Here is a 72,089-nt window from a genome sequence, read left to right on the forward strand (position 1 = left end):
GCTCTTTCCACCCTATAGAGATTATCTATTCTAGTACATTCTTTAATGAGACCAGATTTTTGTTTTCACATCATGTAGTGTTTATGGGTCTGGTTCTGGCTTATTTCACTTAACATAATGACCTCCAGTTCTATATGTGTTGTTACAAATGACAAAACTGCTTTTTTTCTTATGGTGAAATAATGTTCACACACACACACACACACACACACACACACACACACACACACACACACAGCACTTCACTGTGTCTCATACTTTCTCCATCTGTCCATCAACGTTCACCTTGGTTGGTTTATAGACCATTAGTATTTTCACTCACTAAGTGGTATGCACAGCATCTTTCAGTACTTTGAAAGCCAGCCAAAACAAAGAAGTTTTTTAGTCAGTTTAAGACTAATTTTGTTATGCCATGCAACCAAAATATGAGCGGCTTTCAGCAATATTGTCTAGTTATGATGGGTGGTACTCTATTTTGTTTTGGAGACTTCTGGGATCTCGCTGACCAATAACTCATAGGGAGGTATCCTGTGCCTAACACTGAGATTTTCATTTAATAACTCGTGTTTTCTGGGAGCAGGTTTGCCCACCATGAATATTTGTTATTGTTTTGTCTTTTTTTTTTTTTTAAAGATTTATTTATTTGTTATGTATACAGTGTTCTGCCTGCATGTGTCCTTGTAGGCCAGAAGAGGGCACCAGATCTCATTACAGGTGGTTGTGAGTCACCACGTGGTTGCTGGGAATTGAACTCAGGACCTCTGGAAGAGCAGTCAGTGCTCTTAACCTCTGAGCCATCTCTCCAGTTCCTATTGTTTTGTCTTTTTGATGACAGCCATTCTAACTGGAATATTATATCTCATTGTAGTTTTAAGGTGCTTTTCTTTGAAGATTAGTGGTGACTTAGCATTTATCTTTTTTTTTTTTTTTGGCCATGTATATGCCATATTTTGAGAAATGTCTATTTATATCTTTGGCTCATCTTTAATTTGTTTGTTTGTTTTAGATGTGGTCTCTCTACATAGCCCTAGCTGTCCTGGAACTCACTATCTAGATAGAGCAGACTGGTTGGCCTCTAAATCACAGAGATCTGCCTGCCTCTGACTACCAAGCACTGGGACTAAGGGCATGTGCTACCACATCCGGCTTAGTTTATTTATTTTAAAAAATCTTGTACTCTATGTGTGTGAGTGTTTTGCCTGCATGTCTATCTGTGTCCTACTTGCGTGCCTGGTGTCCACAGATGCCAGAAGAAGTAGTCTGAGTTCCCTAGAACTAGAGTTACAGATGGGTATGGTCAGCAATGTGGGTGCTGGGAACTGAACCTGAGTCCTCTAAAAGAGCAGTCAATGTTAACCACTGAGCCATCTTTCCAGCCCCTGTTGTTGTTGTTTCCTGTTACATTTTTAAGGTCCCTTATATGTATACTAATCCTTCACTGGATAAATAACCTGCAGATGTGTTGTCTTAATTCTGAAGATTGTTTCCTTTGTTGTGCAAAAACTTCTCATATTGGCATGATCCTGTTTGTTTTTTTATATCTGTTTTATGTCACTTTTCTAATGCTTTGAACATCAATAACCTTAAGCAAGACATTGTGATAGTATCTGACATGGATGGGTATCTTCTGTTGGCTCCTCAGTACATACTCTACTTTTCATTCTTGTTTTATGAGCCTTGGTGTTGGCATGGATAGGTTCAGAACTCTGCAGTAGACATGCTTTCCTGTCTAGAATGGGTCAAGTTCAGTTTTGGTGTTGATTCCTAGGGTCCCAGTGGGCTGGTTGCATATCAACTCTCCTCTCATAATTCTGAGTTCAGGTAACCATGTTGTTCTGTCTGTGGGGCTGTCTTTGGGGTACCATACTTCCCCTTGTGGCTTACGTAATACCTTGCTGACACCTTTTAACTCTAGTTCTTTTCTTTATTAAGTTCTCAACTTACCCAGTTCGGTGTGTGCTGTCTGTTTACTGCTGGCCTCTGACTGGCTCACATGATTAAATTAAAGGAGCAAATGCATGGAAAACATATCCCACACTCCTTTGCATTTAGCAAAAGTTAAACGAAGAAGATACTATGTTATTTTTACAGTCGTTACTTGGTACAACTTCCTTATTTTATATGTGAGGAAATTAAGCCCCAGAGCAGGTAGTTAATGCATTCTAGGTCCAATTAACTCAAAGCAGTAACAACCCAGGACCAAATCCCTGGACTGTGGACCCAAGCTCACTGCTCCTTTTGTAATATCTTGTTGAGTAAAATATGGGGAGGAGGATCCTTTTTCCACAGGTGCAGGGAAAGGGTGAGATGAGCTAGGGTCAGAGGCACACGAGGTAACATGCTCCTTCCAACTACCACTACCTTTGTCTCTACTAAATTATTGCTGAAATAAAGTATGTCTTGGCAATTTAGAACCCCGTGATTTCACAATAGATAGAACAGGTATGTAACAGGGCGTGAGATGCATGCTTGACAGGTTAAAAACAAATTTATGAGCACAAATTGGAAGTTTTACCAGGGGGCATAATAATGCTTTCCAGACGTATAAGATATGGCAGCATTAATTCTTAAATAAAGGCTGATTTGGGGATTAGCAGCCTGGATTACATCGGAACTTCATAATTCTTTAGAACATGCTGATGTGCTGTGAACTCCTCCAGGAACAGAGTACCAAATCCTTGCCCACGGACACTGGGCAATTTGACTCCACTAATAAGGTGATGGGAATCCTTTACTCATTCATTCCTATTTGAATTCAATCATTCAAAGAAATCCTGAGTTTCAGTGTTCCTCAAGAACACTTATAGGTGTTGACATATGAGGAATGATTAAATACGTTTCTGGATTCAATAGGCTTCTAAAGGGAAATAGAGGTAGGTGTATAAACAGACTTTGGAAAGCAGCAAGGTAGAAATACAGTGAGGCTGCTATGGGAACATTGAAGAGGCTGCGTAGGGTCAGAAAATTGAGAGTGGAGGAGACTTTCCAGTACCTCTCCACCCAACTACAACTTAGTCTTCTAAATCCTTCCCAACTGCCAATGATATCAACTTATTAATATTTAGCATTTTACTAACCTAAGTATTAGTAATAAAATAAAACATGTAATAGTAGATTTTTACTCTACTATAGCAGGTTGGCTGGGATATATGTGGAACTAAGAAAAATTTAAATAATGTTTCCCTTGGTGACTAGAGTATATAATAGGAAAACTAGGTTAAATTTAAAAGGTGATATTACACACATACTCTGTGGAAAATGTCACCTTACAAAAAAATTGCATTAACGTACTGTACCAATTAGGTTTGTTTATAGCGTAAGTTGGGCTAGGCTCCACAGAGATGTAAAGACATGGCTTTAAAAATGAGTTGGGACCTGTGTTTGGAGAAGAATTATAAAATAGGACTGTTTGTTTCTGAACCAGGATATATTCATACACAACTGGACATGCTAATAAATACTATGTAACCTAATTCAGTTATTTCTACATACTCATCACGAAATTGGCCATTTCTATCTCAATTGTGATTGATACCTAAGGGTGCTTTACTTTACCTTGATGATGCTACTAGACGCAAGTGTCTTTCTTTCCACCCCAGATCTTTCCAAAGTAGTATAACCTTGGCTAGGGCTCATTTCTGCTGCTTTGGTCCACTGGCCTTAATTGTCTCAGCTTGCTTCTCTATTTTTCTCTCACCTCACCTCTCAAAAGCCACCTACAGTCACATTAATTAAGCATGCATGTATGTCTGTATGTATTATGAATGTATGTTTTCTTATTTTAGCTACCCACAATTATCTCTAAAACCTGGAACTTAAAAGTATCTTTTAATGTTTCAAATGTGTGGAGATGGGACATTTTTCTTTCTTCTAATCTATCATGTATGTCATCCCCTTCTATTACAACTTACTCTTCTTTCGTCATTGTGACTTTTATTGTGTCTTTGTGTTTTCCATTAGTTTCTGACAATTCATGAGATGTATGTTGATTTGCTTATCTTCTACCCAATGAAGCATCAAGAAGCACATCTTTTAATGGATATGTTTATGTTTTCTCTTTCTTGTATTAAAAAGCTAAAGCTGCATTTATTTATGTATGTGTCGGGTGGTGGAGGACACGCCACAGCACCTGTGTGGCTATCGGAGTACAACCTGCTCAGGTCAGTTTCATTTTACATCAGGTGGATCCTGGAGATTAAACTCGGCTCCTCAAGCTCGGGGGCAAGTGCCTCTACCTGCTGAGCCATATCACCAACCACTTTCCATTTCACCATCATCTGCATCATCTTATCCTCTTTGTCATGACGTTGCTATTTTTTTGAGTTACTTTTTAAAAAAAGATTTATTTATTTTATTTTATGTGTGTGAATGTTTTGTTTGCATGCATGTCTGTACACCACATGCCTGCCTAGTGCCCATGGAAGTCAGAAGAGAGCAATAGATCCCCTGGAACTAGAGTTCTAAGAGGTTATGAGCTGCCAAGTGGGTGCTGGGAACTGAACCCAGGTCCTCTCCAAGAGCAGCAGGTGCTCTCAACTGCTGAGCCATCTCTCCAGCCGCTGTGATGTTACTGTTTTAAATGCTAGTCAATGATGATGTTTTCCCTTTTGTCTTTAGTGTAGCATTTGTCAAATAGAGAAGTGTCTACAAGCTTGGGCTGAAACTTGAACATCCTTCGTCCTTCAAGATTCATTGGGATGATCCTAGTGGGAAGTAGTGAAACTCTTAAAGAGTTGAGCCTGGTGCTGGGGTGGGGGGGTTGTATGCTCCTGGGGAGCTTTTGAGGGAGATAACGTGGCTCCAAACTGGTCCTCCACTCTTTATTCTCTGCCTTACAGAGCCGTTTTCTTCTGCCAAGTACTTATGCCCTGACGTACTTTTGCTTTGCCACAGGTGAAAAGTGATAGAGCTGTCCAATTTGAAAACAAAACTGTCAAAACTGTAAGCTAAAAGTGTGCCGTTCCTCTTATAAATTAAGTTTCTCAGGTAGTTTGTTACAGTAGTGGAAATCTAACACAGACAATAAATATGTAAGTATGGTTTATATAGATATATATTTCATGTACGTTTATTTTTGTCCAAACTCTTGTAATGACCATCTTTGGGAATGAAGTCTGTTTTTTTTTTTTTTTCTTCAAAATCAGAATTAATTTCCTTGAATTTAAAAAAAAGATAGCCTGAAGGCTACACAGAGTTTTAAGTCAGCATCCCCAAGTCTTTCTCACATTTTGAATGTTTGGAGATGACCCCTGAGAGAGTCTTTTCTTTAAACTTCAGTCATTTATTTTTTCTTTTTTGGTGTTTGTAGGAAGTGTTTCTGAGCCTGCGCATACACTCCACGTTGGCTGCCCCAACTTCAGCCATCCTCTGGAAGCTGCCGGTTGTCTACAGAGACTCACGGCTTTAGAAGGCGTTCGCCTCTCTTCTCTCCCCCTTTCTCTCTTTTCCCGTCTTTTCTCATTCCTTTCTTTCCTACCCCCTTTCTCAACAAGCTACTCAGAACCCTCTGACTCTTCTCATCTCTCTTGTTCTCACCCTTCCACCTCCTGCCTCATCTAGACCAAGGTTTTCTGGTGTGAGTTTCTCAATATTCTCTGCTCCATAGTCATGGTTACTCCCTGTCCCTAGACCCCAGTGTGGCCCTTTTACATGTCCACTGAATAGTCTTCTGCTTCTGTTTTTAATGAAGTATTTGCCACAGAGAAAAGTGTGTAGACGTCAAAGGAGTATTTGTGAACCAGCTCCCCCATGTAAAGAGAGAGTGTTAACTCACAGCCACATGCTTTTTTGTTTTTCGTCTTCTGCTTCTCCTCCTGGAGTAAATACTACCTGCCCTAGTCAGTAGTTGGTCAGTGTGCATAATATTGAATTACATGTTACATCCCATATGAATGATCTAAATTATATATAGTATATGTTACATGCTTCTAATATATTTAATTGTGTACACACAGACAGTTACACATAGATTCAACCAATCTATGATGGGAAATATATTTTAGAGATTTGTTTTATTGTAATTTATGTGTATATGTACGGGTTTGTGTGTGGGTTTGTGCAGTGTGCGCAGGTGTCAATGGAGACCACAAAAGAGTGCTGGATCCCATGGACTTCAAGTTACACGTAATTGTGAGCCACCTGACAACCTGATCTGGGTACTGGGAACAGACCTTTTGTTTTGTTTTTTTGAGACAGGGTTTCTCTGTGAAACAGTCCTGCCTGTCCTGGAACTCACTCTGTAGACCAGGTGGGCTTCAAACTCACAGAGATCTGCCTGCCTCTGCCTCCCAAGTGCTAGGATTAAAGGCAAGTGCCACCACTGCCAGGCAGGAACTGAACTTTTGTCTTTGCAAGAGCAGCAAGGGTCTTAACTGTTGAGCCAACTCTCCAGCTCCCAAAAGGAAAATTTTCTAAGAACATCAGATCAATTCTGAATATGTATAGTCTTTCTCCCTTGTTATTATTCCCCAAATAATTAGAACATAACAAGTATCTACAAAGCATTTACATTGTGTTAGGCTTTATAAGCAATCTAAAGCTGATTTAAAACATGTGGGAGGCATTTGAGATGCTGAAGCTGGTGGATCCCAAGGTGGAAGCCTGCCTAGGGTACAAAACAAGTTTGAAGTCAACCTGAGCTTTGTAACAATACAAAAAAAAAAAAAAAAAAAAAGGAAAATACACAGAAGAATGAGTAAAGATTTCATAAAAGGTACTGAAGCACCTTTTAATTTTTTTAAATTACATATATATGTAGATTTGCATTTATTTATTTTCATATGAGTATGTACATCGAGTGGGATGAGGTTAGAGAAAAAAAATTTAGGAGTCAGAGAAAAACTGTTCTCTCTTTCTACCATGTGGGGCCTGGGAAATCAAACTCAGGTCTTCAGCCTTGACAGCAAGCACCATTAACCACTAAGCCATCTTGCTGGCCATGCAGCATGGTTTGCAGAAGACTTGAGCACTCATGTATTTTAACAGCTACAAGCAATCCTGAAGGCAATTAATTCTCTATGAATACTGAAGAAGAGTGTACTTGCATTGCAGCATGTTACTAAAAAACATACTGCTTTCTCTTGCTTTTATTTTTAAAGCACATCTCATTCAGATTCATCTTTCTAGATTTTGTTTTTCATTCAAGATTGCATTTTTAAGATTAAATTTGTGTTTGTATGTAGATGTAATTAATTATTTTTGGTTTCTTCTGGGCATTTCACTGTGTAAAAAGAACACAATTGATCTAGTTTTCCCTATTTGGGCTGTTGCCATTTTGTTATTGAAACTATTATGAAGAGCTCTGCTGTAAGCATTCTGGTACATGTCTCCTAAAGTTCATGTGCAGAGACTTTCATAAACTTAGGGTATAAACCTAGCTTTACACTCTCTGATTCTAGATATTCAAGTATGCCCTTTCCAAGGTAAAGTAAATGTTTTCCAGATGATTGCACTAATTTCTTCTTACTGGTAATACATATGTCATATATATATATATATATATATATATATATATATATATATATATATATATATATCATAATCACATAATATAATAATCTGCATCATATCTGCTCACATCTTCCTCTTTAATACTTGTTTCTTCTCTTCCTTCAGCTTCATCTGTGTCCCCTCCTTTTTCTTCTGTTTTCCCAGCGAGAGAGAGGATCTCATCATAGTTTTTAACACTCATTTTCTAAGCCATAAATACGTTCATCTTTGCTCCTCTGGAAGAGGTCTAACTGTGCATTTCTCCCATTTTTCTCACCGAATCTTATTTTTATTATCAGTTTTATAAATTCCATGTAAAAAATAACTTCTTCCAAGCCGGGCAGTGGTAGCACACACCTTTAATCCTAACACTTGGGAGGCAGAGGCAGGAGGATCTCTGTGAGTTTGAGACCAGCCTGGTCTACAGAGTGAGTTCCAGAACTGTTTCACAGAAAAACCCTGTCTTGAAAAAAAAATCTTCTTCCACTTTGTGGTTCTTTTTTAAAAAGTGCTTTGATGAATTTAACCTTTAAGTTTTACTACAGATTAATATATCTATATATTCCCTTATGGCTTATGCTGTTCTATCTTATGTAAAAGATTTGTTTTGTCTTCTGAGGTTATAAAGATAGTTTTTCTGTGAAATTATTTAATTCCTAAGTGCTTTTTGTTTTCATGTGACTTAACCCATTACCAACAGGGAATTTCTTTTTATGTATAAAAGTGTGGTAAGAATCTTCTTCAACATGCTGACTCCATTGTTTCCTCAGCGATCTTTCAGTTATCTCTCTGATATCAGTTTTTCTGTAAATTTTTCTCCTTGGGTTTCCAATTTGTGCAGATAATTATTGTCTACAGAAAATGACAACTTTTTCTTTTCTTTCTCTCTTTCTCTCTCTCTCTCTTTCTTTCTTTCTTCTTTCCTTCCTTTCTTTCCTACTTCTTTTCTTATATCTTTTATTTCTTCACCCCTTCCCCCAGACCCCCCACCCCCTCTTTTTCTTATTGCTTTATCTAGGATCAGATCTCCAGGACATGGCTGAAGAGAGACATTCCTACACAGAACACATCATTATCTCATTCCTTCCGTTTCTCCATTACAAATACTATTTACTGTAGCTAACCGATAAGCATCTTAATCAGACTGAGGGATTTCACCCCCACTTGGTGCCTAATTTACTAAGACCTCAATGTTTTAAATGAATGTTAAGCATTGTTGGTTTGTTTTTCTTTATGCAGTAAGTTATTTTTCTGCTCTCACCACGTGATATTGCACTTGCGATCTGTTCACTGTTAGACTGCACCTCTGTACTGGGCTGCACCTATGCATGAGCACGGGGCTGCATTGCATACCTATGCTTGGTTGATAGTATTTGGCTTCTGAGGTTTGAATCTCTGCTGCTGGAAGAAAAGAGCTAGTTTTTCCTTTAACATTTAAAAAAATCATCTTTGCCTAATTTTGGTAAACGGATTTTGTTATCCTCACACAAAGAATTATACATAAGGAAGATTTCTTTCCAGTTTGTTCTCAGACAAAAGTGTATCTGATTAAAGTGATTGGTTTCTTAAAAATATGACAGTGTTCATTTCCAAAATAATACTGAGATACTTGTAAAGAAACATTTTTCTCCCCTCTTTCAAGATCTGGTTTCTCTGGGTAACAGCTCTGGCTATTCTGGAACTCGCTTTGTAGATCAGACTGGGCTTGAACTCACATTGCCTCACGAATGTTGAGATTAAAGGGGAGTGCCACCACGGCCTTGCCAAAGAAATATTCTTAATCACTTTTTCAGTTTTCTTAAGAATCATTAACTAACAACTCGACTCACATCTATTTTTCTTTTTTAGTTATGTTCTAACACACAAGTCATTTTAATATGAATTTCTTCATTTCTTATTTTTAAATCCTTTCATACTGAAGCATATTAGTCTACTAACACCATATGTATTAAATGTATGTTGTGTGTACATATACACTCTATTTTTCACCCTAATATTTTGTGGCTAGTAGGATTCTGTTTATAAGAATGGCCAGCCTGTCTCAACTTGGTATGCCAGACTTTGTTGACTACCCAAAGGACGCCTTCCCCCTCTGAGGAGTAGATGAGGGGTAAGATGTGGGGGAGGTGGGGGCAGGGAGAAGGGGAGGGAGGGGGAACTGGGTTGACATATAAAATAAAATAATAAAATAAAATAAAATAAAATAAAAGAATGGCCAGTGGTTTCACTTTTTATACTTTAAAAGAGTTAAAAACAAAACCAAAAACATGAACAAGCCAAACCATAAAGCTGAGCTATATGTCATGGGTAATTTCTCATAGAGATAAACTAAGCATCAACAATCTACCCCAATCATTAAATTTTGTAATGTATTCATTCATGCAAACTCCAAGAGCTATTATACCTCAGAAGTGGGTGCTGAAAGGAAAATCGTGGTGGCCTGGGGGTCAGATGACTTACTTCTTGTGGTATGACCCTAGGCAAGGCTCTGGAATTATCTGTGGCTGGCCCCTTAGATACTATCAAAGAATGTCTCCAGACCTAGGGTTCTATGTATTTTAGACAATAGAGAACTACCTGGTCTCCCCTTTACTGACTGTTCAAAGGCATCCTGTCTCTGTAATTCTGAGAGCTCTGGATAAGATTAAATCATGAATAGCTTGGGGCTCACAGGGTAGAGAAAACACAAACTGATTCAGCTCTACCAAAAAGTTCATTGTCAGACTTTAGTTGAGTATTTCTTATTTTGATCATCCATCACATTATCTAGCTTTCTAAAATCTAAAGCAATCTTTGTTTGCTCTTATTATATAGATGAAGGATTAAATTAGAGGACCTTAACATATTTTAAAATTACATATAGCTGATTACATTCAGCAGCTGGAAATAGGAACAGGAATCCCCGAGACAATGACAACTAAAAAATCGCTTCACTGATGACTGAGTGGTGTCATTCCACTTTGCATTTGTAATTTCAAGAAGATCAAGAAAATTTATGGAACATGAGCAATGTTAAGGGCCGGCAGCCTGTGGTCCAAGACCAGCTGACAGAGCATCCAACAGGTGGCTGTGAATTCACACTTTACTTTAAATTCCACCTCTGCAAAGACAAGTAGGACACTTGAGTCCTGTGAGCTGTTAGGAGGCTGCAGAGATCTTGAAGGTTTAGCTCTGAATATCACATCTATTTCCAGAAAGACATGTGCATCATGGAGATGTGGCTGGAGAGATGCTCACAGAAGAAGCTGAAGGACATGCTCCCTCTTTACACATGCATGGAAACTCAGGCACTGGACACTCTTCAGCTTGCCTCCTTAAACCACTTAAAATGTTTTTTGGCTTCAAGAAACAGAAAATCCCAATTTCCTTAAGCCATAACACACACACACACACACACACACACACACACACACACACACACACACACACACACACACAGAGTTATTCATTGGCAAGGGCTGAGGCAGGTGCTGTCCTTCCTGTCCCTTCTCTTGACATTGACCTCTTCCACGTATCAGCTTTTTCCTTAGGTTGGAAGACAGATGGCTACAGCAGTTCTAAGGCTTCCACTTTCCAGCAATTGCACAGGACAAAGAATGTTTCTCTTCCTCTGGATGCTGCAGTGGAGATGCTATTGTGATAGACAGAGAGGGGGTCATGGGGGTGGAGGTGCAAAGAGAGACAGGGACAGACAGACAGACAGGAACCCCCTCAACCCACACACAGAGGGATAGAGCGAGAGAGAAAGAGAGAGATGATAGATAGATAGATAGATAGATAGATAGATAGATAGATAGATAGATGGCAAGTGATAGAGTTAGAGAGGGACAGGGAGAGAGAGAGAGAGAGAGAGAGAGAGAGAGAGAGAGAGAGAGAGAGAGAGAGAGAGAGAATGAACGAGAGAGAGAGAGAGAGAGAGAGAGAGACAGAGAGACAAAGAGAATGAGAGAGAGATGGGAGACACAGAGAGATACAGAGACAGATAGAGACACAGAGGGATAGAGAGAGCAAACTCCCCTCACAGCTCATTCCCTTGATTTTGTGGAAGGCTTCAGCAGAGTTAGAAGCAAAGCGACATTTGGTGGGAGGTCCTAGCTTTGGAAAGGTGTACATTTTAATTGTATTATAGAAGCACAGCAGAGGCATGGGTTAGATTTTTGACAGGACAAATTTTGCTCGTTCTAAGATACAATTAACTAGAGACTGGACACAATTTCTGGTAAAAATTAAACTATGGGACAGCTGTTCTGTGGTGAATGTGGATCAGGTGCCAGTCAGTATGCTAAATCTTGCATTTGAATAATCCCAGTTGATTTTCATAACAATGTAAGGGAGGTTCCCTGTTCCCCAGACCCTAAGATTCAGCCTTTCCAGGTGAGAGCCTCACTCCGGATTTACACGTCAAGTTTGTATGCAGTATCCTAGAACGAGGGAGCATAATGTTAGAATCCCTGTCTTTAGAAGTCTTCTTCTGCCAGGAAGGAACGTTCACATTTGTAGGTCAGAAATCAGGCTGCATATAATGAGTCATTGAGTCACAGGCACAATGACAGCAGACTTTAAGGCGGCTTAAGGTAACAGGATGGATCTACGATGTTTGGTTTTCAAGGTTGGGGGAGTAATACTGCTATCAACAATCACACAAGAAAGTGATCAAGTCGAGGAAACATCATGAACACTTTTAGACAAAGGGCACTTGTATAAATGGGAAGAAAATACCACAACAGCAAAATGTTTCCTTGCAATAAAACAAAAATGAGGGGCTGGAGAGATGTTCAGCACTTTAGAGTACATGCTACCCTTGCCAAGGACTTGAGTTCAGTCTCCAGCACCCACATCAGACTCACGACCACCTATAACTCCTGTTCCAAGGATCTCATGCTCTCTTCTGGCTTCTGCCAGCACCCGTACATACATGTCCACACACACACACACACACACACACACACACACACACACACACACACACAATTAACAATAAAGGAAATCTTGAAATGATTACAGAAAAGTTTAGCAACGTTTGGAATGATGCAACTTTACCTAGAAGATATTTATAGTTGAAGAACAGTGAGAGATTTGTCAAATGTGAACGTGTCCTTGGCTACTCCAGATCAGCTGAGATGTGTGAATATCTGCAATGAAAGTGTGCAGTGGAAGTCAAAAGGTGACTCATCACTTCCTTGCAGGTTAAATATGAGAGCTGGAGAGATGCCTCAGAGGGGGAAGCACTTGCTTCCAAAGCCTAAAGACCCAAGTTCAGACCCCCAGAGCCCAGATACAGCCTGACACAGTTGCACATCTCTCATCCCAGTGTTCCTAAGGCAAGAAGAGAGGGGAACGGGGCAATTCCCAGCAACTCACTTGGCAGCCGTGAAACAGCCAGAGAAACGAGCTACAAGATGAAGACTGGCATCTGAGGTTGTCCTCTGACCACACACACACACACACACACACACACACACACACACACACACAGCCACTGCACTGGAAACCTATTAGCTTACTATTTTAGCTACTGGCATAAAAGAGATTCATATATATATTGGCAGTGCAGCATATTTAGTTGCTTGGATTTTCTTAGAAATTGCAATTGGGTCCAGAAATCAGTTATGAAAGAGGTGTTCTCCACTCCAATTTTTTTTATTCATATAACACTTTTCAATTTGTCCTCAAACAGGTTTTGCAAGAAGAAGCTGCTTGTTGCTTAGGCAGGTGGCTCCAGTGTTCCTGTTGAGGAGCTTCAATCATCACTGACAAGCCTGCGATCCACAAAGTCCTGGGTGTCTCCTCCAGCTATCACTGGCTGAAGCTTTTAAAAGGGTTTTGTGGTCCTCTTAGGTCCCTTTTCAATGCATTCCACAGTGTAAGTGGAGAAGTTCATCCACACTGACATGAAGAGCTCCATTCTGCTGGAACGTTTTGTTTTGTTTTGTTTTGTTTTTTTCAACAGAAATAATCCTTTCTTTCTTTTGTGTAATGCTCAGGCTCATCTACAAATTCTTGGACTCTTTCTTAGAGATGTATAGTCCAGCAAAACTAAAGCCCCTCCCCCTGAAGTTGACATCAACCAACAAGTGTGTGCTATTTTTAATACCAAAGACAGGTTGTTGGAATGAACGGACTTTCTAAGTGGCAATGTAGAGACAGTAGGCTGGGACCAAGAAGAGTCACTCATCAACCACTCCTGTTGTTTTTTAAATAGACTTACCATGCTTTAAAATTGTATTATTACAATAAAACACTCTACAAATAAGTACAAAACAAAAGGGCACATGTAGGGACATATTGAAAGGAAGCATGCATACCAAAAAGGTAAGTGCAAATTGGATTTGAATATTCATGAGTCACAAATCATTGACAGTTTGAAATAATGCAAAACAGCTTTATAAATGAGGTTAAGGCAAGGGACATCAAAGAAATGCATCATTAAATCAATAGAAGTTTGATTGTGTATGTACTTGTAAATTGTGGTTACAGTGTTTGTGACATGGGAGAAAAAATACTGTGTATCTGATGAAGAGGGATGACACATAAATATTCCCTCTGTATGTTATATTTTTGCAATTCATCATGTGCTTGGAGCCAAGCCAGGTAGAAAGTGGTTGGACATTGTACTTCCTGCTCAAGAAAGAGTTTCCTTGTACAGAAAGTGAGTTTCAGACCTCTGCCTGGACAGTCTTTACTTACCCTGCTCGGAAGAATTAGACATACAACCATTTACACAGTTGATTCGTAAAGCAGAGGTTAGGATGTAGCATATATAACTTTGGAGAATGACAGCTTTAAATCCATTCATGAGAAAGAGCTCCCACTGGAGAGCACTAGATCTTAGAGAATGCTCTACTGCTTAGTCGAGCACAGAGGGAGAAAAAAAAAGGATTGAGAACAGTTTGTAAGAAGCTCTTGATAACAAAGCAAGAGCATTTGCTAACAACAAGAAAGAATATGTTGAAATAATTGGAGTTGCAAAGTGTTGGCACCCCGGCAGTTCAAATGGAAATATTTTCGTTTTGTTCAGCAGTGACTACTCACTTGTAGGACCCTGATGGAGGCTGTAGGGACTACTTAGCCTGGGATTGGTGTCATAATTGAAACAGTAGGACTTACAAACCAAAGCCATGTTTAAGGATCATGTTAACATAGGGATACTTCTAAGTTAAGCAGTTTCTCTTAGAAGCTTACTTTGGATGATCTGTAAGTTATGAAGTGCTTCTCTAAGATGATGCTCAGCCACTCTCTTTCTCATATTCCGTCTCAGGTTGTTGGATGATGGCTGAAGTGGGTGACACAACATGGAAATCCTGGTGCACATGGTACTAATTTGGCAGAAGCTGAGGAGTGTGGTCAGTTTAGAAAATTCTTCTCTTCTCTTTGCTTGGCCATCCTTTAAGGCAGACATTTAAATTCAGGAGCTACAATCCAGCTGAGACATGTCTCAAGAGAGAGAGAAAGAGATGTCTGCATTTCTCCAGCTCACTTGAGAGAAAGAAGCTAACATGACTCATGTGTTAACTATAATCCAAGGACAGCCATAAGTTCTGAAAACAATAAAAATAATAACTTGATAATTTTTAATAAATTTTTTTTTGAGACAGGGCAAGGTTTCATGTATCCCTAGACTGGACTCAAACTCATTATGTTGGGGCTGGGGGGCGTGATTCAGTGAGTAATAGTGCTTGTATGCAACCATGAGGACCTGAGTTCAAATCCCTAGCATCCATGTGAAAAGTTAGGCGTGGCTGTGTGTGCCTGTAACCCCAGCATTGAGAGACAGAGATAGGTGGATCTCAAATCCCAGGAAGCTCTCTGGCCAGGCAGCCTGCCAAAATGGTGACCTTGTGGTTCATTAAGAGACCATTAAAGACATAAGACAGAGAGCAATAGGGGAAGAAAGACACCTCGTGTCCTTCTTTGGGGTGTTTCCCTCTGGCCTCCGTATGCTAGCCCGCATACCCACATCAATGCATGACACCCATACAATATGGACACACATACACATGCCAAATTAGAAATAAAGTACAAAGTGAAAAAAATAATTAATTAGCTTTCAAACAAACAAACAAAAACAAACAAACAAACAAAAAACCCAAAAAACCCCCAACACCACTATATAGCTGAGGATGGCCTTGAACAACTGCCCTTTGTGCCTCTACCTCTCAAGGGCTAGGATTATAAGCCAGCCCTCCCATAGCTGTCTCTCGAAGTGCTGGGTATTGAACTTTGGACATCCTACACACTAAGCAAGCACTCTCTACCATCCAGTCACTTCCCCAGCCTCTTTAATGTCTGACAGAGTTTCTCTGTGTAACAGCCCTGGCTGTCCAAACTTTATTTTCACTAAGGCATAGGCCCAAGCTTTCTTGACAAAGATGATTTGCAATACCTGTACATTTGGTAATGTTCAATAAGTGTGTTTTTGGTGTGTGTGTGTGTGTGTGTGTGTGTGTGTGTGTGTATTTTAAATCACCTAACACCCGTGTTAAAACATAGTATTTTGTCCTGATCAGGGAATCCAAATATTGTCTTCCTCACAGAGGAAGAAATTTTTCATTTTTTCTGCCTTTCCACTATTTTATTGTTTGTTTTTTGGGCTGTGCTGTGGATTGAACCCAGGATCTTGTGCATGCTAGTCACGTGCTCCATTACTGAGACACATCCTTAGCTCTTCTTTGTTTTTACTGTGAGACTGTTTCTGGCCATGTAGCCTAGGCTGGCCTTAAACTCTCCTGCCCCCTCTCCCGAGAGCTGTGCTTATAGGCAAGCACAGCATCTAAGCGTTTCTTTTTTGAACGGGAGAGACTCTCCTGGACTCCTCTGCAGCGGGTGTGTCCTTCAGCGGCTGCTAGCACTGAGGAAGTCCCTGGCGCACTCCCGCTCCTGTCAGACGCAGGAACTTAGAGGACCCAAGAGCTGTCATTTCTGGTAATTCAATATCAAAATGAGTGAAAGTCGGAATAGAATAAAACCCTTAGCATTGATTCTGAATTATTTAACAATAAATTACTGAATTCTAATAAAGTCTTTTCTTATCATAAAGAAGGAACAGTCTCTATCCCAAATGTCACCTCGGGAGGCCCTTGGACCTCAGGCTCATTTTGCTCTGCAAATAGAATTAATTTTATCTTGAAAGAACAGAGGAACGATGGTTAAGGCACTTTCCTCTGCTATTCTGCCACTAACTTCCCAGGATAAACTTTGCACAAGGTCCTTCAAAGTCTCTGGGTCTTTATTTTCCCAATTATGAAAGGGGAGGTTGGTTTCTGAACTGTGGCTCAGTCCTTGGGGCTGCAAGGAACCAGCAGGCCAGTGTGCATAAAAGTTTTTAACAGTTTGTTAATTCTGATCTGCATAGCTACCTTGTCCCATAATTATCCTGTTGAATATTGATGCTGTGGTCATGTGTTTGGCGCCTTCTTGTAGGTTGAGGTTGTGAGAAGAATTCCTAAAACCTTATAAAAAGAGGGTTTAGAAGAGAGAGTATGAGAATCGAGTAAGTATAAATAACCTTATAAATCATGCCCACACAATTATTTGACATGAGGTACCTGGGTCACACTTGCTCTTTTCCTCAGCCTCGGTCAGCACAATTCATGGTACCATTTTGTTGTAGTTTAACGGAGGGATGACTTTGAATTGTACTAGACAGTGTATCACCTACACTGCTGTATCAGTCTTTCTCTCTTCATGACTTGGCCAACAGCTACTTCTCTCATAAGGCATATTTTAGAGGTGCTGGAGTGGTCCACATTCCATCCCAACGTCATTTTTCAAAGATAAATGGCTCTCTGTGGTTTCAGGGCATTCTGTTTGAACCTTTCTGACTCCTCATGGCACTGTATTTGTACTAAGTGGTATTTGAGCAACTGTCTACCTCTTGGAAGGCTCCTAATTATTTGAGTCCTTGATCCAGTATAGTTGCTAGGATTTTTAAATACAAAAGGTAAATGTTCTTAGAGAAAAACAGTAGTAAATTTATAATAAATTGTGTAAACAAACAACACTTGAGTAATTTTCTTTGCTTAGTATAAGTAAGGTTCTCAGGTTGGTCTTACATTATTTATAAAAAAAGGTAGTCTTCCATAAATATCTTGATGAGAGATGGCAGTGTTTACCTCTTTTACTACATCTTCTCAAACGTTCAGTGTGACAAATACTAGGATGACTCTGTATGTAAAGGGTTGTGAGGCACTCACCTCATCGAAAGGTTAGAAGAGTTCAGACTCATACCCTTCACAATGAAAATATGGAGCAGTGAAGGATGAATGCTATCCTATAAGCATGACCAAAGTACACTGGGTGCTCTTGACGTAGCATGGATTCAAGATTTGCCCACGTAACTAGGACTTTATTTTGGGAGACCAGTAGGATTTCAGCTTGTAAAAATATAGATGAGAGAAGGGGCAAGATAGAGTTCTGTAACTGAAGTGTTTTTTCACAGTGTGAGCAATGGTCACCTGTTACATTCAGAAATAGTAGTCACTTCCCACCAGTTGCCGAGAAGCTGGGGAAAATCATAAAAGACTAGTTTAAGTGCCTTAAATTATTCCTTTTTTCTTTTCTTTTCTTTTCTTTTCTTTTCTTTTCTTTTCTTTTCTTTTCTTTTCTTTTCTTTTCTTTTCTTTTCTCTTCTCTTCTCTTTCCTTTTCCTTCCTCCCTTCCTTCCTTCCTTCCTTCCTTCCTTCCTTCCTTCCTTCCTCCCTCCCTCCCTCCCTCCCTCCCTCCCTCCCTCCCTCCCTCCTTCCCACCCTCCCTCCCCCCTTCTCTTGTTTTTGTTTTTGAGACAGAGTGTCTCTGTGTAGCCCTGGCTATTATGGAATTCACTCTGTAGACCCGGCTGGCGTCAGACTCAGAGATCTGTACTCAGAGATCTGCCTGCCTCTGCCTCCTGAGTGCTGGGATTAAAGGTATGGGCCACCACCACTACCTGGCTTAGAATTATTTATTTTTAAAAAAGGGATCATCAAAAAAGAGCCCAAGGCAGGTGTGTATGGGGGGTGGGGGTTGGGGGTGGGGGGTGTGTTCTCTAAAGTTTAGTTCGGTAGTAGCATGTGAAATAATTGAAAGATGAACTTTGAAGACGAGGGAACTAGTCCAAATAAATGTTAATCAAAGGACTTAAGGTGGGATGCAGCTGTGGAAAAAAAAAAAAAAGAGAATGAATGCAGCAATGCACCAGAGTGAGAAGCGGGAAGTGGGGCAGGAGAGGTAGTTCAGCAGCGTGCTGCTTTTGCAGAAGACAAGAGTTCTCCTCACAGCAATCACGGCTGCAGACTCACAACTACCAGTAACTCTAGCCTCTGGGATCTTCTGCCTTCTTCTGGCCTCCTTGGATACTGCACTCAGGTGTGTATAGCCCTTCCTCACATATACATTTAAGTAAAAATAAAATAAAGCTTAAAAAAATTGAGAGTATTTCTGACATACATGGGATGAAAGGTATGTAAGTGATATTGTGACAGATATTTTTATACAATGTTTTTATCTGCTATTATTAATTTGTTTTTTTTTCAAAATTATGTTGAATATTGAACACTAGTAACACTTCTCAGTCTCTTGTCACACTTATCACATGTGCCATCAGGTGATAAATCTATCAAGGGTCTCTTATTCATAATTCTAACAATGGATGCCCTATACCCTACTTTCCTATTTTGGGATTTATTGGAATTTTTCAGTAACTTTGAAGATGTATTTTTATCATCTTTTAAGCTGTGTATGTGTCTCTGTGGGTATGTGCACTTTAGTGCAGATATCTGAGACAATCAGAAGAGGTCTTTAGAGTCTCTGGAGGTACAGGTTGCTGTGATCCACCTGGTGTGGATGCTGGGAACACAGCTCTAGTCTTTTGGAAGAGTGTCGTGTATGCTCTTAACAGCTAAGCCATCTCTCAAGCCCTTTCTTAAGAACTTTAAACAAAATTTAAAGACATTAGTATTAATTACATGTGTGAATTTAGCAGAGTCTAACTTCAGCATAAAACCGAGTTTTAGCTAAAAACCACAGCTGGAGCTGGTTGGTGAAGTTTCTCATAGACATTTGTCCATGCCAAATGAATGTCCTCATCCTGAGTTACAGAAAATTACCTCCAGGTCAACAATGCTGGCTCAAGATGCAAAGACTGAATGTGTCCTTGTATCATGGACAGATGTTCTGAAGGAGAAAAAAGCAGAAGCAGGTACATATTTGTGTCAACTTGGCTGCTAAGTGACCTCAGAACTGATTTCCTGAATTTGCATGGTGACTGCGTGGCACTCCCTTTGGAAGGCAATGTGAGTCTGGGAAGACAGGATGCCACTGCAGGTCTCTGCTTTCTTTCTCACTTCCCAGACCTTCTTCATCAAGGGGCATTCTTTCCCCTCCCTACTGGGATATGCTCATTTTCAGATAGTTGAGACAGCGTCAGTAATTTGGAGAGTCTTTCCCTTAATAATGCACCTAAAAATTTACTAATCAATTATCTAGATTCTAATCTTAACTTTGGGTGACGTATGGGGTTTTATAAGCTTTACAGATTAAAAACAAAGCCTTCAGAAAAGAACACAATATCTATCCTGAGAAATGCTTTCTGGAGCCAAGGCTGGTAGCAACAGCGTACTCCCAGCACTTTGGAGGCTGAGGCAGGAGGACTGCTGTGAGCTTATGGACAGTTGGGTCTCCAGAGTGAGGCATTGTCTAAAAGCAGCAGGCACAGGACGGGGAGGGGGAGAAGGGAGAGGAGGGGAAGGAAGGGGAGGAGGGAGAGCAAGGGAAGGAGGGGTAATACTTTCTGGAATCCTAAACTTGTATGCTGCACAAAACACCATCTATTTGAAGTGCTAGAATGTTCAGAGCATTGTGTAGGATTTGACAGACACCTGCAGGTGATAGCATTCTTAGTTTTCATGAGCTTTTGATATGTTTATTATTGAATTGTAAAAAAAATAATACACATGGTCTTTTAACTAATCAAAATTACTTGAGTATTTTAATTCTTTAAGTTTTATTATGTTTTCCTAAATAGTCTATATTCAAAAGTTCCAGGAGGCATTTTGAGACTTGGCGGGGAGAGGAGTATGAAATGGAGGAGTAGGAGGACGAGTGAGCAGCGCCCAAGGTCCAAAAGAGACCCGGTGGTGGCACATTTCTTGAGTTGGGTATGGGACGTGGTGGAGTCTCACCTTATCTATTTTGTCATTCTTGTTACTACATGTATGCCACAAATTTCACACTGTAGTCATCTGATATGGAATTAAACGATTTAACTGAAAGAATTATAGTACATGCAGCACCCATGATAATGAAATTATGAAGTTAAAAGAAGCGAATGTGCGGTATGAAGCAACAGACTGTTTCTCGCTGTGTACTGGCATTTCTGTTCTAACCTGTTAAGTAGGATAGTGTTAGAGGAAAATGAGAAGTATTTAAATGGGAAAGAAAGTAGCAAGAAGAAAGGAAGGAAAGAAAGGAGGGAGGGAGGGAGACAGACAGAGATTGTCTTTTAACGGACAGAGAGACAGAGACAAAGAAAGGCCAAAGCTGAAGGCAGGCTGTGAGGAGTTGCAGCCCTCCGAGCTTCTGCCTGGAGCCGCCGCTAACCGGCGGGCTGGCGCCTGCTTTGCATAGGAGTCTACAGCCCGAGGCCTGGGGCACATAGCATGGCTCCGCCGCCCACGGTTCAAATCGAACTACAGGATTCCAGCCTCGTGATGTCAAGCAGTTGACTTCAATTCCAAGACACTTTCTGTGACATTCTTTTCTCTCATAAAAACGACAGATCAATATTTATTTGAAAAGATATAGTTGAGTACAAGATTGGGAGCGTGCGCGCACCGGGTAGGGCACAGCCTGTTCTCTCGAAATTGGGCAACTTCAGCCCGGGTTCTGTGCTGCCAGTCTTGTCTTTTTCTTTTCTTTTCTTTTTTTTTTCTTTCTTTCCTTTTTTTTTTTTTTTTTTTTTTTGGTAATAATTCCTTTTTTTTCAAAATGGTTAAAAACAACAGTCTAGGCTTTATTATGGCGTGGGTTTCTAACTCTGAATTAAAAGCAAAGCACTTGCCCTGATCTCTGGAAGCCAGGAGCCTAAAGGTGACGCCTTTGAATCCTTTATTACCCCAACCCCTATAATCTCTTTGTTTTAACCCAGTATACACAAGAATGGTAGCAGAACTGCCCAGTTAACACATCAAGAAATCTCTACCTCAGATAAGAATCTCTTCGGGTCTACTCTGAGCAAAAATATTTAAAACCCAAAGCAACCATTTAGATGTTGTTTATTTTGACGGGCCCGACAGATTTCTTTGTTTTGCAAAATGCTGCGTGCCCAGTTTTTGCCTCCTTGGGGGAATTTTTGTTCTAGTATCCTATCATTATTTGCTGCAAAACTTCATATCTTTTGTTTGAACCACCTAAAAAATAAAAGTAGTTGTTTAACTAATTTTCTCATGAGCTTAATTTGGCAATTATCAAATCACATTGGTCAATACAACGACTGAATCAAATGTGACCCAGAAGGCCACACTTTCAAAAGCCTCTGTAGCCTTTTCTATTATTTCACTGTATGGTAGCTACAAGCAAAAGCCTTGATTGGATCAATAAGAAACAAAAATGTCCTCTCCTCTGTCATTTCAAAGTCATCCATTACAACAACTCAAATATAAAATTCAACTGCATTGGAATACAAATAGAACTGCATAATGAGGCTTATGTTTAGAAACGAAAAAAGCATTTTTGAAAGTATTTTAGGAAGTATTAATCTAATGCCTGCTATTAATTTTTTGATTTTCATTCTTGAACGTGTGGAAGCTATAAAAATGATGTTAACATTTGTAATGCTTTCTTACCCTCCCTCCCTCCCTCCCTCCCTCCCTCCCTCCCTCCCTTCCTTCCTCTCTCTCTTTTCCATCCTGGTACAGTCATCTCTTGCTATAGAGTGGAACACTTCAGGGAGCTAGAGTCCCCCTCCCCACCTCAGCCATGTGATGGGGATGTGAGTATTGAAATGATATAGATAACTCAGGAAGAGAAACTTGGAGTCGTATGCTAGCAATCTCATTTTTAACTAGATTCTTGGTAAACGTGGGGTGCATTATTAATAATAATAGCTTATTCTCTTGAAAACACTATTTTTAAAATCAAGTCGTTTTATACTGTGGTTTAGAGTAATGCATAATATTTTAAAATAACCATTGAGCAGGTAGGTACTAGTAGTGCCCTATTACATATTATGCCTAATGACCTACGCTACTTAGAGATGTGGAAGACACTTAACTAACTGAATTTACTTTGCCTTAACTATTCCTTAAGTTTCCACACACAAGAAAATACCACTGAAAGCTTAACAATGGTTGCATATGTCTAGAATCCAATGTTCATTTTTGCCATCGTCATGAGGAACTCCGCATCTTCTAGATCTTGGTATCATATCCCATGTACAGAAAGTGACATCTACTGGAGAAAGCAGAACTGAATATTTACTTTCCAAACTTTTTTTTTTCCTGCCAAACTTCCAGACAAGTGGCAGGATCCTGGGGTTATTCAAAACTTGTAAAACAAAGAATTTGATTTGACTCATTGTGGTAAAGCCTGGTTTGCCTGTGTTATCAGCTTCTCAGGGACATCCATTGGGAAACAGAGGTTAGGGACTCCCACAATTATCTCCTAAGAAGTTCTACTGAAGTCTGGGAAACACAGGTAGGTAAGTCTCCCCTTCGGGGACATGGAACTTTTAAATAACTCATTGAGTAGATTTGAACAAGAGCCCTTTCTAACAATTAATCTCAAAACGTGTTTAGAAAATACATAACTTCTCTAAGTGGTCTGGAAATGGGAGTTGTAAAACCACATTTGGGATTTGAATATATGATTTTTCTGTGACAAGCCCCCTCTGAGTTATTTTGTAGTCTAGTGGTTTTCATCCATGTATGCTAATTAGATATGTATCTAACTCCAGGTCCTAGTTTGACATCTTATCCCAGTGAGTTGGGGAATACTACCCAGACATTTTTCCCTTTGTTGTTAGGTCTACACAGGGAACTAGACAATGAAAGACATAAATGACACCACTTTCACTCTGGAGACATTCTCCATTGGAGTAATCACCTCCTACTGTGGCCCAAAGCTCTCATTGTCTTAATAGAAGTTATTGGTATAGTTATGCTGCAGGCTTGAAAAAGTCGGGCCACCTGCATCCTGCTAGTCAACGAGTGTGTAGACTTCAGCATCCACTGAAAATGCTATTCCCTTGGCTGTGGCCTGGTACGTGAAAGGCATTTCTAAGGCTTCCTCCACATCGAGGTTAAGCCTCTGCAGTTCAACACCAGCTTTCTAACTCTTGCTTGGCAATACGTTTTAAAAATTTGATTTCTTTTTATTGTTTTTTTTTTCTTCTTTTTTCCTTTTTTTTTTGTAACAGTGCTCTTGCACTCCCTCTGCTGGTCTTGCTAATTAACAGGATCAGCCTCCAAGCAGTCCAGTGAAAGAGCGATGCTAGAGGACTACCGAGAACTATCCAGGGCACCCGAAGACAACTCTGAGGAAGACTAGTGAGGAGGACCACTGAAGAGGGCGCCTGAAGACAACCCTGAGGAGGACTACCGAGGAGGACCACTGAAGAGGGCGCCTGAAGACAACTCTGAGGAGGACCACTGAAGAGGGCACCTGAAGACAACTCTGAGGAGGACTACTGAGGAGGACCACTGAAGGATGGCCAGCTATGTGTCAGAAATTCATGTTGCTTGGCCTCCAGATGAAGCAAAGTTGACTTAAGAAAATTTGCTCATAGGTGATAGAAACAAATATATACCATGATCATTTTTATATCTTGAAGAAAGTGTCTTGTGAAATGACCAGTTTCACACGTCTCAAAAAAATGTCATTCTCTCCCTCCCAAATAGTTGAGCTGGTTACTCATGTTCTATTCAAATGTATATATATATATAATTTATAAGATGCATAAAGCTATGGTGCACTAATTTTGTATCTGAATATTTACACCCTGGGAGGTGAAATGGAAAGTTGTTTGGCTTTGATGGCGGAATTCTCCGGCTAGAGACACAGCTGCCCAGTGGCTCCACTCCCACATCTTCGACTCCCCTTATGGAGTCGCAAAGAGAGTGACAGCTCTTGGCAAAGCCCAGGCCTAATCATAGCTCAGAGAAATGACTTTTGGAAGGTACATTACCAAGCAATTAGGAGCCATTTAATAAATTACCCCTTATGAAACACTTTGAACCCTAGTGGTCTGAAGAGGTTAATGCACCTCTCACAACTGAGTGTTACTACTCGCTTTCCCGGGGGTAACACTAAGGCCACAGCTCAACCAACCCACTTCTCCTCAATGGCCTCTTACTTTTGAACCACTTCCCTAGTTGGTATCCGAAGCCCACGCACTTCACTCCCCCCTCTGCAGGTCACATGTGACATTCTCTTACTGCGCATCCATTGGGCGAGCGGCTCATGGTGCCAGAGGACTTTCCGCTGAGGTTAACTAGCCCTGCCGGGCTTCTTGCTGCTTATTTTCGAGGCCGTTTTTCTTATTTATAGAGAATTTGGCTTCTGAGTTTCCTTTAAATGTTACATATGATGCAATTTCCTTTCTTCTGAAATTGTTGAGTAGCAACCACATTTTAAATGGATCCGGTGCTCAGAATTAATTTTTAGGACGTTAAATTTGGAGAACATCCATGGTAGGTATATATTTATAAGCTAAAATTTTACTATGACCAGACACTAAAAAAAAAAAAAATCTGAATAGGCAGGGTGTGGGGGAAGCTCTGTTGGATACTAGACCATAATTAGATTTTTAAAAAAGGTTTTTGATTTAATTTAAATTCAACTTGAGATTTTTGGAACAAAAATGTTTATGGCCCATCAATCTTCTTTATTTTAAAAGATATTCAAAGAATGGGATGAAAAGAAATTCCAGAATATTCTTGTGGCTCCATGAAGGCCAACCCCACACTAGCCCTCTGGATGGACTGCTAAAGGTTGGTCCCATAAACATCATCAACATTGTCATGAGATATTGAGTTCTGATCCTGTTCAAGGCTCTGCCAGGAGCCACAGGAGATGAGGAAGACATGGTGTAGGGCTTTGAGAAGCGTATAGCTGTGTGGTTGAGATAGGATTTATGTGTGTGGGAAAAATAACAGCAATGAGTGGAAATTACCCAAGGAAGAGGAATCTGCTCAGGAAGGCTTGGTGGAGACATGGCATTTCCTCAAGCCCTTGCTTAGGCTCTGATAAGAAAGCTGAGGAAAAAAAACCAAAGTGGAATATTCCACCACTGAAGGAGTCAATGTTACCTCTTTCTTTCTTTCTTTCTTTTTTTTTTTTTTTAACTTTTTTCTTTTTTTTGAAAAAGCATCTCATTTTATATCCCAGGCTGGCCTTGAACTCTTGATCCTTCTGCCTCAGTCTCTACACACTCCAGAGTACTATCATTATAGGTGTGTATCATCATGCCCCAGGACTATGGTCTTTTGTTAGGGAAGGGGGACTCATGCTAGGCAAGTGCCCTGACTCTGAGCTGTATGTTTTTCAATGTTATCTTCCCCCCCTTTGATAGTTTCACATCTTATGCAATATGCTTTGACCATGTTCATCTTCCTCTTCAGTTCTTCCCAGGTAATTCCCTCGTTCCCCACTCATCTAGTCTTTGTGTCTCCCCCTTCAAGACTAATTTGTACTGCCCAAATATTCTTGGAGGTGTGGTCTCCCACTGGAGTGTGGTCAGCTCACCTGGGGCTGCACTCATAGAGAACACTCTCTCCTTTTCCCAGCAGCTAACAGCTGCTACTCACTCCATGACGAGGGTGGGATTGTGTGCCCAGCTCTTCTCTCCATGCTGGGTGGGATCTGGTCTGGTTTGTGCTTGCACAGGGTTTGGGCAGCTGTTGTGACCACTGTGAGTTCATATGTGCAACTGTTCTGCCACGTCTAAAAGACATTTCTTCCTAGTCACCAGCTTTCTCTGGCCCTTTATATTTTTTCTGTTTACTCTCATGTAATAATTGCCTAGGCTTTGGAGGCGGAGTTATATATGGTCTTTTTAGGGCTGAACATTCTTTTCTTTCTTTCTTTCTTTCCTTCCTTCCTTCCTTCCTTCCTTCCTTCCTTCCTTCCTTCCTTCTTTCTTTCTTTCTTTCTTTCTTTCTTTCTTTCTTTCTTTCTTTCTTTCTTTCTTTCTTTCTTTCTTTCTCTCTTTCTCTCTCTCACTTTCTTTTAAAATTGATACAATACATACTCTCATACAATACCCCTCCAACCACAATTTCCCCTCCCTCCACTCCTCCTAGTTTTTCCCTTTTTCTAGCCCCTACCCATCACCCTGTGCCTTCAGAAAGGAGTGGGCATCCAAGAGACAACAAGCAAACACAATAACCAAACACACTAAAACAACATACAATCAGACAAGGCAAGATCCTCACACTGGCTGAGCAAGACAAACCAACAGAAGGAAAAGAGTCCTAAGAGCAGGCAAAAGAGTCAAAGATACACCTATTCCCACAGTTAGGAGTTCCACAAAAACACCAAGCTAACGGCCACAACATATACACAGAGGACCTGGTACAGACCCAAGCAGGGCCTGTGCTTGCCACTTCAGTCTCTGTGATCCCATATGTGCCCTGCTTAGTTGATTCAGTGGGTCATGTTTTCCTGGTGTCCTCCATCCCCTCTGACTCCTAGAATTCTTCTGTCCCTCTTCCTCCAGATTCTCTAATCTCCCAGGGGAGGGACCCAATGGAAACCTCCAGTTTAGACTCTCTTTGCCCAATGTCTGGCTGTGGGCCTCTGAATCCACTCTTATCTGCTGCCGGAGGAAGCCTCTCTGATGATGGCTAGACAAGGCACTGATGAAGAGTATAGCAGAATATCATCAGGAGTCTGTGGTTGTTTTTTTTTTTTTTTTCTCTTTTGCTTTTTTGGAGGGCTCACCACCCAGCTCCAAAATAAACCACACACAGAGGCTTATTCTTAATTATAAATGCCTGGTCTTAGCTTGGCTTGTTTCTAGTCAGCCTTTCTTAACTTAAATTGTCCCATTTACCTTTTTGCCTCTGGGCTCTTATCTTTCTCTTACTTCTGTAAATCTTACTTTCACTCTTATTCCATGGCTGGCTGTGTGGTTGGGTGGCTGACCCCTAGCATCCTTCTCTCCTTCTTTTGTTGTTCCTTGATTCCCCTCTTATGTTGTTCTCTTTCTAATTATTCTCTCTGCCTGCCAGCCCCACCCATTCTTTCTCCTGCCTTGCTGTTGGCTGTTCAACTCTTTCTTTATTAGACCAATCAGGTGTTTTAGACAGGCAAAGTAACACAGCTTCACAGAGTTAAATAAATGCAACATAAAGGAATGCAACACATCTTTGCATCATTAAACAAATGTTCTACAGCATTAACAAATGTAACACTTCTTAATATTCCCCAGCAGGAGCCATTCATTGATTTTTATTTATTTATTTTTTTAAGTCATGTTTGGTTCTATCCTACGTCTCTGGGCTATCCAGTTTTTGGTTCCTGGACATCTGAGCAATGTCAGGCATGGGTTCCCTCTCATAGAGTGGGCCTCAAGTTAAATTAGATATTGACTTGCCCCTCCCAGAAGTTCTGAGTAACCATTGCCCCAGCACATCTTGCAAGCAGGAGAGGTTGTAGGTCAAAGGTTTTGTGGCTGGGTTGGTATCCATGTTTCTCTTTTGGTAGCCTGCAGAGCATCTCTCTGCACCAAAGAGACTAGAACATAGGAGCAAAGGCTCCACATAGGCACTGGCTGGATGAACCTGTCTACATTTAGTGAGCTGTGTGGATGTTGTCCTCAGCAATAGGTCCCCACTGTTAGTTTTTGGAGAGCATCCCTCTGTCCTGGTGTCAACTTGAGTTGTTTGGGGATCTCCACAGGACGTTCTTTTATTCTCTGCACTTTAGCCAGTTGTGGATCTCTGTATTAATCACCATCTATATGCAAATAGAAACTCTCAGATGAAGGTTAAATGATAGCCTGATCCGAGGATGGTGATATTTTCTTTAGTCTCGGCTGTGAACATTCTGTGAGTTATGTTTTGGAGGCAAGTTTTCTTATTTATTTTACGTGTGCACCCTTGTGTATGTGTATATGTGAATGCTGGTGCCAACAGAACCAGAAGAGGGCATCAGATCCTGTGGAGCTGGAGTTACAGGTGGTTGTGAGCTGATGTGGGTGCTGGAAACTGAGAACATCAGTTCTCTGCAAGAGGAGTGTACACTCTTAAACTCCAGCTCCAGGAGGTGGCTTTTCAATACTTAACAGACATCACTAAATTTTGTTGAACTTTCCTTTGTCTTTGATACACACAGGAAAAGATGTAAAGGCCAGAGACATTTTGGGCCAAATGTAACAGAATGTGGAAAGCATTCCTGTTGTCAAATTCATAATCAGGATACATTGTCACGTTTTTGTTTTCTTAATAAGTGTAACCATAAAATACCAAGATACCCTATTCCCCAAGGAAAAGTTGTGCTTCACCAGATGAGTCACACCTTTTTATCTCAGCTTCTTTCACTGTCCCTTGGAGATTTTCCAGATCACAAATTGCAGTTTCTAGATGCCAGGAACAATGAAATCCCTGTTTGGAAACCTAGCTGGTAGTAAAATCTTCAGTTCTACCACAATATGGGCTGTGAAGTTTGAGTCCTTCTCATCTGTATTATGTGACTTGATGATTCTTATCTAAAAATTTAAAAACATTCTGCCTAGAAATTTGACATTTTTCTCTTACCAAGTTGCATTTTTGAAGGTTCATGAAAATATCTGAACATTTTTATAATATCCTGGATGCAGTATGTTATTGGGTGTGACATCCCTTGTGACTTAAATGAAACCTCTACTTTCACAGCAGTTACAAGTTGAAAGTGTCTCATGCTAGGCATGGTGGTGCTTGTCTTTAATCCTAGTACTGGAAAGGCAGAGGCAGAAGGATCTCTGTGAGTTCCAGGCCATCCTGGTCTATATAGTGAGTTCAAGGGGCAGCTATACAGTGAGAACCTGTCTCAGGAAAAAATAAAACAAATAAAAAAAATTATTCTAGCTTTGAGCTGGAGAAATGGCTTAGTGGCTAAGGGTATATGCGAGTCTTGTTGAAGATCTAAGTTCAATTCCTAGCACATGTAACTGGAAACTCACAGCTGCCTGCAACCCCAGCTCAAGGGGGAATCTGAAGTCTGTGGCCTTTTTGTTACCTGTATCTCTCTCTCTCTCTCTCTCTCTCTCTCTCTCTCTCTCTCTCTCTCTCTCCACACACACACACACACACACACACACACACACACACACACACACACACACACTCATGCATACACATAAACATCAGTAAAAATAAAATAAATGTGGTTTTTAGATATTTGGTTCTGAACCAAATATTTAACAGTTGAGGTACCTTTCCAGCCCCCAAATCTTTTTTTTTTTAAAAGTGTCTCATTATTTTTTTTGACTACTGCTAAGTAAATATTTTAAAAATTGGACCTGCCCTTTGAGGTGTGGTGCTGAGATTATATTGCTTGGCATCTTACTCTGAAGCACTTCGGTCTTTTTCTCCTCTCTCTCTTTTTCTTCCTCTTCCCATCTCTTATATTTTTGCCACTTGCATTATTCACACACTTGCCAGAGTGGAGTTACTAATACTAGCTGTACTTGGCATTATTCCACACACTCTGAGCGTTTACATTCTGGAATAAACAGCACTCTGAGGGATGAGTGTAGTGCAACCAGAAGCCACACTGTCGAGAGTGTTTTTCCATCTAGGATTACTAAGTACATCCAAGTCATCTGTCAGTAAATGTTTACTGAGGTGGGGTACAGCATCTTAAGAGAAAGTCCCTTCTTTGAAGAACCTAGAGACTAGCTATGGAAGGTCTGCTGGGCAGGGGAAATAAGTAAATGTAATTGCATTTTATATTTCATGTCAAATAGCAGGGCACACAGCACTTCATGCTGTTGAAGATAGTGCAGGAAAATCTGGAGCCCTGCACACGCATGGCTAATGAGCGTGTGTGTGCAATGCAAAACTGAAAGTCTTGCAAGTGTAAAATGTACACGAGTGTCTGAAGACTGTATGACAGAAAGCATGCAAAATATGGCATTAATCATTAAAAATATCAGTCCAGGTGTGTAGCTTAGTGATAATGTCTGTGCTTAGCATGCACTAGATTACCAAATCAATCTTCAGAATATATAAGGCACTCCCCCAATATAAAAATATTGATCACATGATGAAACTATATTTTAGATATAGAGGGTTAAATAAAAATATTAGTACAATATAATTCACATGGTTTTTAAGTTTTTAGCTTCTACCTGATCTTATTAAATTTAAAATGACAAGCGTGGTACACATTATAGGGTTTTTTTGGCCAGTGCTGCTACAGACCTTCACAGAATTAACTCAGTGACTGTGCTAACAGTCAGGAAGAAAAAAAGTACAGTACAGGTAAAGGGCAGCTGAGTCTGGAAGAACATACTTTTCTCAAATAAGAAAACTCTGGGACATTGCCTGTGCTCTTAAATAGGAAATTGTAGGCAGAAGTTTCTGTCCCACAAGCTGCTCCCAAGTAGCCACATAGAGGCTTCATATTAATGATAAATGTTTGGCCAGTGGCTCAGGCTTGTTAGTAGCTAACTCTTACATTTGTGTTAACCTGTATTTCTTATCTATGTTTTGCCATGTGGCTTGGTACCTTTTCTCAGTACAACATACCCAGCTTGCTTCTCTCTAAGTCTGCTAGCAACTCCTCAGACTCTATCCTTCTTCCCAGCATTCTCAGTTTGGCTTTCCTGCCCAATCTCTTCCTGCCCCAGTATTGACCAGTCAGCTTCTTTATTAAACTGGTTACAGTGACATATATTCACACAGTGTAAAGGAATATTCCACAGGAAATTAGGGTAAAGGACTATGTACCAGAAACCTGAAGTTCTTTATTTTAGATAATAATGCATCCAAGCCTTTTTTGTTTATTATGTATACAGTTTTCTGCCTGCACGTATCCCTGCAGGCCAGAAGAGGGAGCCAGATTTCATTATAGATGTTTGTGAGCCACCATGTGGTTGCTGGGAATTGAACTCAGGACCTCGGGAAGAGCATCTAGTGCTCTTAACCGCTGAGCCATCTCTCCAGCCCCATCCAGGTCTTGTTAAAAACATTCTGAACATTTAATCCAGATTTAGCCTGGTAAACACAGTTATGAATTATTGAGTCCTCAAAGTCTAAATGTTATATGCATAAAATTCCATTTAAACTCAATACAATCACACAAGATACGTTTTGTCAGTTGTTTCATAGGCATGGTTTGCCTTGCTTCAGATAGTGTGGTAAAACTAGGAAGGGACTGGAATCTTCATGTTCCTGACCCCATAGCTGGTGCTCATAGCTGCATCCTGGAGCTAATGCTGTTCCCCTCCCAGGTCCCATGACCGAGTGTGCCCTTTCCATGACCAGTACTCACATGATCTCTTACCAGCATGATAGCTTTTAAATGTTTCTGAAATTAACCCCTTTTAACCACAGTCTATTTTGATTGTTCTCTGAGTCTGTTCTAACTTCTCTCTCATGCTAGGCAATGTTGGGGAGACACTGTTTTTGAGATTTTGCTAGAGGTAATGTTCACATGGCTATAATCTTGGTTGGGACTTGGTTTGTTACTTTCCTGTTTGGTTACTGAGGTATTACCATGATCCACTCCAACAGCTCACATGGGGACCAAATCTTATACAATTACATAATAAAATACATTGTTTTAGCCCGGTGGGTGATGGCGCACTCTTTTAATCCCAGCACTTGGGAGGCAGAGGCAGGTAGATCTCTGTGAGTTCGAGGACAGCCTGGTCTACAAAGTGAGTTCCAGGACAGTCGGGCTGCACAGAGAAACTCTGCCCCCCCCCCCAAAGGTTGTTTTTTGTTGTTGTTGCTGGCTCTGCAGCTGGGGGCCTGCTGTCTTTGATCCCAGGGTCAGAGGGTGGATAGATGCAGAATCAATGGCACAGATTCCGGGAGGTAAGCAAGCAATTATTAAACAAAGGGCTGAGGTATTGATGTGTGTAGTTTTTGGCGGGCTCTGCATCCAGCTGCTGTGGCATTTCCTGGTTGGCTCTGGGCTGCATTTCATCATCTTTTGAGTCTGGAGCTTATGGGTCAGGTTTCCCCAGGTTCTCTGTGCATGTCACAGTTCTTTGTTTGCTTAAGGCATGGCCCAGTGCTTTTGGCCTTACCTGCCTCAGTTTTTATTTCTGGTGTGACTCACCTAAACAAGAATTTCCAAATGCAAACCTGTAGCAGAACCAGAGGCAGTTGGTATGACCATGTAAAGTCATCTCTTCCTTTAAATTATTTTTGGTTTTAAGTGTGTATGGGTGGTGTTGTGTACATATAAGGTTTGTACATATGTGGTGTATACATGTATGTGTGGGGTTGGTCTACACCTGAATGCCCAGGGTCTGTTTTCAGGTGTTTCTCTTGATCTCTCTCCATCTTTACTTTGAGATACCAGACAAGAAGCTCACTGAATTGGCCAAGTGGGCTGGCCAGTAAGCTTCAGGGATCTGCTTGTCTTAGCTCTAGCTAACCTGAGGTTCTAAGGGAGTGCTAGGATGTCTGACATTTTATGTGGGTTCTGGGTATCTGAATTCAGGTCCTTATGCTTTATGGAAGGCAATTTGCCTACTGAACCATCTCCTCAGCCACTGAAATCATCTCTGCATGGATCCTTAATGTAAGGCATTCTGTTTTAACCACCTTAACACCCTTGTCCTGATAGAGTTGGCACCACATCAGAATCACCACTTAGCAAGAAAAATGAGAGATCTTTTCAAGTAATAAACATTAATAGTAAAACGTAATTTTAAACTGAAAATATGACTACCTTCTGATGCAAGCATATCACTTCTGGATATACGGAAATCAAAGTCAGCATATAATTAAGACAGTAACATGCCCATATATATTTATATACATCATGACAGTATTCATAATAGGTGCTATAAGCTTAGGTGCCCATCATCTGATTAATGAGTAAAGAAAATGTGTTGTTCCTACACAATGGAATTTTATTCACTTAGAAAGAAAACAAGTTCTGCCATTTGTAAGGAAATGGATGTAACCAGATATCATCATGTTAAGTAAAATAAGCCAGATCCAGACACGTGTTAGATGTTTTCTTTCATATGTGGGATACAGTTGAAAAAAAAAGACAAAACATAGAAGTCCCCAGTATATGAAAAGAGATAAGGGTACAATGAGATTGAGGTTTGAGAAGGAAGACAAGAGAATCAATGGTGGATAAATATGATGTATACATGTATATTATGACACCCATTCTTTTATAAAATGAATATATGCCAGTTTCCAAAATAAAAATAACTTTCATTTGCCTTGTTGTACAAAAGAATATGTTATCTATCTCTATTGTGATAAAATTATTTTTGTAGAAGGGAGTATGCAGTAAAATGTATTTTAGAGGAGGTATGGGATAATGAATTGAAACATTATTTTTGTGATGTTTGTGGCACTTACATTCTTCTAATCTTCACAATTTGTTATAAATTGTTTCTTATCCTAAAGAAATATTGTGGGTTTAATTTTCAAAAAGTATTTATTTATTTTTATTTTATGTGTATTCATGTTTTGCCTACATGCGTACTTCATGAGTGGCTAGTTTCTATGGAGCCAGCAGAGGGCATCTAATCCCTTAGAAATGGAATTAAGGACAGTTGTGAACTGCCATGCATGTGCTGGGAACCAGACCCTGGTCCTCCCGAATAGCAGCCAAAGCTCTTAACCATTGGGCTATCTCTCCACCTCCCTCTGTTTTTAATGAGCATCTACCAAATCATGTATGCTACAGACCTTATAAACTCTGTCCTTTCATGAAGTTTACTTCATAACTTCCTAGTAGCTATTGTGGGCACTGAGGAAGCCAAATGAGGGATTTTTGAAGGCCAGTCACCTTTTAAAAATGTTACACTATTGAGTCTTGCAATGTCTCTTGGCAAACAGCAGCCCAAATGTTTTCCAACTACAGAAAACAGAGTATAGACGATCCTGTATTATACATCCAAACTTCTATGGCAGAGGTGATGGTCACCTATATGGACATCAATAAGATCATGGTGAGAGAGAGAAGTCAGGAAGAGCTGAAGGAAACAAATTAGCCTTCACAAGAGTGACTTCCTTTTTACAAGACCCCTGCTGCTCATTCTCATATGATTGTTAACTAAGATTAATGAATCTTCCAAAGTCTGGAATGAATGAAAAAAAAAACTATGGTGTATTATATTCATTTCTTTTCTTTTTTCTTTCTTTCTTTTTTTTTTTTTTCAGGACAGGATTTCTCTGTGTAGCCCTGGCTGTCCTGGAACTGGCTTTGTAGAACAGGCTGGCCTCGAACTCATAGAGATAGGCCTGCCTCTGACTCCTGAGTGCATCACCAAACCCATTGGCATATTAAATTTTACTGACTGATTTTATGGCTTCCTCAGACTTGTCTGTGATGTTTATAATCCAATAGGGAAAGAGGACTCTATTGTTCCAGTCAGAACATTCAGAGATATACAACTTTAAAACAAAGAAATAAAAACAAAAAAAACCCACCATTCACATTGAATGACACTGTAGAGACATTTTCTTTGAGACCACAAATACTCCTACTCTGGGGAAACATTATCTACCAGTAGTGGTGTATGATACATGATCTGGGTTTAATGAAAATAGTTCTTTTTTACTCATTGCAGAAACATCCATCTAATTCACCATAGCAGTGAGAAGTACCTGACGACTCATGTCCCTTGATTGTTTTCTTTTTATTAAATTTTCATTTTTAATTGTGTGTGTGTGTGTGTGTGTGTGTGTGTGTGTGTGTGTGTGTGTATGCATGTGAATCCAGGTGTCAATGCAGGCCAGAGGAATTGGATTCCTCTGGAATTGGAGTTACAGGAGGTAGTAAGCTCTCTTAGATGGGTGCTGGGACTCGAACTTGGGTCTTCCGTAAGAGCAGCATATACTCTTAACCACTGAGCCATTTCCTGAACAGAACCAAAATATTTTTGAATTTAACACTGAATACTGGAAGGTACAGATAACTTTCTTACACTGCCAATCATATTTCCTAGGATTCTGAAGTGCATCCCTTCTGGGGAGGAGCCATATTTATATTTATAGGCTGCCTCAGTAGGTGTAACCTTTCTCTTTGGCAAGCCTTTGAACCAGGCACTTTTCCCTGTCTGCTGACAACATCCTGAGTGTGAAGGAGCTCCTAGCAAACTCTGAGGAGATGGCCTTGTAACTTTGAGAACAGTCTTACTTTGCATCTATAAACAAGTAGATTTGAGTTATATTAACCATTGCCCACATTCCAAGCCACTACTTCCTAATGTGGCTTTCTTTGGGAGAGATCTGGAAACTGCCATTTCCACATTATGGGCAAGTTGCTTTCCAATATACTCTGATAACTTCATTGTAGCATTCTTTTTTTTCAGAAAGTGGTTTTGAGTATCATTAAAATTCTGTGTCTTACTTTTCTTTGAAAAAAAAAAAAAGACTAGCCTGTATATCATCATGGAAATGATAGGTAGTGTCTTAGTCAGGGTTTTATTGCTGTGAAAAGACTCCATGACCAAGGCTACTTTTTTTTTTTTTTTTTTTTTTTGGAGGGGGGTCGGTTTTGAGGCAGGATTTCTCTGTGTAACAGCCTTGGCTGTCCTGGAACTTGCTCTGTAGACCAGGCTCGCCTTGAACTCACAGGGAGACCATGGCAACTCTTATAAAGAAAAACATTAAATTGTAGTTGGCTTACAGTTCAGAGGTTTAGTCCATTATCCTCATGGTGGGAAGCATGGCGGTGTGCAGGCAGACTTGGTGCTGGAGAGGTAGCTGAGAGTTCTGCATCTGCATCCAAAGGCAGCAGAAAGAGACTGAGAGACACTTCCTCTAAAAGGGCCACACCTCCTAACAGTGCCACTTTCTAGATCCTTTTCTTTCAGACCACCACAGATAGAATCATGAGTGAGCACTACAGTACACACAACTCTAAAGGACTGAATCTACTAACAGGTGATAATTGATTAAATATGAGGCGTTTGAAATCCGTGATGCTTACACCAGGTAACTTGTGGATCTTTGAACACTGCTTTCGTTTTCATCTGTTGAGTCTACACAGAGTGAAACTTGGTTCAGAAGGACAGAGATGAACCTCCTTCAGTTTGGGGCACCTTCCTGAGAGCATCCTCTCTGACAGATGCTGACACAAAAGTTAAGGGTATCCTGGCTACCTACAACTAAGTTCCGGAAGGGAATAGCCACCCTTAGCTACTTTCTCTGGAATCTGTGTTCCATGTGCCTGAAGCACAGGGTATTTCTTAACATTACAATGGGATGTAAAAAACAAAGTCCTTGCTATTTATTGTATGTATGTGTGCATGCACACATGTGTGCCTGTGCTCTCCGAGGCCAGAAGAGGATGCTGTGAGCTTCCTGTTGTTGGTGACAGGAACTGAACACCATCCCCATTTTTTAAGAAGAAAGTAATTTTATTGTCATGTTTTAGAGAGTCTCTCCCTATGCAGACTAGTCTTTTGCATGGGGAGATCCACCACTCCTGACTTCCAAGTGAAGGTATGAGCCACCACATCTGGCAGAAGAAAGTCACTTTTAAAGGTCTGTTTTGCAAATGTATTTTTTAAGACAAATTTTGTACTAATTTAGGGTTACCTACACACAATGCCAATGGATTTAATCAATGACTCTGCTCTCTGGGAAGAAAAGTTTAAAGATTTGAATGGTTGAATACTCAAGAGCGTTGCCTAGGGAAAATCATCAGTGAAATTTCAGGTACCTACAACTTGCACTGAACTGACCAGCTGAAGCTTTCTGGAAGCTGCTGCAGTGCAGAGGACTTGGGTTCAATCCCCAGCATGGCAGCTTACAACTGTCTGTAACTCCAGTTCTGGGGGATCTGACACCTTCACACCAATGCACATAAAATAAAGTGAAATAAATTATTCAAAAAAATTTCAAATGGCATATTTCAGCTCAATATTCTTTGAATCTTCAAATACTGGAAAGTAATAATTTATCACTAACTTAGATATAAGTAAATTATGTTAGACATATATGTATATCTCATATACATAAATACATAGGGTAAATATTTTGAATTTTACTTTTTTGTGTATATGCACTTTGTGTACCTGTAGAGTATGTATCTGTGGTACATGTACATGTTCCACATGTGGGTATGTGTTTATATGTGTGCCAGTGCACATGTGTGTGCACACACGTGGAAGGTAGAAATCAACATTGGCTGTCTTCCTCTATTCTTCTTTACCTTGCTTTGTGAGATAGGGTCCCTCACTGAACCTGAAGCTCGCCAGTTAGTCTAGAGCTCACCAGTTCCGCTTGGCTCTAGGAATGCATCTCTCTCTTTCTCTTCATTTCTGGTGTATATATGTGTGCTGCTGCACCAGGCTCTAATGTAGGTCCCGAGGATAGAAACTTAGTTTCTTATGCTTGCCTGGCAAGTACTTTACCGACTGAGCCGTCTTCCAAGACCTTGAATTATTCTTTATGTCGGTTTTGTACCAACTTTAAACAAATGGTGCTAGAAATAATTCTGCTGTTTCTCAACAGTCTCTGGATTACTTCGGCCTTTCTGACAAGTGGCACTTGCTCCCTCTTTTGTGTGTCCACTGCAGTCCTAACTCAATACTTAGCTTTTTCCTGCCCCTGTGAGTTTATAGTTAGCCATAAAATCACAGTACTTACTACATTCTTATATAATTCATAGAAAAGGGAGAAAGAGCTAAAATACTTTGATGAAAAGAAACCTCTTCTCATACCTGGTTATAAGACTCCTAGACCAACTGAGTAACAAAATAAAACTGAAATTGGGCAAATATTATTTTTAACTACATTCTAGCAATGTTTGAGTTCACTGCTGGTTTTGGGTCCTGTTAAATTTGTAGAATACTCTCCTTAATCTATATTCATTGACGGTTTTTAGGTACTGTTTTAAAGTTTGTTTTTGTTCTGAGTAAAGATTAAGCTGTGCTCACATGGTGACAAGTAATGACTATTTATCTGTCTATCTATCTATCTATCTATCTATCTATCTATCTATCTATCTATCTATCTATCTATCTATTCTCCATAATTGGTTACAGGACAACCAGAACCAGAACTGTTCTGTAATGTGTCCATTACTTGTATATACACATCTCTACAGATACACATATATGGAATTACGTATATAAATGTATTTTATATATACAAGTATATATACATACATACATACATACATAAGAATATATATATATGGGTTTGTTGGCACATGTCTTCATGGCATGTTACACATTTCATTTCAAAATTGCTAAGTAATCAGATAGATATTGTTCTTTTTTTAAAAATTTTTGTTTTAGATTTATTTATTTATTATGTATACAGCATATATGACTGCAGGTCAGAAGAGGGCATGAGATCTCATTACAGATGGTTGTGAGCCACCATGTGGTTGCTGAGAATTGAACTCAGGACCTCTGGAAGAACAGTCAGTGCTCTTAACCTCTGAGCCATCTCTCCAGCCCTAGATATTGTTCTTAACTCTGATTTCAACATCAAGCAGTTATTGACTACCATTTGTGATCCGTATGTATTGTATGTTTTCCAAATAAAAGCTAAGTAATATCGCCTACTGCTGTTTATTTGAGACTGACATTGCCAGACCTAAAGCCAGATTCTTGTTTACGGCTTTTTGATGCCTGTTTGAAGCAGAGGGGAGTATGTGTGGCGTGCTTGTTTGGACTTTTGAGAGAGCTTATTTCATCAGCCTTCAGAAGTTTTCCTATCTAGAGCCTGGGCATCAACTAGAGGCGGAACCACTGATCAGGTGATAGGAAGTCATGGAACCACTGATCAGGTGATAGGAAGTCATAGATGCAGACACCAGGCAGACATGTGTTTTCAGCAAACTGGTGACTATGAAACAATAGAAAAGACTAAACTCAAAAGCATTTCCCCCTGTGATTTGCTCCAGCAAGCATCAGCTACTGCTTCTGACTTCCCTGCAGAAGTTTGCTAGTTATCACCTGATAGGAGTTGCTTTCTCATGAGTAAGTGGTTATAGATTTATCTAAATTAAATCTCATTCCATTTAAATTTTCCACCTAAGATCTCCCATTGTATAGAGTTCTTTCTCTTTTAGAAGGCTCACAGCTATTTACTTTCTCCATCAGGCCATGAGTATGTTTCATTTAGCTCCATTCCCAGTCCTTAATCTATAGAAACTTACTCTCCCCAATTTAATGATGCTTATTATTTCTAGCCTATCAGTCAACTTGAGGATAATTACCAATGTGGCATAATCTTCCCAATGTCTCTATTTTTATTTGTTTGCAATAGGAATATTAGGAACTGGAGGGAGCTGCTTATAACAATCTTTATTAAAGTTTCCATGATATATTTTTAAAATGAAAAGATGGTACATTTGTGCTATTATAATTCATTGAGTGTAAAGTTATAATGCTCAGAGTGTAATCCTCAATATAAAGCAAAGAGAGGACAAAGAATAAAGGGGGGTGGGGTGGGAAGATGGCTCAGTGCTTAAGATTGCTTGATACTCTTGGAGAGGGCCCTGGATATCCTATAACTTACTGTATAGACCAGTCTGGCCTTGAACTCACAGAGATCCTCCTGTCTCTGCCTGAGTTCTTCTATTAAAGGGGTGCACCACTATGCCAAGCTCAAATTAAAAATTTTGTGTAGCTGATTCATTCCTACAAGCTTTTATCTTGTTCCTAGTTTTTACCATTCCCACAGATCTTCAGTGGCTTTTCTAGACAGAGTGCAGTGAGGCAAATGCCACAGAGCTGAGTTTTTGAAACACTATCTGCAATGCGGGCTCTTCTCCTTAAGGCTGACAGTACCGAGGATGCTCCCTTCAAGCTCCTAGCTGGAGCAAAAGTGATATTTCTACAAGACAGGCGGGTACAGCTGCTCAAAAACGAACCCTGGACACCACAAAACTCCTGGAACCTCAAGTCCACTTAGTTTAAAGACTCACACACACACATCCATTCATAAGCAGAAAAATGTTATTATTTCTCGTATGGAATGGAACAACAACAACTTTTCTTCTAAAATCTAAGATCTAGGCCAGGAATGGGAGGTTCATGACCTTGAGAGATATCTAGAGGAATTGACAAGGACATCCAGGCTGAATGAATTCACCTGCTACCTTAAGACAATAGAAGTCATTTCCTGTTCTTCAGTCTGTATGAGAACCACACCAAGTAAGAGCTGTAAATTACTCAATACTGTGAAAACTATTCATTTTACAATACAAGTAGTTTCCCTAAGAATTTGTCAGAAAATGTGAAAGAGGGTAAGGAATGCAAGCCTTTATTAAATTTAAAGAATGAAATAAATTTCTTAGTGCAATGAATATGCATGTAACAGGAATTTCAGAAAAGGGTACCACGAACCTTTAAAGACAGGAGTTTTTCCTATGCTATGGAAGGTGGCCAGATAACCACAGAGAAAGGAACGAACTTATGGGAATCTTTAGCTTTCTGAAGGCTACAGTGAAATCTGCCAACTAATGAGAGACTAGGAGGTCACACTGTGAAATTAATAGCCAGTAAATTTAGAACAAATAAAACAGAAATGCTTTTACACAGCACTTAAGCAGCCCGTGGCACTGACAGCCGCAGGAGGTCGGGGAGTTAATGCTGTCGAGCCAGAACCGAAGGAAAGCAGGGTTACATTGTCATGGGCTCCGTTATCGTCTGCAGCTAGTCGGGTGATGGTGTGGGTGACTCCATCCACGGCTTTAGAATTTAATTATGATTGCCCTTTGTTGAAAGCTAATAAGGATCTAAGACAAACAGCAAGAGTGGAAGTAGATAGGGGCCCCTCTCTGTGAGCCTCCATTTCATCTCCAAGACAGGGAAAGTATTACACGACATTGGCCATCGCAGTTTCAAAACTCGCTCCGCACATGCCAGCGATCTGAACACCGAGAGAAGCTTTTTCTTTCAAGCATCCCATCGTTGGGCAACACAAGACACAGTATCTTTCTTGCCTCCATCACTATTCCAATGAAGGTCTGCCTTTGCGTCCCAGTTTGGGAGGTGGCGGGACATGCCTGGCCTTGTTGTGTTTGGACCCACCGTGAGGAGGCAGCACTTCATGGTGGGAGTGACAGAACACATGGGTGACAGAACACAGCTGGTAACAGAGAGAACAGAGAGGGGTGTATCCAATGACAGGAAGCACCTCCACCAAGGCCCACCCCTGAGAGAATTTACCAGCTTCCAACAGTGCAGGAGGATGTGGACCAATCCTTTTCCACATTGGCCTTTGGGGACATTTCAGATCCAAACCACAACATTTGCAAAATTAGACTTCCTTTCAATTAACAAGACATACTTGCAGAAGGGTAATTTTGTTATTCTCTTTATCCCAGTCACATAGTCAGTAGGTTCTTATTTCCCTGGCAAATTGGGTTTAGTGATGGTGTTATTGACCAACAGTAACACTTGTCCATTTTTAATAGCATAGAAATAGTAGCTTCTTGGGTGCACAAAAGATGTTTCTTGTGGGGTCATTATAGCAACCCAAACCTAGTTCCTGTTAAAAAACTGATCAGCTTTGCAAAATGAGTCTTAACAGAACCTTTTTCCCCCCACTGCCTGTAATCACTGAGTCAACTCTGATTACCAGTCATCCTTTTAGAACAGAGGGGTCTGTGTGCCTCCCTTCTTACCTCTTCATCCGCAGCATATTGTTGTCAGGTTGGGTTAATGTTCTACTAGGAATTACGTGATGTGATGGGAAGGTAAAAAAGATAGGAACATTTAATTCTTCATTAATCTCTTCCTTGCTGTAATTAGCAGAGGTGTAAATATTAACACCTCTGTTTTTAGACACAAGTTAAAACTATCATGTGTAAATTCACTGCCATGGAAATCACATTCCTCAAAAACAATGACTCTGGATCATCTCACCTACAATGTTCATTTGTTCATATTTTGGTTGCTAAGTATTCTGCTTTCTGTAGCATAAACAATTGAGCTCTGTTAGTTTATTATTTTATTTTATTTTGCTTTAAAGTTTTTTTTAAATCATCACTGTTAGCATTGATCATTGGGTTGAAATAATAACTCTGTCCCTGTAGTTATCATATATACATATAATAACTGTAGGTATACATATACTTATTATTTCAACAGTTCAGTCACATCAGCTTATTTTGGTCATTATTTCCCTTTGTTTTTGTTTTAAATGCAGTTACTTCTCCTCCACAACAAGTATTGTTTTATTTCAGTATTTTCATTGTAATCATAGTTATAATTGACAGCTTTAGAATACCAGGGGGCACAGTTGAGGTCTCTTTCTCCTTTCAAGCCCTCTTTCTGACGCACAGCAATGGCTGTTTCTCTTTGTGTCCTTGCTGTCTGAGAAGAGGCAGAAGATCAGAGAGCATTCCTGGCTGTGGAGAATATTACATTCCATTGTGAGTAGTGGTTTACATAGACGATGCTACTGAGTATTCAGTGAAAACAATTGAAAATGACTTTTCCTTTTCTTGAGCAAACCTAATGTTTTCATAAATCTTGGGTGGGGGGGAATCTTATGGTTTTGAAAATCTGAAATATTTGTATCCTTTTTAATTGTTGATGTGCCATTGTCAAACCACCATGCTGGATATTTTTAGTTCCGAGCCCCATGACTGATGATGTGTGTAGGAATCAGAAGTCAAGGTATCACTCCTGGCAGAACTGGAGTGAATTAGAAATTCTGTTTTCAAGACATTTAAAATATTCACTTTTTAACCTCCTTTAAAAGCCACCTCTTGCTGTATTTTGCTAGGGTGGGGATTTAATGCATGGCGCCTACACATGTGTACATAATATTCTCTACCTTTTGTCTTTAATGTTCCTTGGTTTTTAATTATTAAAGATAAGTATTTGAATTATAAATATTCTAGTTATACAGGAATAGGCAAAGCAGGCATATACCCTCAGGCAGAATTCTTCCGTTACCCATAATCCTCCTGCCTCCTGCCTCCACTTCTCTGCTTCCCGTCTTTATATCGCCTAAAAAAAAAAAAAAGAAAGAAAGAAAGAAAAGAAAAACACAGAGACATTCTTTTCAAGCAAGTTCTCCTCCCCACTTAAACCACAGAAATGCCTTCTCAATATGTATAGGAGCCTCTCCCTTGAAGTGGGATGTCATACTTGTCCTAAATATAATAAAGTGCTGTCTTCAAGGCATTTCTGCATCCAAGACACTCCCCAGAAACCTGCCGAACCCTCCCATCTAACCAGTCTGAATGTCACGAATCATAGCCCAGATACTGCTTTAAAGTGAGTCATTAACATTGTCAGGAGTGACTCGGCAGAGGAAGGACGCTTTCCATTAGAGAACTGAGGGAGGGTACACAAATGACAGCATCACCATCCTGTTCTCATTGCTTTAGGAAGTCCAGAACTAATTGGTAAGAGTCCATTGCAGAGCAGTAGGACTTCGTTTCAATGCAAGGTGTGTGGCAATAGGCATTGTTACGATTTTTTCCCTTACATTTTAGGCTTCATGATTTATTTCAAATAAGTTTTGTTTTCAAATTATACTCTCAGTGCTGAGAGAAATTCCCTGGGATGAATAAAAGTGTCACAAAAGGCATAGATGTATGAAAATAGCCAACCTGATTATTTGTACGGGGAAAACACATTTTTTTTCTTTAGATACTTCTCTGGGATTTTAGTCTTCCTGATTTACTTACCCAGCTTGGGTGGCTGAAGAGAGGAACGCAATACATTAAGGATGGACAAGAATGAGTTTTGAGGAGTGTTCTCTGTCATTGACTCCATGTCTTGCTTTCCGAAATTAGAGGCATTTGGGATCTGGAATCACTTGCTGCTGACAGTGATTTGAGCTTACCTGTCTTCACGTTAGATGAGCTAACCAAGACTCAGTTGTTTACTATTCATTAGTTGTGTTGTCCCTCTTCTCGCCCTGATGCTCATAAGTAGACAGGGTGGTATGTTAACCCAGATTCTCACTGGGATGGAAGCTCTCCTTTCCTCAGAGGTAGATATGTCTCTCTCAATAGTGGACTGTCATGGCCTCCCACAGGATATGCCTATAGCTTGCCAAAGACAGGTATCTTGCTCAAAGTTAGAGTCCTTCTTCAGGGTCAGTGTGGATCTACTAAGTGAACCCTGCATCAGTGCGATGTTTCTGATGGGTCTTCTCAGCTCCAGAGTTCTACAGGGAGCTGTCTGAGGCCTCCGTGGTCCCTACATTATAAGTCAGCATTATTCTCACAAGCTTGAGTTCTTCTGTTCCTCACACATGTTGTGTTGTATCTTGGAATATTTCCTGATAAGCTACCTATTTACCAATTTTAGAACCAGTTTATGTCAGAGGAAAGCCAACTTCTGACAGTTGATCTTGGTGACATGGTCCTACGATGCAGGCTCCAAAGTGAAATGTGGTAGTCAAAGGTAGTCAAATTTCTGCTGGGTGGTAGAAATGAGGACCCATCTGGCCCTGTGATCAATCAGTAAGGTGCTGATACCTGGTAATGCAATTGTCAAAATTTTCACTGACAATAGGTTTGTGATGAGTTATCCACAGAAAGAAATGTTGTTCAAGATGCCATATCTCAGGTGTTTGAGACTCTGGTAATAAGTGGTAATAGGAGACGACAGAAGTGGGCGCCTGGATAACATACTATCCAGAAACTGGAGATGATGTAAAAGGCTCAGGATGATTAATTAGGAAGTTGAGGTAAAGGATAAAAGCCAGAGGTCACCAGTGGCGGCACAGACAGAGGCTGCCACCCACTGCAACTGGAGAGTGAAAGGGCCAAGGATGTGATTCAGGATTTAGAGGTTTTATTTTTAACTTTAAATTCCGACTGCCAAGTCGGGGCTCTGAGTGGGAAGGAATGGGACCCTGGGTCACCAAGCTTCAAAACCTCAAATCTCTGATTTCCCTGAGCTCACAATGTCTACAGAAGTGTCTCACTCTTCTCTTTTATTTTTATTATCCGAGAATTTTATGTATGTATGCAATGAACTATGATTATATCCACCTCCATTTCTTCCCTCTAACCACTTCTGCATCTTCCTGCACATGTCTGCCTCCCAATTACCAACTTTTATTAGCTCCTCGGTTAGGGGTGGGCCCTGGTGAGATTCTTCCTATCCATACTGGGATTTTGTCTGGCTTTACCTTGTGCGGGTAACCACAGCTGCTGTGAGCTCATCGGCACAATAGCTGCATCTTGTCTAGAAGACAACGTTTCACAACACTCTTCCTCATCCTCTGGCTTTTACATTCTCTCCTCTTCCTCTTTCAAGATGTTCTCTGAGAGTTGATGGTAGTGGTGGCTGTGGTTGACAGAGATGTCTGATTTAGTACTTCCCTTTTTTAGAAGTCAATGCTTTCTCTTACTTAAAGAAATGGGGAGGCCCCTTTCTTTCCCCTCAAAATATACTACCAACTCGCCTTCTAGATATTAGACCCACAACTCTTCAGAGGATTAATTCATAATCTATTTCAGCTGGGAAAGTGTTGGATCTTAGGAGCTGAAGGAGCTAGCCAGTATGTCCATGTGAAGTCCAAGTGAATATATAAGCAAACTGGACTTCCAAAGGTGCTGAAGCAAGGCAAAGAACATAAACTAGAGGAAATTTACTTACGTGGGAGCTCTATTGTGTCATAGGTAAAATGTTCTATCAAAGACCCAGTGGAAGTAGCTAGTAGTTAGCATGTTGTTATGATGGCTATTTTAACTATGAAGGAAGTGATGGCTACTGGTGGCACATGCCTATTATCTCAGTATGCAGAAAGATTCCAAGTTTGAGTCACATAGTGAATTCAAGGTCAAAGTCAAGGTTAGCCTAGTTGTATAGCAGGATCTTGTTTTAAAAAAAAAGAGAAAGAAATACAAAGAATTGGAGGAAGGAAAAGGGGGAGGAGGAAGAACAACTCACATCAGTGTACATGGCAGATAATAGGGGAAGGGATCCAAAATCTAGACAAGTGGGGTGATACTACAGTGTACAGTGGGTTTTTTTTTTTTTTAAATAAAAACAAGGTCTCACTATGTAACTCTGGCTATCTGGAGTCAGAGCTCACTGTGTAGTTCAGGCTGACTTCCAACTCCAGAGATCTACCAGTCTCCGCCTCCTGTGTGCTGGGATTAAAGGCGTGTGATATCACATCTGGCAGTGCACAGCTTATTTAAATGGAGGTCCCAAAGCAAAATGGAATCCAGTAATCAAATGTGTGAGTCATGAAAGATTTGGCAACAGTGAAAAAGTTCTGAATGCGTCAAAAGCATTAGCTCAAGATCAAACACACAATGAACCCAAGTAGTTCCTGGAAGGAACAGGTACTACAATGTGACTTCACTGAAGCCTTGGTTCTGAACATGTGATGTGCTCACTTGGTGATGTCTATCTATGCCTTCTTGGCCAATGAACACTGAATACTCATCTCCACTGAGATCTGAGACTGTTGTATGCTATGAATTACATTTTTTCCTTTCCATATATACAGAGTTTTCTTCAGTTATGGGACATAATGATTAATTACAGGAAACCAAGACTTTTAATACTTTCCTATCGTCATCCCTCAGCACGGAAGTCTGTCTTTGGACTGTATTATGTAAGAATGTTTGATTTTAAAAATTGCTGTCTGAGTTGCTGACTTTAACTTTATACAAAATTGTTCAATGAATTATGATTTAGGATTGGGACAAAATTTTGAACAGTTTCTGAAATGACTCCTAGGTATATTTCTGCTATTTTATATTTATATTAAATGATGGCCTCAGCATTGATGATTATAAATTCAAAATATTGACTAACTCTGAAAAATATTAAAGATACTCCATGTCATGTAGTAGCAAATATTCAACCAAAATTTAATTTATTTTTGAGACAGGGACTCATGATATTACTCTGGCTAGCTTGGAACTTACTGGGTGGACTGGACTGGTCCCTAACTCAGAGATCAGCCTGGCTCTGCCTCTATATGTTGGCATTTAAGACTACACCATCACACTTGGCCAAGATTTGATTCTTTATATAAAGCAAAAAAGTGCATCTGTCCATAAGTATGGAAATTGGCTTTCATCTTTTTCTTTTAAAGATTTTTTTTGTATAGTTGAGTGTTTTGCCCTCATGAATGCATGTGTACTTCATAGGTACTGGGAAATGAACCCAGGGCCTCTGGAAGAACGACAAGCACTCTTAACCACTGAGCCATCTCTCCAACTTCTCATCTTCAAATTACATATATAACAACGAGTTGTTTTAAAGTAAATTTCTTATGATTTATTTTTAAATAAATATTTGATTTTCAATATTCATAAATGAATATCTATATAAATATGCCTATATACTAGGGGGTGTCACATAAGAATTTCTTATATGAAAAGTGGAAAATATTTAAGAAGCCCTGACACAGTGGTTATGCAAACAGACAGGAAGTCATCCACCCAGATATATTCATGTAGAAAACCTAGAGTTAACTTTATCAAAACCACAGGAAATAGATAGGTGAGTGCATTGAATTGTGCCAGGGTTTCCCAGTGTAGGCCAAAGTACAAGCTGAAGTATTGTTGTAGAGATAGCTCCTTAGGGGCTGGTGAGATGGCTCAGCAGGAAGAAATACTTGTCACTAAGCCTGATGACCAGAGTTCAGTCCCTGAAACTCCCCATGAAATGAGAGAACTGATGCAGTAAGCTGTCCTGTGATCAACTCACACGTTACTGCATGTTCCTACACACGGGCATCCATCCATCCATCCATTCATCCATCCATCCATCCACTCCCCACAACACACAAACAAACAAATAAGTAAATAAACATTAAATTTTAAAACAAGAAAGAGCTTCTTAATAGTGATGATAAAGATGATAAGACCCGGAAATCACAGACAGGGGATGGCCCTTCAGTAACTGCAGCACTCGCCATTCCACAGGATGCATGGTCACGAGTGACAAGGTTGGAGTCTTTACCTGTAGAGTGCTATGGGAATGGTGAAAAGAACCCAGGACACCAGGGACAAGACGGATGAGCAGTTGACAATGACATTACTCATCTCTGCAAACAAAGGAGTTTAGGAATGTATAATGTTTAGAGCAACTTTGCTAATGAAAAATGTTGACCTCTTGCCCAGTTTTTGGACTTGATCCAGTTTTTAGACTCAGAATTCCCAAGAGAGGACTATGCCACACCATAAAAAGTACACCCAGCAGTGATTCTCTAATTCTGTTCCCAAAGGGCCCCCTGGCTCATTTACTCATATCACTGTTCACTGGGGAAGGGGAATGGCCAGATATTTTAAGGACTGCTGACTTGGAGACCCCAAACTTCCTTATGACCCCTTAGCATGAGGGTATCTAAGGCCTGAAAATAAATTCTGGCTGAAGTCCCAGCTCAGAATAGGTCCACTGGGTCCATGAACCAACTCTGGGGTCATTTTCCCAGTATCAGAATGCATACTTAGAATGAGTAGTTCTTAGAAAAGAGTCTGTAGGATTAGACCCATTATATTGGGACAGATCTCTGAAATTGCAAACAAGAAGTAATATTAGATATGATAGTGAATGAGTAAAATTTGTGCCATGCTTAAGCCATAAAAATTTCAGGGAGGAAGTCCTTATACAATCATTTATTTATTTATTTATCTTTGTTTTTTTCTCAGCTTTTAAAAAATTTACATTCTCTATGTGTATTTAATATCTAACAATAGCAAGCAAATTTAAGCATATTACCAATCTGTATTTATCCTTCTAACCTACAGTGTCTATCAAACTTTACACATTCCAAAACAATTATCACTTATAAACTTACACACAAATATTTAGATAGTGCTATGACTCTAGACAAGTTAGTTGACCTTTGTATCTTCTTTTTATACATTTGTAAAATGAGATTAAAAATAGTGCATGATCCATAAATTTCTGATGAGGGTTATATTACATAAATAAATCTTTTTGAAAAGATCAGACATGGAATATTAATAATCAGATAGTAATGACCACATGACTACTATAAGATTGTGTAAACATCAATTGAGTTGTGATGAAGCTGTTGTTTCTTTCAAGACACCTGAGTTTAAAGAAGATAAAATAATCCAAAAATAACTATCAAGAATCTTAAAAACAATATCAAACAATGAACTGCAAAGAGCCTTTTGCACATCCACATTCATGTTAAGATACTTGCTTGTTGCTTTTCAGTCCTTTGTAACCCTAACTTGGTAGTCACATGTAAACAACAGATTTCAAGCAACGTATATATTGAAAGATCCACCTCGAACTGTATGATCTAGAAAAAGTGCACTGTGTACCCCACCTTTCTCTTCTTTTGCAATGGTGTGATGCTAAGAATGAGATTCATGGCTTCCAGATAAAGTGTGATGAATTTAACTCTGTTACCTTCACATTTCATGTTTGTTTTTCCTTTAAATAAAAGGGCCATCTGTTACTAATTTTTTTCTCTTCTTCAAACTTTTCTTTTTTTAAATTTTATTTAATTACTTTATTTCACATTCCAACTGCAGTTTCCCTCCCTCCTTTTCTCCCATCTTCCCTCCTTCCCTCCACTCCTCCCCAATCTACTCTTCCTCTGTTTCTGTTTAGAAAGGGATGGGCTTGCCATGGGTATCAACAAAGCACAACATATCAAGTTGCAGTTAGACTAAGTACCTCCCCTTATATTGAGGCTGGGCAAGGTGACCCAGTATGAGGAGCAGGTTCCCAAAAGCCAGCCCAAGCACTAGGGACAGCACTACTCCCATTGTTAGGAGTCCCATAAGTAGACTAAACCAAAAACCTGTCACATATATGTAGGAGACTTAGGTCTATCCCACCCAGGCCCCCAGGTTGTTGGTTCAGACTCTGTGAGTTCCTATGAGCCAGGTTAGTTATTTATGTGGATTTTCTTGTGATTTCTTCAAGACAGAGTTTCTCTGTATAGTCCTGGAATTTACTCTGTAGACCTGTCTGGCTTTACATTCAGAGATCTGCCTGCCTCTGCCTCCCAAGTGCTGGAATTAAAGGTATGAGCTACCCCCATCTGGTGTCTTGTATAGTCTTGATGTGATTTGTTTTTTAAAAATTATTTTTATTTGCATATGTGTCTGTGTGTCTGTGAGTGAATGCTGCATGTGTATGAATGCCTGTGGAGGCTGGAAGAGGGCATTGAATTCTTTGGAGCTGGAGTTATTGATAGCTGTGAACTGCCTAATGTGGGTCTTAGGAAACAAAGTTTGGAAGAGAAGCAAGAGTTCATCTTAACTGCTGAGCCATCTCTATCTATCCTCTTGTTGTAGTCTTATTTGACTTAATATTCTGACCATTGTAAGCATCATGGAGGAAGACAATGGACCAATGGAAACACCACCAAAAAAGGAATTGCAGGGCTGTACTTAATGTAGTAGCTTTGTTAGGTCAGATGTATACATATAGGTGGCAGCCAGTGCTTGAAATTAGAGATTGGTCTCATAATTTTTGAAATACATATCAAGAAGATGAATTCAAATGGTTTTCACTCATATGGGATGGACCACAGCACACATCTACACCCTTTTTTCAGTATCATGTTGACTTTTCTGTTCATCTCATAATAACAACCAAGGATTGAGCATCAAGGCTGTCCACTTTGTCATAACATCAAACTACACAAACTAAAATGGGCAAGCATGTTGTAAATATTGATAAAGTCACTTGTGCTCTAGAAAGGAAACAGGTACTCAGTGAAGATTTAGTGTCCTAGCAGTCAGGTGCATGTCAGGACATCTCTTCTAAAGCAAACGGAAAAGTCCTACTTGTATATGTCAGAATGCCAATAATGCTCATCATGTGTTTGGAACTGTTAGATTTCCCAAGGTCCAGAAGCAACAGACTATAAGATAGAAGTGACTGATTAGTGGTGAGGACCTGACAGGTGGAGACTAGGTGATTGAGAAAGAGGTTACCACAATTAATGATAGATATCTACTGTTCTATACCACTCCCCTTGAGTTGCCCTGTAAGCCAGGGATGAAGAAGACCTTAGTGGATGAGCTGTGCAGGTCCTTTACTTTGTGTGGAAACAAAAGAGCCCCATTTTAAAATAAAGATGGGCCCATAGACGGTGGTGAAAGTTTGAATACTGGTCCTGGAAAGAGGAAAATTTGAAGTTTGGGCTCAGTGAAATTCAGAAAGCTTTTGATCATGAAGTGTGAAAACTTCAGTATCTCATGTTGATGTCAGAGGGCATCCATGACAAAAATAGTACCAACTGGTCAAACGATTAAATAAACCCCATGTCATCAGCCATAACACAAGGAGTATGTGAGCAGAACAGCCACAGTGTCAGCGGTGGTAGCTACGCATGAGTCCAGAAACATGGGTTCTCATTCATCAAGATAATCTCCCACCAGCATTCCGGGTATGGATTTGGCACACATAGGACCTGTAAGAATTTTCTATATGGTATTTACAAATATCACAAATTTAGCACTTTTAAATATCACATATTCATTCATCTCAAAGTGTTTGAGGTCAGAAGTCTAGCATGGATCAACTTGATTTTATGGTCCAATGCCTCTCCAAACTGGACTGTAGCTGTCAATCACTCTGTGATGTTATTAGAGGCTTGCCTGAGGAAGCAACCACTCACAACCAAACCTTGCTCCCAGAAAGCCTATACAATGCAGTTCTCTAACACAGGCTCCTTTATCACACACCATGAGATTATGATTTCTGTGCAGTGGAACAAAGCCATGGTATCTACTTGTCCTCTCATATCCCATATCAGGCAGAAGATGCTGGCCTCATGAAGTGATGAATCAGCTCTTGAAGTTGATGATGGTAACCTGAGCTGCTCCAACTCTTCAGGATGTAGTATATATGCCAATTAATAACCATTTTATGACACTATATACACCAAGTTGGAATACATTTCTCTAAAAACTAATGGTAAAAATAGAAGCAAACTTGAAAAAAAATCATCAGTCTCAAGAACTTACTCAACTCATGAGTCTGTGCTTCTTGTCTGGCCAGCTCTGTAAGTTCCAAGGTTAGACAGGAGTGGGAACACTGTCACTAGGGTCTGCAACCAGAGTCTCATTGTAATGGCTTGGATGAAAATGTTCTCCATAAACTCAGGAACTTAACACTTGGTCCCCAGTTGGTGATGCATTTTGGAGAGGCGGTGCAGCCTCACTGGAGGAAATACATAACCGAGGGCAGGCATTGGAAGTTCATAGCTGTATCCTATTTCCTATTCTCTCTCTCTGCTTCCTGTCTGTGGATGGAGATGTGATGTCTCAGCTTCCTGTTCCTGCCACTATGCCTGCCACTTGCTGCCATGCTTCCTGCCTACCAGGAAGGACTCAACTCTCCAGAACTATAAACCCAAATAAACTGTCTTCCATTACTTGCTTTCCCCCCAGTGTTTTATTACAGTAACAGTAACTAATCAACCTATTGAGCTTTAGGATATGATTATCTGCTCCCTTCCTATTCCCTAGGCAGGAGGAAAGCATGTGTCTAGGAGCAGTGGCTTTATCCAAAGAAAGTGAATCTGAGTTGTGCAGGAGGTGGCAGCTGCTTAGACCATGTTCAGGATGAGGCATGGATGCCCCAGCAGCCAGGACTATTGCATGCTGATGACTCACAGCTAAGAAATTCATTTTCTGACAAAACAGCCACTCTGCCCTAGGATATACCTTCTTCCTGAAAGTGGTTTCATTTAAGGGCTGGTGAATGCAAGGGTGCAATGCCCTGGCCCTCTGAACTCAACCTGGGCATCTCTAAGGTATCATCTGTGTTCAGAGAAACTAGAGATTCACTTAAGCATCTCTTGTTAACTCACCATGACTCAAATTGCCTCTACTGCCTTCCCTCCCTGGCTGCTGCCCTACTGGAGAGAGTAGTAACTTACAAACCTTGTGGTGTGAATTTCTGTTGCAGGACAACCTGGCATCCTGCAATGTTGGGCTCCAAAAGTGACCAGTATTTATTTATTTATTTATTTATTTATTTATTTATATATATATATTTATTCATTCATTCATTCATTCATTCATTTATTATCTATCTATCTATCATTCATTCATTCATTCATTCATTTATCTATTCATCTATCTATCTATCTAGCCATTCATACATCTATTTTTGAGACAGGACCTTTTTGCATATCAGGCTGCCTTCAAACTTAAGATTCTTCTATTTCAGGCTCCATGTACTGAATAGACATGTTGGTACCACATCCCGCTGGGTAACAATTTTTGATGAAATGTATTGGGTTGTTCAGGGCAGAAAAAGCCCAGCCATCTTGCTTTTCCTCCCTGATTTGACTGGTTACTGTTCTGAGACTTCAAGGACACATTCTGGGCATAAGTTTCCTGTGATAGTACTGGCAGAATCACCCAAGACATTTTAGGGCATATACTTTTTAAACAGAATATTATTAGTGTTTTCCTTCTCATTTTTTGGCTGTGTCAACATATGTTAATCTAGAAAATGTTACGTTTTCTCTGCATTTTAAGTATAGTAAAGGAAGCTGGTTTGATCAATATGTTTTCTGCAAACATGCACATTATGTACATGCTGTAAATGAAATTTATCACCTCCATAAAAGGCAATTGCACCACATTTTGCACATCTAGCTATACACAAAGATAGAAACATATTGAGCTACAAGCAGTTATATACAATAAAAGAGTACCGTCCTATTGGTTTGACACCCAGCTAGGTAAAGGCAGACAGAACTAATCTGACTTGACACCACTGAGTCCTGTTTCACCAGCTTGCTTTCGGCAGAATTTCCCCTGAAGTTCATTGTGCTTTGCTGGAGCAAGGACTTCACAGTGGGTTCACAGCTTTTCCTCTGTGGGCATGCAATTGAGTCAGAAGCCATGTCTTGGGTTTCCCTCCTACTTGAGTGTAAGCTTTCATATGGAGTTTTATTTAGCTGGAGGCAGAGCCTGGAAGGATGCCAGAGGATTAAGAGGGCATCAGAGCACCATGGTGTGTCTTGGTAGCTGAGTGGGCAGCATTGACACAATTTTGATATTTTTCTCAAAGGTTGTATAGGGTGAGTGGGGAACATCATAAGTTCTGGTCACTGAGGTTTGTTGAGCTTACAGAGGACTTTAGTCTAGAGCTGGCGCTATACCATTCTCATTTCCCATCAAAGAGTGAAGTGAGTCACTCACCCTGGTTATTTCCACAAGTATTAGAAGTGTTGGACAAGCAGTTTTAGTCCCTGTTCACGTTTGCTTCTCTGTTGCTGTGATAAGGCACTCTTACCACAGCAACCTGGGGAGGAAAGGATTTATTTCACCTTCTACTTACACATCACAGCCCACTATTGAGGGAAGCCAGGGCAAGAATTCAAGCAGAAACGGAAACAGAAACTTTGGAGGATCACTGTTTATTGACTTTTTCTCAGGTTCATGTTCATCTAACTTTCTTATATAGCCAAGGACAACCTGCCTGCGGATGGTACCACTCTTCCTCTGCCAATTAGCAGCCAAGAAAATGCCTCCATGGACATGCCCATAGGTCTACCCAATCCAGGCAATTCTTCAGTTACTGCTTCCTTTTACCATGAGACTCTAGGTTGTGTTAAGATGACAATGAAAATAAACCTGGGCAGTACCTTTGCCTGTACCCTTGAACATAAAATCACAGCTGGCTTTTGGTTTTTATTCAGTGATTCACTTCAGCATCGGGATTATGTATTTTATCAGTTAAACTTCTGGAATGCAGGGCAGGATGACCTGAAATAGTAACCATTGACGGAAGATAAAGGGAACTATTGTTCCACGCACAAAGGGACACACTGGTACTCTACATGTAAGGGAACGGGAGGTTTATTTCCAGGACTGCCTGTAAAACTGAGGGGCCTGGTGCAAAACGGACACACAGAGCTCAAAATGTACTAAGAATTTCAGAATGGTAATGGCAGGGAATAGATTGCCGTGGTAGGTCTGAATCCTCTACATGGTGAGTCCCCTACCATGGGCTCACATGGAATTGTACTGGCCACATGCTTGTGAGATTAGCTTTGATGATCTATAGCTAGATATTTGGTTTTCAAAACCTTTCTCTCTTCACCAAATAAGTGTTAATAAATATTTTGTTCTGTTGACTTTTTAGTGTAAAAATAAATCTGTGAGTATTTCATAAATTTAAGATCCATGGTCTATGAAGTAAAATTACCAATCTTGTACTCTTTGTCTGCATTTCCTGTAATTACAACATGCACCTTAGACTGGGAGATTAGAGGAGAATAAATTGGAAAGGGTTGTGTTCTCTCTCTCTCTCTCTCTCTCTCTCTCTCTCTCTCTCTCTCTCTCTCTCTCTCTCTCAATATGCTAGGTAAATAACCCATTGAGCCCATTCATGCTTCCTATAGAGTTCCGAATGTAAGGCTATCCCTTAGAACATGATTGATATATCTGGGAACATACCTTTAAAGAAAACTGATTCCCCATCCTCCAGACGCCATCAACTGTCTGTTTCCCCTCAGTTAGGGGCTTGGGAACCCCTCTCCTTTCCAAGCTAGAATTTTGACTGGCTTGGTCTTGTGCAGGCAACCAAAACTGCTATGAGTTCACAAGAGCAACTGTCCTGTCAGGTCCAGAGGACACTGTTTCAGTCCCGTCCTCCCATGACCTCTTCTAAGATGGTCTCTAATTTTGGAGTTTGGAGGTCAGGTAGATATCCAATTTATGACTGAATTCTCCACTAACAATCTTTGTACTTTGACCAATTATGAGTTTATGTGTTAGCTGCTGTCCACCACACAAAGAAATTTCTCTGTTGAGATCTGAGAGCTGCACCAATCTCTGGGTACACAGATATGAGTTAAGAGAACAGTTTGATATACTAGAATAATATTATTAGATTCACCCTTCTGGCTTGTGAATTTCCTAATCATGGGTTCTTGGATACATTTACAGTACAGGTATATATTTTCTCTTATGGAGTGCATCTTAAATCCAACCGGAAAGCAGTTGGTTACCCCCATATTATTCCCACCACTATTGCACCTATAGGCACAGCTTGCCACTTGGTTATAATTGTAGTTCACAGTGTTCACAACTGGACAAGACTATGGATTCCCCCAGCCACAAAAAGCCTGCAAAGCATCTTTCAGTATTATGAATGTTAGCGAGCAAGGAATAAGTTTCCTGATCACTTTGTTTCTCCATGTCCTTTGTCCAAAGTATGTGGTGTCTTGGCTATAGGGTCTTATTATCAAGTTCTTGTGGGTTCCTGAGAGCAATGGCAATAGGCTGTATTCTTTTGAAGTTCTCTGGGACATCTCTGACCAACCACTCAAGGAGAGGTATCCCATTCTTGGCACTGGACATTTTATTTGGCAACCTATGACTTTTGGGAGGATTGTTATACCTGTGTAGGGTAACTGCAACCAAACTATTTTATATAAAGAAAACAGAAGATGAACAGTAGGTTTCCATACAGCTTTCCCTTTTGCCTTACACTCCCCTCTCTTTCTCCAAAAAACATAAATTTATGATCTAATTGTCTAATAAAAATATAAAGCAAATAATATTGTTCAAAGGTCAGTAAAATGCATAAGAACTCACAATGGAAGAAAGGAGAAAGTAGAAAATGGAGGAAATGAAATCGACCCCAAATCTCATCAAGAGGCACCTCTCTTCCTGGCATTGTGCTGAAGGAGCTGAGTGACACTTGACCATCAGTGCCACCGAGAATATGGGGGACTTGAAATGGCCACTCAAAGTCTAAGTCACCTGGCATTTGAAACCCTACTTATATTTCTATATTTATTTATCATAAACATTTTATTTATATTTGGAAATATCAGTATATTCACAAGTATATTTTGTATATTTATATTATATATATTAATATACTTACAGATTTATGTTTGTAAATAATTCTTATATATTAATACTCTGTATTTATTTATATTTATTGAATTACTCTAAAGAAGGCCTATTAAGTAAAGAACTCTCCTTCTCCCTGTCTCTTGAAAGGACCCTTTGTAAGGACATTCCATAACAAACACACCCAGAGCCCAGAAAGATGGTGAGCAGTGGTACCTGCACTGGTCTGGGTATGGTACCATTTTAAACGTCTTTATCAAAACGTTCTGATCTCCTCACTAGGCTATTTTAGCAGCATCAGAATGAAGGGAAGACCCCTGGACAGCCACCCTGGGTCAGCTGGTTGGCATGTTCCCGGAGCAGCTGCAATGCTGTCCATCCTGGACGACCGGGAATGTGTACTTTTCCTACTTGCCTGATGAAAGGCTCATTTCCAAGGTCTAGAGTGGTGTTGTAGGAGATTCCCTACTTTCTCTTGTTCTCTCCTTCTTCATCTTTCTCTGTCTCCGCCTCTCTGTTTGATGAGCAGGCACTCAGGTGAATAAAGCACGTGCAGCCTCCAGGCCCAGAACAGAGTCCTGGGGAGGAGCCTGAGTAGAGCGGCGCCACTCCTTCATCATGGCGGGCATGCTTTGGAGAAGGGAGCAAGACTGTTGTTCTGTAGAATCTTAGAAGATGACACTTTCATGTCGGGTCAGAGACGGGAGGACACTGCCTTCATGGTTGTCAAATCAGAGGGTAGGGGTCAGTCCAGTTTCTGCGAAGACTCCTTTGCAGGAAGTGACTCAAGGGCAAAGGTCAGCTGTTTTATCACAGCACTCTACTAGGCTATAATGAAATTCAGTCACAGACTAAAAAGCATGGCTGAAAATAATTATTTTAACTTCAATAACCAAGCACACACATGATTAAAATATTTCATTACAATTTGCATTTGAACTGCTTTATTTATATTTATTTATTTATGTTTTTTAAACTAATTATTTTTTTGTTGTTCAAGACAGGGTTTCTTTGTGTAACCCTGACTGTCTTGGAACTTGCTTTATATACCAGAATGGCTTCAAACTCACAGAGATATACCTGCCTCTGCCTCCCGAGTGCTGGGATTAAAGGCGTGCGCCACCATGGCCTGGCATTTTCCTTTCCTGAGACAGGGTCTTACTATGTGGCTCTGACTATCTTGGAACTCACTATGTAGACCAGGCTGACCTCAAACACACAGATCCATCTGCCCAAGTGTCATGATTAAAGGTATGTACCACTGTGCCCGGCTGATCTGCTGTGCTTAACCAGGCTGTCCCAACCACCTTTGTATCCATGGCCTGAAGACTAGCCATGGCACTATCTCACAAGCTGCTATAAGAAAGTCCCAGGAAGGTAAGCCTCTGCGGATTGAACTTGAGACTGATAAGTGCAAATCCTTCAGACACTTTCATTCCTGGTGGTCTGGGAGCTGTTCAGTGCAGGAGGCAGGAGAACACGGAGAAGTGAGGAAAGACCCTGGGGTATTTGTGTAGAGTCCTATGAGATAAGGCCTGTGTGCTTCCTGAGATGTTGATGTTCTTGAGGTTGGGAATTATGCCATTTATTTATTTTTTTAACCTGTAGAAGATACTCTGTACGGTTTTAAATGGTTTAATCCTAGTAGTAAAGTTTTGTTACACCTACCTCTCAGGGTACTGTAAAGGCTAAATTAAATAATTAATAATTATTAACTTACGTACTAATTCAGGTGAAGCATTTCAAGGTGTGCTCCATGTATGTAAATGCTTATGTATGTTCTTTGACGTGGAGGGAAAGATTCAGTGGCTAAAGGGTACTGTTTAACTCACATTGTGGCTGTTATGATTGCTTAGTTCAGTTATTTTAAATAGTATGATTGATATTTTAACTTTAATCTAAGGTCTCTCCTCTTTTAACTATAAAACTATATAGAATTAAGGGTAAATAGCATAGTTTAAAAAAATATTTACTATATATACAGTGTTCTGTCTGCATGTATGCCTGCATTCCAGAAGAGGGCACCAGATCTCATTATAGATGGTTGTGAGTTACCATGTGGTTGCTGGGAATTGAACTCAGGACCTCTGGAAGAGCAGCCTGTGCTCTCAACCTCTGAGCCATCTCTCCAGCCCAATGACATATTGTTTTGGTATCAGCAGTGAAGAGAGTTTTATAGTAAAAAAAAAATAACATGTTCATCATCTCCATTTTGGGACTTGTAAATATTTACATGAACAATATCAGAGACTTTATAGGATTATCTATCCATCTATTTATTTTTGTGTGTGTGTGTCCTTGGAAGCCAGAAGGGAGTGTCAGAGTCTCTGGAGTTGAAGGTGGGAGCTGCCTGGTGTCTGTGTTGGGAACTGAGCTGAACTCTGATCCTCTGCAAGAACAGCAGGAATTCTTAACCACTGAGCCATCTCTCCAGCCCAGAATTACTTAATTATTCACCTCTTTACCTTTAGGACCACTTCCTATAGTACTGACCTACAGTACTTATTCAATAAATCTTAGTTAACAAATAGAAGGCTAAACACTTGAACATTGCTTATAAACATACTCAGTTTGTAGCACTGAAGCTAAAAACCTCAATCCAATTTTAAATAGATTTTTTTGTTTGTTGAAATATTAAGAGTAGTGAGAGAACAATCCATCAATCAATCATCTATCTATCTATCTATCTATCTATCTATCTATCTATCTATCTATCTGTCATCTATTTTTCACAGAGGCTTCTCTATGAAAATCCAAGAATCATAAATACTTGAATAAAATTTGCTCATTGTGTTAGCTACATGTATTATAGAAAGAAAGTTGTGGCCCTTGGGTGCCCATCATAGTCCACACTCCACATGAGGTGTTTTGTTTTTAAGTCTGTTTTGACAAAGACACTTGGGCTTGTTAAAAATTATATTCCGAGCTGCATCTAAGTAAACACGCATGCCACACATGTTGGGACAAGCCACCAACGACCCATTTAAAATAAGTCTTCTCATTTGATTTTCAGAGCAAAAATGGAAGCTGTCTGTTCTGATTTAAATCTGTCCCAGAGCAGTTTCCATGAGTTAACACAGCTAAATTGTAAACATAGGAACACATGAATGAGTAGCCCAGTGGATTTCAACAACCCAAGCCTGCTTGGTTTCCAGTGGGCAAATCACCTCTCTGCAAGGTAATTAGGAGATTACCATGAAAAAAAACCTGGGACAATGGTGTGGAAGAGAATGCTAAAATACTAACAAGAGGAAAAAGCCAGGACAGTCTATTTAACAACCTCATGGCCATTGTTAACATCAGAGTGACAAACAGCGTAATATGGTGGAACTCCTGTGTCCTCTGGCTGTTCGGCACTGCCTCCCACAGTTCTTTAGTGTGCCAGGACGACTTAGCTTCTGCTTCCAGCCCTCACACACATTAAGTCGACAAGGGACGGAGGAAGCCTGCCATTGCTGGCATAAGAAAGCAGGAGAGAGATGAAGAATTGGGTCAGACTGGTCAGGGGGATTAAAGATACGCCTTGACTAGACATATAGAGGACAAGACAAGTAAGTGATGGAAAATTCAGTCCATTTAGATTTTAGTTTATGGGTAAACAGCAGTCCTTGTAGCTCTTGCTCATTTTGCATCCCCCACCCCCGCAGCTTCAGCCTAAAATAATGTTACTGTCTTGGTGTTAATCTCATTGTTGTGCTCAAGGCTCATTACCATAGCCAGTGCAGTTTCCATAGAAACAGGAGAAATAAATAAAACCAGAAAAGGTGATTGAGATCATCACCTTAACAGAGTCTAAGGTACACCTTTTGGGAGGTGTGTAGGCATGCTGAGGAATATTGAAGGGTCTCAGGGCAGAGTGCTTGGCATCTTATTATACAAAGATGTATACTTCTGGTTTATTGCGTTCTGAAAAGATCAGGGATGAGCAAAGTGCATGCCAAGGGGGTGCAAGAGTAATGCAGAAATGCATGCATTTGGCCAGGAAGGAAATGGGAGAGAACACCCTGATATTCAAAAAGGAATTTTGCTTCTGTCCATGGTAGAATGATGCCCCACTCACACAAGGAATACAAAAGATAAATGGCAAAAAAAATGAAACAGTTCCTGCACATACAAAACATTCATTTGACTGCATCCAGAGAGAGGGTTAAGAGTAAAGGAAACACCTTTAGAGGAGCCGGACCCTGCCTTCTCTTCTTCTACTCTTTAGGCTAGGGATAGAGTTGAGGTTTTGTTATTGGTGGCCTGTTGATGTCAAGCATGGAGTTCACAGTCTGAATGGAAAGTGCTTAGTGTGGGAGGTAGTTTGGGGTAGAACATTATTAAGTCAAAGGGTCTTGAGGGGCCAAGATCCTGAAGAAAATGGAACTGCAAAGAAATAGGTCCATTGATTTATGTGAAATGTAGAGATAGTTGTAACAAAAAAATTGGAAGTTTTTAATCGTATTTGAAAGCAAATGTCAAAAACGAAGTGGAAGAAAACAGCAAAAAGGAAAGCAGCCATGAAAAGATCTGGGAATTCCCCAGATGTTGGGGAAACAGTGTGTGTGTGTGTGTGTGTGTGTGTGTGGAGGGGCAGCAATGAAACCCCCAGGGCTACAGTTGAGGCTCCATGAAGGTCTGTGCTGTAGACAAATCAATTTTAGTGGGTCATCAGAAACTCTACCTGTTGGAAGAATATTAGATGTCTGACATTCAGGCAAAGCTACCAGATGCCCTAGAAGCAGCTTCAGATGACACAAAATAAAAGTATAAAATTATAAGCTAGAATCAGAGGAGTGGAACATGCAGATATTAAGGTGATCTGATCGGTATTGAAGCAACTATGGTTCTTAAGTTCAAGAAAATAAATGAAAAGACGTAAAATTTACTGGAATGAAAAAATTCAAGATGAAATTCTGGAATTAATACTATAGTTGAAATGAGAAATCTGATATATTAAACAATAGACTAGAAAGAAGGAAAAAAAGAAAATGCAAGCAGAAAATATTTGGGTGGAGTGTGAAATGCAAAATAGCTTTTAAAAAGATACAGGATTTGGTAAAGAAAGTATCTGTGTGTGTGTTTGTGTTTGTGTGTGTGTGTGTGTGTGTATGTTTACAGGTATATGTATGTGTGTGTGTCTGTGTCTGTGTGGGTGTATCTGTGTTGAGGGTGGTTATGTGTATGTGTGCATGTCTGTATGTATTGTGTATGTATGTGTGGGTGTGCATGTGTACATATGTGTTTATGGGCATGTATATGTGTGCATGCTTGTGTATGTGCATGTGTGATTATGTTTGTGTATGCATGCATGTGTGTGTGTGTGTGTGTGTGTGTGTGTGTGTGTGTGTGCGCGCGCGTGTGTTTGTGTGTGTAATTAAAGCTCCAAAACAAGATGAGATGAAAATGGGACAGGAGACCTTCAGGTGTAACTTGGTGACAGCACTTATCTATTATGCTCAATTCCAGTATGGCCTGGAATTGTCTCTGTAGCTCAGGCTTGCCTTGAATTCGTGGCGATCTTCCTCTCAAGTACTTGGCTTCCTCTCAAGAGCCACACTAGGCTTCTCTCAACTTTTGCTCTCTGTGTTTTGAGAATGTATTCTTTCTTAAAGAAATTAAAAGCACATTATTCTTGTGTGAGTGTAATGTGTGTGGGGTGCATGTGTGGAAGTCAAAGGACAGCTTTGTGGAGTCAGTTTTTTTTTTTTTACCTTTACAGGAGTTCTGATGATTGAACTCAGACCATCTTGCTGCAGTGGTCCCTCTCTTCTCAAATAAGCTATTTATTTATTATACATGTGTGTGTGTGTGTGTGTGTGTGTGTGTGTGTGTGTGTGTGTGTGTGTGTATGATGTCAATGCAAACACATGCCTTAGTGTGTGAGTGAGGTATATGCTTAGATGTATACAAATTTAAGATGATTGTGTTTTTCAATGGGCAAGATTATTTTATCATGATAAAATGGTCCTCTTTATTTCTAGTGAATATGTGTGCTTCCGATAAAGACAATTATAAGCTATTACTGTGGAAAATGAAAACAAAACAAAATGAGTGGGAAATTACATCATGTTTGTGGATTGGAAAATTTAACACTGGAACGATGTTATTCTTCCTGAAATTGGGTGTGTATGCACAAGTGTGTGTGCCTAAACATGCAATCCTAGCCTAAAGTGATAGCTTGGGGGTTAAGAACTCTGACTGCTTGACCTGTGTTCAGCTCCTAGCATACACAGCAGGAGGGTCACAAACACCTGTTACCCCAGCTCCCTCTTCTGGCCTCTGTGGGCACCCACAGACACACAAACACATACATATAAATGACATACAAATCAAATGCAATTCCAAAACAAATTCCAGTTGAGGTGTGTGTGTGTGTGTGTGTGTGTGTGCATATGTGTGTGTCTTTATGTGTGTTTGAAATGAAAAAAAAAAAAAACCCTGACACTAACATTTATATAGAAATATGAAGGACCAAGGATGGCAACTTAAATTTTGAAAAAGATCAAAGTTGCTGAACTCACTTATACTTATGATCACTGAATTTATGAAAAAGCCAATGCTCAGTAGGGAAAGAGCCTTATCAGTAATTGACACTGAACTAACAAAATATATGATTATATTTACATATCTATCTGTCTATCTATCTATCTATCTATCTATCTATCTATCTATCTATCTATCTATCTATCTATCTATCTATCTACACATCTATCTAGTTTCTCTTCTTAAAACTAAGTACAAGACATCAATTCCATACAGGTTTTGGGTGCAATTGTGAAAGATTAAACAATACAACTTACTATGTGTTCTTTGAACAGGGTTATGCCATGTCTCTCTAGTTGACCAGAAGCCAATGTATAGCCTGGCTTGTGGCTTTGCCTTTCAAATGCTGGGTTGCAGGCATGTGCCACCATCTTTTTCCAAAAAATAAACTCTCTAAAGTATGACAGAACAGGGGTACAGACAGAATGGCCTGCACTCACATCCAATGTCTTACATGTCCTCTCTGCTGCTTCTGTGCTGTAGTGGGAGCGGTGAGGGTGGCAGCAGACCAGACAGTCCGATAAATAGCAACGTTCACTGTTTGGTCCTTCCCAGAAAAAGTTGTCAACTTTCAATGTAGAAGGATATTAGAATATTGAAAATGAGTTTCCATGATGTCAAAGTTATATAAGGATGAAAGGAAGAAAGCATATAAATAATAATATATTAATGATGTCTAAAATCTTCTCTCTCATGTTCAAATCTAAAAGAGCTGTCTTTTCCAGTACTGGATCAAACCCAGGACCTTATTCATGCTGGGCATATGTTCTGCCACTTAGCCATGGAGCTATGTTTCCAGCCTAGGGATGATATCTTAAATTGGGTGGGTATAAAAACTTGTAAACCTTAAAGGAAAATATCTTCACATTCTACTTTATTATTACAATGTTCTTCTTCATTTGGAAGACATTACTGAGGGAGAGTGGGAGAAAGTACATGCTGTACTTTTTTTTGTTTTGCTTCATTTTTTAAACTCCCACTGCTCTCCACCTAGTTTTCTTTTGAAAGAGAATTGAACTGCTCTATCCCCTTGCCTCTGGGATTGGTCTTATTATTAGTGTTGGCCAACAGCATGCAAGGACATAGGATATTTTCCTTGACTGAATCAATGTTGTCAAAAGCCTTGTCAATACACCACTGAGATTTTGAGGTTCTTTATTAAGTGGAATGGCTTGTGAAAGCTAATTATGAGTAGGCAAGAATCCGGTAAGTGATTCCCACAATGCAATGAGGAAAACAAGAGACATTCCAGCGAAACACGTGCCAGGATTGAACATCCTCAGAGAAGGCTCTCAGAAAGCCGGTGATTCGACAAGTGGCTCAAAATACAACTTAAACAAAAATGAAAACCAAAAAGAAATATAAATATGTTTCTACAAGAATGGGTAAAATATGAGAAAAAACCCAGCAATGTTAATGGATGACAAGGATGTGTAATGACACTAACGTATGATGCTGGTTGGAGAACAAATGGGTGAGAACATTCTCAGAAATTACTTAGCTCTATTTATCTCAATTTATACATCACCCTGTCCCAAGAATTCTACTTCTGGGCATTTACCCAAGAGAAATGAGCAAAAGATCTAACAAAAGACACAAGAATATTTACTATATCATTTCCAATAGCCCTAAATTGGAAAAGATTCAAATACCCGCACCAACATCAGGCTGGAGATACAAATTATGATATATTTATTTAAAGACATACAATATAGCACAAAGAGAAGAAAGTACCTTACAGTCTATCAAAATAGATGAAAACTCAGGCCTGAAATTGAGCAATAGACTCCAGACATAGAAGTATATCCTGTATTTTATTCTAGGAGGTAGCATGTATTAAAAGAATCCTTCAAGCAGAACACTTGAGATTTTTCATTTTATGTTATGCTTAGAAAAACTATCTAAGAAAACAGATTGGTCCATCAACTAAGAATTTTAAGAAGCATATACATGTGTGTACACATATACTGCTATATCCACACATCCCCCCCATCCCCACACCTACAGACACACATACTGACATACATATGTGCACACACACATCCACACATATGCTCACATATATCTACAAGAATACATATATGTACATACACACATACCCACATATACACACAAATACACAATGCCCCCTGGAGGAACAAAACAAAACAAAACAAAAAAACATTTTGAGAGGTAAAATCACCTCCATGTCCTCTGCTGAAGGGATTTTGCTTCATCTTGTACTAACTGAAAATTGAGGATAATTTTTTCATTCATGTGAATATTATATTAGGCATGAAAGTAAGATAATATATAAATAATTTATAACGTCTTCTATTTTTACATTGAAATCTTACACCGTAAGAAAAAATATTCAATGTTAATAGGTCCCCAGTGATACTAACAATTGAATGTGAACAATACTTTATTTCAGAACTATATTTCCATTAAATATAGAATTAGATATAAGATCTGCATTAAAGCACACACAGAAATGGAAGATTCATAGGGGCTGGCACTGTGTTCTATTTTATCCACTGTTATCTTCCAAATTCCTAGGACTTTTTCATGTTTGTGGCAATACTAAATAAATATTTGAGTTAACAAAAAATTGGATGACTCTTTTATTTGGCATAAAAAATTTAAATTGTATCCTTTTGTCTCTATGCACCTTAAGCATCCAGTTAGAAGAGTGATCTATATAAGTCTGAATTTTGCTATCGGAGATATTATCATATTAAAAGCATGTTGTAATTTTTTCACATTTTACGTTTTGCTTATTCTTTGATTTCTTAGGAGTTTAGTTCAGATTAACCCTACAATGCTTTACTTCACCACTGAGATTCCCTCCTTCCATGTCCATTGGTGGTGTACTTATTGAGGTATTGTTTAGGCAGCCATATTGTTGAGGTACCATGGTTGAAGCTTCCGGGATATTTCTAGGAGACACGCTTTCACAAAAGATTTCCCAGTGCTCATTGTCTTCAGCAACAGGGACATGCCTTCAACATCTGGGAGGAAACAAAGGGCCATGGCAATAGCTCATGTTATTTTGGGAGTCTTTTGAACTCCTCTGACCAATAACTCAAAAAGGGGTTTCTTCCCTTCCCTTCCTCCTGTATTGCCCCTCACTCCCTGCCCAATTAAAGTTCCCTCCTGTTTTAAATTTACTTATTTTAATTAAATTAATTTATTTAAATTAAAAAATTGATTTCTGACCCCTATCCATAACATAATTGGACTTAGTTGACTATAAACAAAAAAGAGGACATGGAGTTTGGTAGGACTCGTGTTGAAGAGGTTTTGGGGGTAATTAGAGTATGATGGGGTAGACATGATCTATTTTATTGTATAAATGTATGAAATTATCAAGAATAGAGACAAGTTAATATTAATTAAAAATAACTTTAAATGGGATCTTTTTTCTTTTAAAAAGACAAACTTAAAATTTTTATTTTTCTTATTTAATGTTTTTATGTATAACATAATTCTTTATTGATTCTTTGGAAATTTCAGATCACCCTGATCCTGCTCACCTCCTAGTCCCTCCATATCTGTCCCCACCCCCTTCAGTGTATTCCCAGAAGAAAGCCCCCCCCCCCAGCTAATTAAAAACAAAACCAACCAAACAAAAACCCCACCTCACTCCTTCTTTCCTGTCTCTCCAACACCTCTTCATTCACCTTAATGGCATTAGGAGCTATGGTGTGTCACGAAGTAGACCCTTTTGTCCAATTAGCCTCAGCTGCAAATGTTCATTGCAATGAGTCATTGGTCTGGTTCAAGACCTCTAGTCTCTGACATGCCATCAGCCCTGGACACTCCTCCAAACTCCTCTCGGTATCACACATTCCAGTAGATCACACATGAGGTAGGTATTAGAGTGGGTCCAGGATGTAGGTCTAGGTGGTGGCTGAGCTGGTCAGTCTGGGCCACTGGGACTGCCCCTGCTCAGGCGAGGGGCAGAGCCAGGTCTCTTAGGCCCATGCCAGCTTTCCCAAGCCCTCAGTGAGAGGCAGGACCATCTTTCCTGAGTATAGGAGCCAGCTCTCTCGTGGAAGGTAGGACCAGCTCTCCTTTTGCAATGGCCAGTGAGTGAGGGGCAGGGCCAGCCATTCCAGGGCCAGTGAGGGGCAGAGCCAGCTCAGCAGGGCCCTTGGATTTCAACAAGCATGGTTCCTGTGGCCCCCCTGTGGTCTTGGACATCAACAAAGACCCCAGCTTCAGTGGAATGACAGACCCAGACATGGCCTCGGCAGCAGCTTGGCCTGAGACATCACCATGGCCCCAGGTGACAGTGCAGACCACTTAGATGGGCAAGGCCCCAGGAGCAGCGTGGCCCTTGGACACCAACATAGCCCCAGATGGCAGCCCAGACCCCTGGCATTGGCAGGGCCTTGGATGGACATATCACGAACCATGGACATCAACACAGATGCTGGTTGTGGTGGGGCCACATATCCAGACATGGCCCTCTGCTGCAGCCCAGCCCAGATGACCCCATGACCCCATGTCAGCAGCACATATTTAAAAATTTTAAGTCGTCATTTAATTTATGCTTAAATAGAAATAATTTTACCACAAGACAGTTACAGAAACTTTGTAAGCTATTGTACTGTTCAGTTTTTGTCAACTTGACACAAACCTAGCTGTAAGTGGGAGGAGGAAATCTCAACAGAGAAATTGTTTCCATCGGATTGCCCGTGGGCCTGTCTGTTGAGCATTTTCTTGATTGATTATAGATGTGGGAAGGCACAGCCCACTGTGTGCATTACCACCCTTGTGCAGGCAGGCCTGGCTTGTATGAGAAAGCAGGCTGAAGAGCCATGGAGAGCAAGCCAGTAAGAAGTGTTCCTCGTGGTTCCTGTCTCTGCTCCTCCTTAAGTTTCAGCCCTGACTTCTCTCAGTGATTGATTGTGTTAGGACATGGAAGCCAAATCAATCTTGCCCCTCACACCTTGCTTTCAGTCAGAAGCAAACTATGACAGATGCTAATATATGGAAGAGAACACAATCCTACAGCTACACAACCCAGTTTGTGTTTTGATGTATGTCCTGCTACTCAATTCTGTGCATATTTATTTTGCTGTTTATTACAGCTGTCAATATCCATGCTAATTTGAAGGGTGACTGTTGTGGGATGTCTTTCTGGATGCTGTGAATATGTGTGACTTCCATTGGATAAGAAATAAAGCTGCTTTGGCCTATGGCAAGAAAGCTTACAAGCCTAGTGGGAAATCCAAGCAGAGATACAGAGAGAAGTGTGGAGTGGGGGGAAACGCCAGCCTGACGCCCAGCCCAAGGAGCAATATGCCAGCAGACTGGTAACACCACGGCCACGTGGCACACATATAGATTAATAGGAATGGGTTAAGTTATAAGAGCTAACTAGCAAGAAGCCTGACACATAGGCTATACAGTTTGTAAATAATATAAGCCTCTGTGTGTTTACTTGGGACCAAGGGGCTCTGAGTCTCAGGTGGGAGAGATTCGTCCCTACCGTGGGCCAGGCAGGACTGGAGAAACTTCTGGCTACAGCTGACTTTAAAAATGAACAAACCTGACATTTGCCTTTTCATCACTTTATTGGCTTTTATCATTTTTTTCTGGCTTGCATATTTTAAAATGAGAAATCTACCGTAAGCAGGTTGACTGAATAGAGGCCCGGCGCTCATCTGGTTCCTGCCAGACAATAAAAAACAAACCACTCCCTCCCAGGCAACAGGTATACAGCTGTGCCTTGAGATTAAAGATTATGGGAGACCATGTGAAATGAATGAGAGAGGGAGAGAGAGAGAAAGAGAGAGAGGAAGGGAGGGAGGGAGGGAGGGAGGGAGGGAGGGAGGGAGGGAGGGAGGGAGGGAGAGAGAGATCTTGTAAGATTCAGGAACCCATAGCGATAGCCTGGAAATAAATAAGCCAGTCCAGCAGCTATGTGCTGTCTTGGATTCACAGCTGGGGAGAGAATCTTCCCTCTGAAAGGAAAAGACTGAGTCCCAGCTGAGAGATAGGTGTCTCCATCCACACTTCTCCGGGCACATAGCCAGTTTTACCAGCAATCCATACTGCAAATGTAGGGCTGGCAAAGACTCTCTCCCATTCTGCTGGCTCCTCTGTGCTCCACAATTGACAGAGTCCTTTGTTGTACAGACACTTTTAATTTCACTAAATCCCACTTATTGATTGTTGTTTTTGCTTCCTAAACCTTATGTGTTGGAAAGTTTTTGTCAACTTGACACAAAGTAGAGTCATTTGGGAAGATGGAAGTCCCACTGAGGAATTGCCTCCATCAGACTGGCCTGTAGAAAAGTCGATGGGGGCATTTTCATGATTAGTAATTGGTAGGGAGGAGCCTAGTCCACTGTGAGACATGCCACTGCTCAGGTGGTCCCGGATTGAAGAAGAAAGCAAGCTGAGCAAGCCACAGGAAGCCAGTGGGTAAGCAGTGCTCCTCCACGGCCTCTGCCTCAATTCCTACCTCCTGGTTCCTGTCCTGAGTTTTGTGCAGGGTAAGAGAAAGGAACCCAATTTCATTTTTCTGCATGTTGAAATCCCAACACCACTTGTTGAAGATGCTGTTTTCTCCAGTATATATTTCTGAGTCTTAAAAAAAAAAATCAGGCAGCTGTATTTTTACAGATTAGTATCTGGATTCTTTGTTCTATGTCATTGATACATGTGTCTGTTCTGTGTAAGTAGCAAGTTGTTTTTTAACAACTTGGCTCTGTAGTATAACTTGACACCAAGGAACTGGGGAGGGGTGAGGGAGAAGGGACTTGTTCTAGTTTCCTTTCTCGTTGATGACAAATGTCATGATGAAAAAGGACTTAGGGGAGGAAATCGCTTCTTTGGCTTTCAATTCCAGGTCACAGTCATCCAGGGAAGTCAAAGCAGAGACTGGAGCAGCAACATGGAGCAGAGACCATGGAGGATGCGTCAGGCATCCTTACACAGCTCAGGGATATCTGTCTAGGGATAGTGCTACCCACAGTGGACATGCACGGGCACATCACTGGAATTGCATTTTTGTTTACAATTAATTAAAACAATCAATTACAATTAATTAAAAATAAAAGGAGCCTTATCTTTATCCATTTTATAGGTAATACATCTTTTTTCTTACCTTTCAAATTTTATTCTTTTCTTCCTTTCCACCAGTTTGCATATGTGACTGGATTAAAATTATTTTCTTGTATTTTCTGAGTTTCTTAGTTTTTTTAAAAAATGTATTTCATGGTGTTCTGACAATTGACCATTTTCCTTTTTTTCTCCTCTGGGATTATGAGCACCCAATTTTGATACTATTTGATTCTTCTCAGGAGTGTTTTTGTTTTGTTTTTTCTCCTTTTGGTGTTGATGCTTTGGTTTGTGAAATCCCTATTATTGGGGAAAATTATAAAGGCCACTCCACGTAGTTAAAAGGAAGATTTATTTAGTGGATGACTTACAAATGAAGGAATAGATAGGTTGCGGGGGTCTGGGGAAGGTGTATCGCAATCCAGCGGTGTTCTCTGGAGCTCTGCACAGTCAACCTTCACCGTCCAGGGTCCAGGCACAGAGCGCGCACAGAGAGAGCGCTGGCCCATCCAGCTCTCGGGTTTCCAGCGCCTCCCCTCGCCCCGCCTCGTAGGCGTGACAGTTGCCAGAGTCTCAATGGGGGTTGGAACTTCCAGATCCAAGCTGGAATGGCTACCCACTACACCCTATAGTCCCAGCTTCAGGATTACTGATTCCCCTGCAAAGTGCAGTGTTTACCTATGGGCTTGTCAAACTCATTTTTCTTTACTTCATCATGTTTTTTCCCTAGTAATTCCATTAAAATTTTTGATATATTGGCTGAACTTCCTCATCTCTTGAAACTTTTCTCTTCCTTTGGAGCCATGAAAATGTTACAAATATTACTTGAAGCAACTGGTAGTTTCTACATCTGTTTTGTCCTTGGCTTTGGCTCCATGCATTGGTAGCTGTTTGATAGGAGGTTGCTTTTGAAGGTTGGTGTTAACTACAGATCTGTAGAGACTGAGGGAAACAGGAGTGATGTGCAGAAATGTGCACACCTCATCTGCTAAGGTGTCAGTATTGGATCTTGCATCAATAGACTCAGGATTTAAGTTGTTTGCATTCTGCCATTGTTCCTATAGTTTGTTCTGTGCACAAACAATTGCAGATTTCTCTAGCAAATGCCCATGCCAAGCAGTGGCACA

Source organism: Peromyscus maniculatus, chromosome 4 (assembly GCF_049852395.1).
Source record: "Peromyscus maniculatus bairdii isolate BWxNUB_F1_BW_parent chromosome 4, HU_Pman_BW_mat_3.1, whole genome shotgun sequence".
NCBI classification, from domain to species: domain Eukaryota; kingdom Metazoa; phylum Chordata; class Mammalia; order Rodentia; family Cricetidae; genus Peromyscus; species Peromyscus maniculatus.